Source organism: Homarus americanus, unplaced genomic scaffold (assembly GCF_018991925.1).
Source record: "Homarus americanus isolate GMGI-L3 unplaced genomic scaffold, GMGI_Hamer_2.0 scaffold58361, whole genome shotgun sequence".
In the NCBI taxonomy this organism is placed as follows: domain Eukaryota; kingdom Metazoa; phylum Arthropoda; class Malacostraca; order Decapoda; family Nephropidae; genus Homarus; species Homarus americanus.
Window position 1 is genome coordinate 35,325 of NW_024721972.1, and position 72,089 is coordinate 107,413.

Consider the following 72,089-nt stretch of genomic DNA (forward strand, 5'->3'; position numbering starts at 1 on the left):
GAGGAGAGAGGGAGGGAGGAAGTGAATGGAGGGAGGGAGGGGGGTGAGGGTGAGAGGAGGATGGGAAGAGGAAGGGAGGAGGAGGGGAGGGAGGGTGGGAGAAGGGGAGGGAGGGAGGGAGAATGGAAGGGAGGGGAGGGAGGGAGGGAGGGAGGGAGGGAGGAGGAGGAGGAGGGTGGGAGGGAGGAGGGGAGAGAGGAGGGAGGGGAGGGAGGGAAGGAAGGAGGGAGGGAAAGAGGGGAGGAGGGAGGGGAGAGGGGGGAGGGGAGGGGAAAGGGAGGGAGGCAGGGAGGAGGGAGGGAGAGAGGGAGGAGAAAGGAGGAGGGAGGGAGGGAGGGAGGGAGGAGGGAGTGAAGGGAGGGAGGGAAGGAGGAGGGAGGAGGGGTGGGAGGGAGGGAGGAGGGAGAGGGAGGGAGGGAAGGAGGAGGGGAGGAGGGTGGGGAGGGAGGGGAGGGGAGGGGAGAGGGAAGGAGGGGGGGAATGGAGGAGGGAGGGAGGAGGAGGAAGGAGGAGGGAGGAACAGAGGGAGGTAGGGAAGGATGTAGGTGTAGAGACAGAGAGGAGAAAGGAAGGGAGGTAGGGAGGAGAAGGGAGGGCAGTTCCCAGGCGGCTGCTGGCGACACTGGCCCGGTAATGACGGCGGCAAAACACAAATTCCCAAAGTTACAAATTATCACTGACACCCAACACCAGGGACGCGGCCGACAACTCACAGGTAAACAATCACCGCCTCTATATCAACCTACCAGAGGGCTCCTTTTAATAACCCTAAGTTCTGGTTGGTTGAAATTTTCTCTTTCTGTTCGGAAGCGAGGGATATCGAACTCTAGTCTCTGTTTACATGGTACTTAACCTCTCAAGCTGTGTGTGGCTGTTATCGACTCCCAGAACACAGGTGTATAAGGGTGGATATTTTTGTGGTCTGAAAGGGGTATGGCTTTACGACGTTCTTGATCGGATGACCCAGCACCAGCAAACTCCACGACATGAATGAAAATAAACCACTGAATGTTCAGTAGTGTTCACCTACCAGTGTTCACCACCCAGTGTTCACTTCCCAGTGTTCACCTCCAAGAGTTCACCTACCAGGGGAGTGTTCACCTCCCAGAGCTCACCTACCAGGGGAGTGTTCACCTCCCAGCCTCAGTGTTCACCTCCCAGTATTCACCACCCAGTGTTCGCCTACCAGGGGATTGTTCACCTCCCAGTGTTCATCTCCCAGTGTTTACCTCCCAGTGTTCACCACCCAGAGTTCACCTACCAGGAGTGTTCACCCAGAGTTCACCTACCAGGAGCACCACCTCCTGTTCACCTCCCAGTGTTCACCCCACCAGGAGTGTTCACTACCAGGAGTGTTCACCTCCCAGTGTTCACCTCCAGTGTTTACCTCCCAGTGTTCACCACTCAGATTTCACCTACCAGGAGGTTCACCCCAGAGTTCACCTCCCAGTGTTCACCTCCCAGAGTTCACCTACCAGGAGTGTTCACCCCAGTGTTCACCTACCAGTGTTCCCACCCAGTGTTCACCTACCAGTGTTCACCTCCCAGTGTTCACCACCCAGTGTTCACCACCCAGTGTTCACCTTCCAGTGTTAACTTACCAGTGTTCACCACCCAGTGTTCACTTCCCAGTGTTCACCTACCAGTGTTCACCACCCAAGGGAGTGTTCACCTCCCAGTGTTTACCTCCCAGGGAGTGTTCACCTCCCAGTGCTTACCTCCCAGTGTTCACCTCCTAGTGTTTACCTACCAGTGTTCACCTCCCAGTGTTCACTTCCCAGTGTTCACCACATTTGTTCACCTACCATTGTTCACCTATCAGTGTTCACCTCCCAGTGTTCACCCATTTGTTCACCTACCAGTCTTCACCTACCAGTGTTCACCACCCAGTGTTCACCTACCAGTGTTCACCTCCAGTGTTCACCACCCAGTGTTCGCCCACCAGTATCACCTACCAGGAGTGTTCACTTGCCAGGAGGGTGTTCACCCACAAGGGAGATTTCACCTACCAGTGTTCACCTACCAGGAGTGTTCACCTCCAGAGTTCACCTCCCAGTGTTCACCTCCCAGAGTTCACCTACCAGGTGAGTGCCTCCCAGTGTTCACCTACCAGTGTTCCCCACCCAGTGTTCACCTACCAGTGTTCACCTCCCAGTGTTCACCACCCAGTGTTCACCACCCAGTGTTCACCTTCCAGTGTTAACACCAGTGTTCACCACCCAGTGTTCACTTCCCAGTGTTCACCTACCAGTGTTCACCACCCAAGGGAGTGTTCACCTCCCAGTGTTCCAGAGTGTTCACCTCCCAGTGCTTACCTCCCAGTGTTCACCTCCTAGTGTTTACCTACCAGTGTTCACCTCCCAGTGTTCACTTCCCAGTGTTCACCCATTTGTTCACCTACCATTGTTCACCTATCAGTGTTCACCTCCCAGTGTTCACCCATTTGTTCACCTACCAGTCTTCACCTACCAGTGTTCACCACCCAGTGTTCACCTACCAGTGTTCACCTCCCAGTGTTCACCACCCAGTGTTCGCCTACCAGTATCACCTACCAGGGGAGTGTTCACTTGCCAGGAGGGTGTTCACCTACAAGGGGAGATTTCACCTACCAGTGTTCACCTACCAGGGGAGTGTTCACCACCCAGTGTTCACCTACCAGTGTTCACCACCCAGTGCTCACCTACCAGTGTTCACCACCCAGTGTTAACCTCCCAATGTTCACCACCCAGTGTTCACCACCCAGTGTTCACCTACCATTGTTCACTTACCAGTGTTCACCACCCAATGTTCACTTCCCAGTGTTCACCTACCAGTGTTCACCACCCAGAGGAGTGTTCACCTCCCAGTGTTTACCTCCCAGTGTTTACCTCCCAGTGTTCACCTCCTAGTGTTCACCTACCAGTGTTCACCTCCCAGTGTTCACTTCCCAGTGTTCACCCATTTGTTCACCTACCAGTGTTCACCTACCAGAGTTCACCTACCAGTGTTCACCTACCAGAGTTCACCTACCAGTGTTCACCACTCAGTGTTCGCCTACCAGTATCACCTACCAGGGGAGTGTTCACTTGCCAGGAGGGTGTTCACCTACAAGGGGAGATTTCACCTACCAGTGTTCACCTACCAGGGGAGTGTTCACCTCCCAGGGGAGTGTTCACCTACCAGGAGAGTGTTCACCTACCAGGAGTGTGTTCACCTCCCAGGGGATTGTTCACCTACCAGTGTTCACCTACCAGGAGAGTGTTCACCTCCCAGAAGAGTGTTCACCTACCTACGACTACTTTGCTGTCACTCGGAATCGAGTTTGACGATCATCCAGCTACTGTTTTATACAATGATCTGAGTTATTAAGGATGTCACCTTCATTGGTGAGTTCTGAGGTGACTAAAGAGGCTGATACGGGACCGACAGAATCGTTCACAGATGTTGGACATGTGGAGGAGGGGCGGCGGCAGCGTCTTTTCGGCGTTGGCGCTTGTCTGCCTCGGTTTGCAGTCGGGCAACTCGAAAGTATTGACACCCTCTCGTGTGGTGCTCCTCCAAGCGCTATGATGTGAAATAATCGTCTCCCAGGTGAGGGGGTCGATTTGGCACTTTTTCAGGTTTGTCTCAATACTATCCTTATACCTTTTCAGTTGCCCACCAGTGTTACGTTGACAGTCTACTGTCGTCCATGTAGAACATGGCCAGTCCAGCATAGTTGTTCATGGATAATGGAAGCCTCGATGCTCCTACAGTTGGTGTCAGCAAGAATACTGGTATTTATTCTCGTCTTCCCAGCGAACTCGGAAGATGGATCGTAGACTACGTTGGTGAAAGTTTTCAAGTGCCTTGAGGTGCCTCCTGTATGCGACCCATATTCGCTGCCATATAGCAGGGTGGGGAGGACGACTGCTCGATATAGTGTAACTTTGTAGATAATTTCAGCTCTCAACAGCTGAAAACACGATTTCGGAGTATGCTAAAGGCTTGAGACGCACATCTGATTCGATATTGAATGTTGGGGCGTATGCACTGATGAAGAAAGTATGATGTGAGTAATTCAGTGGGACTCGGAGCGTCATGAGGCGCTCGTTGATCCCAACAGGCGTTTCTGTTAGTCTGTGTAAGATGGATTGGCGAATGGCGAAGCCAACTCCATACATGCAGTTTCTATCCGCAGCAGGCTTACCCTTCCAGAAGAAGGTACAGCCAGACCCCCATTCTGTGAGTTGACCCTCGTCTGGGAGCCGGGACTCACTAATGGCTGCTTTGTCGATGTTATACCTAGCCAGCTCTTTTGCCACAAGGGCGGTTCTTCTTTCAGGCCGCTCATTTGTGCCAGTATCCAGAAGGGTCCTGATATTCCATGCAGCCATCATAAGAGGTTGTACGGTTTGTTTTTATTTAGATCTGTGATTTTGATTGTGTTTTCGACGTTACTGGGTGCGGTTGCCCAGTCAGTTTTTTTTGTGTTTTTTTTTAGGCAAGTTATGTTTAGTGCACCTTTTCTATCCCCCCTCCCCATGTGGGGTGAGCAGAGTGGCTCCTCGAAAGGGTTGCTCAGTCGCACAGACAAGACAGGATTGCACTGCTGCCTAGATACCTCTCATCATCATCAAAACCCCTATACCCTCAAAAGTTCTATGGCTACGGACGAGTGGCGACGGGGACAGGCAGAGATGACTGCCGGGAGTGTCTATTCACAACTCTGCACATGGGCGGCACAGATACGATGGTTGTTCACCTACCGGGGGAGTGCTCACCTACCAGGGAAGTGTTTCTCTGTCTGCGTGGCCCCTTCTCTGTCATTTTTCTTTGTTATTTTATGGATTATCTTCCTCTGTCTACCTGTGAGCCACGCCTCTGTCTACCTGTGAGCCACGCCTCTGTCTACCTGTGAACTATGCCTCTGTGTATCTGTCAGCCACGCCTCTGTCTGTCTACCTGTGAGCCACGCATCTGCCTGTCTACCTGTGAGCCACGTCTCTGTCTCTCTACCTGTGAGCCACGTCTCTGTGTATCTGTCCCACGCCTGTCTCTGTCTACCTGGCCTGCCTACCTGTGGAGCCACGCCTCTGCTGTCTACCTGTGAGCCACGCATCTGCCTGTCTACCTGTGAGCCACGCCTCTGTCTACCTGTGAGCCAGTCAGCCACGCCTCTGCCTGTCTACCTGTGAGCCTCTGTCTACGAGCTCACCTGTGAGCCACGTGTCTACCTGTGAGCCACGCCTCAGCCTGTCTACCTGTGAGCCACGCCTCAGCCTGTCTACCTGTGAGCCACGCCTCAGCCTGTCTACCTGTGAGCCACGCCTCTGCCTGTCTACCTGTGAGCCACGCCTCTGCCTGTCTACCTGTGAGCCACGCCTCTGCCTGTCTACCTGTGAGCCAAGCCTCCGCCTGTCTACCTGTGGCCTCTGCCTGTCTACCTGCGAGCCGTCTACCGGTACAACTATAATAACTAACATTTCAGGTGTACACTAACGCCTGTCAACCTCAACAGCGAGGAAAGCAAAGGCTAGTCATCATGTTCCGCTGATGAAGGTGAGATGATAATGACAAGTGAGGAGGAAAATGCCTCACTTTCTTAGTGTCATCGGCGCTTGACACCACCATCGCCTGCGGCACAAACCTGGCAACTCCCTTCTTCTCCCTCTGGCATCATAATGGACCAATGAGAATACTCCTGCTTGTTAAACTTACCTCCTATTGGCTATAAAGTGCTCGGCTCGGCTAAATTTCGTAATGTAATTTGCATCCGTTCGGTGGGTCACCAGATTACGCGTCTGCAGTTCCGAGCGACCAATCGTAAGTTGGCAGGTCGGCCGGTGGGGAGTTATCATTGGCGGGGCGGGTGTGTGGGTCGAGGTAGGTAGGAGTGACGGTGATTACAGGTGAGTCAAGTTGTGGGAACCAGGCTGGCGGGGCGGGCACCTGTCATTCCCCGCTACCGTGCGCCCCTTCGCTTCTTTTTACTAGATAAATCCGTCTCCCGTCGCCATTCAGATTTTAACCCGATTTTTTAACATACGGATTTAACCAACTAATCTGTCTCATGGTGTTGTTAACGAAATGTAAGTGGTTTTATGGTTGATGAAGGTTAAGGCGTAACAAAGGATGGTTGGGTGGTTGTGTGGTGATGTAGTTGTGGTAGTTCCGGTGAGTGGTTGTAACTTGCCGCCGGCTACCACACTCCCCCACTCATTGTCCTTGTATTAGTGTTACTGAATGAAGATATTTTAGAATGGTGGTAGTAGTGGTCGTGGTGGTGGTGTTGTGGTGGTGGTGGTGTTGTGGTGGTGGTGGTGGTGTTGTGGTGGTGGTGGTGGTGGTGTTGTGGTGTTGTGGTGGTGGTGTGGTAGTGGTGGTGGTGGTGGTGGTGTTGTGGTGAATTGGGTTGTGGTGGTGGTGTGGTGATGGTAGTGGTGGTGGTGGTGGTGGTATTGTGGTGGTGGTGGTAGTGGTGGTGGTGGTGGTGGTGGTGTTGTGGTGGTGGTGGTGGTGGTGTGTGGTGGTGGTGGTGGTTGGTGTTGTGGTGGGGTGGTGTGTGGTGGTGTGGTGGTGGTGGTGGTGGTGGTGGTGGTGGTGTGTGGTGGTGGTGGTGGTGGTGGTGGTGTGTGGTGGTGGTGGTGGTAGTGGTGGTGGTGGTGGTGATGGTAGTGGTTGTGGTGGTGGTGTTGTGGTGGTGGTGTGGTGATGGTAGTGTGGTGGTGGTGGTATTGTGGTGGTGGTGTTGTGGTGGTGGTGTGGTGGTGTGATGGTGGTGGTGGTGGTAGTGGTTGTGGTGGTGGTGTTGTGGTGGTGGTGTTGTGGTGGTGGTGGTGGTGTGGTGGTGGGTGGTGGTGGTGGTGTGGTAGTGTGGTGGTTGTGGTAGTGGTTGTGGTGGTGGTGTTGTGGTGGTGGTGTTGTGGTAGTGGTGTTGTGGTGGTGGTGTGGTAGTGGTGGTGGTGGTAGTGGTTGTGGTGGTGGTGTGGTAGTCGTAGTGGTTGCGGTGGTGGTGTTGTGGTAGTGGTTGTGGTGGTGGTGGTGTTGTGGTTGTGGTGTGATGGTGGTGTTGTGGTGGGTGGTATTGTGGTGGTGGTGTTGTGGTAGTGGTTGTGGTGGTGGTGGTGTTGTGGTGGTGGTGGTGTTGTGGTAGTGGTGTGGTAGTGGCTGTGGTGTGGTGGTGTTGTGGTGGTGGTGGTGTGGTGGTGGTGGTGTGGTAGTGGCTGTGGTGGTGGTGGTGGTGCCTCCCACACTCTTCTTCCTCTTGTCTCCTCCCAGCATTATCTCTCACCTATCTCTCCATCTCCCTATCTCTCTCTCTCACCTATCTCTCCTCATCTCTCACCTATCTCTCCTCATCTCTCACCTATCTCTCCTCATCTCTCACCTATCTCTCCTCATCTCTCATCTATCTCCCCTCATCTCTCACCTATCTCTCCTCATCTCTCATCTATCTCTCCTCATTTCTCACCTATCTCCCCTCATCTCTCACCTATCTCTCCTCATCTCTCACCTATCTCTCCTCATCTCTCACCTATCTCTCCTCATCTCTCACCTATCTCTCCTCACCTGAGCAGGTTGACTCAGGTAACATGGCCACGTACCAGGTGTCTGGAAGCTGCAGGTATGCATGCTAATTACCTGACCAGTAGCGAAGTAGCGTCTCTAATAGTAGTAAGTAGCAAGTAACACAAGTAGCAGTAAGTAACAGCAGTTGTAGTAAGCAAGTAACAGAAGTAGTGGTATGTAAAAGCAGTAATAGTATACAAGTAACAGTAGTAGTAAGTAAGTAACAGCAGTAGTAGTAAGTAAGTAGCAGCAGTAGTAGTAAACAAGTAACAGCAGCAGTAGTAAATAAGTAACAGCAGTAGCAGAAAGTAAGTAACAGTAGTATAAGAAAGTAACAGCAGTAAGTAACATTAGTAGCAGTAAGTAACGGCAGTAGCAGTAAGCAAATAACAGCAGTAAGTAAGTAACATCAGTAGCAGCAAGTAACGACTGTAATAGTAAGTAACAGCAGTAGTAGTAAACAAGTAACAGCAGTAACAGTAAGTAACAGTAGTAGTAGTAAGTAACAGCAATAACAACAATGAACAGCAGAAATAGTAAGTAACAGCAGTAGTAGTTACAGCAGTAACAGTAAGTAACAGCAGTAGTAGTTACAGCAGTAACAGTAAGTAACAGCAGTAGTAGTAAGTAACAGCAGTGAAACACCCTCACTTAACCCCAGCAGAAAGATCACTCCTTGCACTACCACCGAGACTGGGAGGAATGGGACTGACCAATCCAGAGGAGATTGCTGCCACCGAACGTCAAAACACAGTTAAGCTCACGGCAGCCCTCACGGACCACATAATAGCTCAGAACGCAACAGAGGAGGTGGATACCAGAGAAGTAAACAAGATTCGAAGGTCCATTACGACAAAACGACAGCACGGCCAAAGTGATAAGTTGCAGCAACTGTTGCTGCAAGTACCAGAGAATTTGAAAAAAAAGTAACTATTGCACAGGAGGTGGGCGCCTCGAACTGGTTAACTACGTTACCGATAAGGGCAAATGGTGTCAGTCTCAATAAACAAGAATTTGCAGATGCCATTGCTCTAAGGTACGGTAGGCCAGTAGAACGGTTGCCCTCCCAATGCGTGTGTGGCTCTTCCTATGACGTCGATCACGCCATGGTGTGCAAGACAGGGGGCTTCATATGCATGAGGCATGACGAAGTAAGGGACCTCACAGCAAATATGTTGAAGGAAATCTGCTGTGATGTCATGGTAGAACCGACTCTCCTTCCATTGGACTGTGAGATCTTCCAACATAGGACTTCAAACACATCCAACGAAGCCCGTATTGACGTCAGTGCTCGAGGATTCTGGACGCGGGGACAGCGAGCCTTCTTCGACTTCAGGATTTTTTATCCCATGGCCGCATGTCACTGTAACTTAGCTCTCGATGCTGCACACAGGAGGAACGAGAACAACAAGATAAGGGCATATGGGGAGAGAATTCAAAACGTTGATCACAGCAGCTAAACTCCTCTAGTGTCCACAACCTCTGGTGGGATGGGACCAAGTGCAAGATGCTTCTTCGCCAGACTCGCGGAGGTGCTAACCGAACAAAAGCAGCAGCTCAGAAGTTATGTTACAGCGTGGATGAGATGTCGACTGTCCTTCTCTCTCTTTAGGCCTGCTTTGCTCTGCCTCAGGGAACGAGAACATCGGCCCCAAAACCGACAACAGCTGCAGATATTGACTATGAGGCTACAGTCACTGAATGCAGCATAGATCTGCGGCTCAACTAACTCAACACAGCTAGGATAGCTACTTATGTATTAGGATATTTAATTTTAAGGTAATAAATGGCGGCGAAGGTGTGGCTATTGGTGGAGGCTGGAGGCCACGTTTAAAAAAAAAGTAACAGCAGCAGTAGTAGTAAGTACCAGCAGCAGTAGTAGTAAATAACAGCAGTAGTAGTAGTAAGTAACAGCAGCAGTAGTAGTAAGTAACAGCAGTAGTAGTAGTAAGTATCAGCAGCAGTAGTAGTAAGTAACAGCAGTAACAGTAGGAAACAGCAGTAGTAGTAAGTAACACAAGTAGCAGTCCCCACTTTCCACCCCGGCCCCTGAGAAACACTGCCCAGCCACTGAGAAACATTCTGCCCGGCCCTGAGAAACACTCTGCCCGGCCCCTGAGAAACACTTGGCCCAGCCACTGAGAAACACTTGGCCCGGCCCCTGAGAAATACTCGGCCCGGTCCCTGAGAATCACTCGGCCCGGGCTTTGAAAATCACTCGGCCCGGCCCTTGAGAAACACTCGGCCCGGCCCCTGTCGTCATGGGTAATCTTCGAGTTAGTTGGAATAAAAATCTTGTCCTTGAAGAAGAAGAAGAAGTAGACAGTCCACACGGGACACACTGACAGGTGAATAAAGACAATACTGCCCCTTAGAGCCCTGTCTAAATAGGTTCAAATTACAATACAAGACACAACTCAGGTTCAAAAAGGGGGGGGTCAAAATACTCCACCAACGAGGTTCAAAAAGTAGGTGTTAAAACTGCACATTGGGTTAAGATGCAACTTGAGGTTCAAACTAAAGGTTCAGAGAGTGATAACCAGTGATACCCTCTTGTGTTGTCAGTGGTTGTAATAACTAAACCCAAAATATACTGATGTAGATATGTAGAAAGGTTCAAATTACACAAACACATACTGTATATAGACCTCCAGCAAAGAAGATTATCAGACAAACACAGAACCTACTTAAGGGGTTCAATAGTACAAGAGCAGCAGGTATAAGGTTTAGATCAAAAGAACCACTGAGGTGCTTGACCCGTCATTCATCTGAGGTTTAATTCAGTTTCTCGAAGGGTTCAACACAGTTATACATATACGTTACCATTATATTAGAACACCTGGGGTTCAAAAATGTTTTCTGAATTAAATAAAACACACTTGAAGGTTCAACACGCAGTGGGGTTCAAACCACACATGACAATGCATCAACATTTAAAGAGAAGGTTTAATTACAGGGATTAAGGTTTATTTTCAAGGCAAGGGTTTAATGTCGGAGGAATGGAGGCTCAATTTCCGGCGGGGGGTTTAGTTTGAGGTTTAAATTATAGTCGAGTCATATCAAGCACAAGCTTAAATAGAATAACATTCAAGGTTAAGTAAGTCATGTATATACTTTATAGTTTAAACTTAGAGGGGTTCAGATACACAAGGTTTAGAAAGTAAGTGATTCAATTTATCTTAGGTTCAGGACACGCCAGGGAAGATCATTATACATATAAATAGGTTTAACAAGAGCGTAAAGGTTTAAAAAAATAGCAAGTTAAAATCAACTGAGGTTCAATTTAAGTAAAACATGATTGAATTAGGGTTCTAGTTTCCCGAGGTTCAACTTAACTAAGGTTCAAGACACACCTATATATGTACTTGGGGCTCTAAAAAGCTCTTCGGGGTTCAAGGCTCGACCAGGTGATCGTGTTCGCCCAGGAGGGAACTGTCTCTCCTGTGAGCGGATGACCCAACCACTTTTTACCTGTTACTGAAAAACACGTGTGTGTGTGTGTGTGTGTGTGTGTGTGTGTGTGTGTGTGTGTGTGTGTGTGTGTGTGTGTGTGTGTGTGTGTGTGTGTGTGTGTGTGTGTGTGTGTGTGTAGTGTGTGTGTGTGTGTGTGTGTGTGTGTGGGTGTGTGTGTGGTGTGTTTAATAATAATAATAATAATAATAATAATAAACGGTTTATTAATAGAGTTGCAGCCGGTGGCTGAAAATATACAGACTTACATTTGATTTAGACATAATGATATAATATGCATTGAATACATTTACAGGGCTGTACAGTACATAAATCAGGAGTTGTTTACTATTTTAACAATAGATGGGATGGTGCTGTTCTTATATCTATCGGTGAGGGCTCTTATGGGCTGTATTTTGTTGTAGTGGCGGACTGAGCGAGTTGGGTGGGGGGCTGCAGGTGTCAGGACGTGGCGATGACGAGGGTGGTGCAGTAGTCCACTGCCAAACCTTTCCAGTGCTTGGTGGTGGAGGTCACTGAGGGATGGCATTTCCAGGGTGGAGAGAGCGTTGGTGTAGCCAGAGTATTCTGCGCCGAGCATGATTCTGCAGGCCCTTTTGTATACCTCCTCTAGCTGACGTTGTTGGGTTGAGTTGAGAGAAGACGACCAGGCTGGTGAATAAAGGCGTTGTAGATGGTCCTCAGCTCTGGCATGGGTGTCCCAAGTGACCTAAGTCGTCGTAGCATGTAGAGACGGTACGAGGCTGGCTTGACTGTGTTATTTACATGGGCCTTCCAGTCAAGTTTGTTGTCTATAGTTACACCCAGGAGTTTGGCAGATTGCACCAGCTGGAGAGGATGGGCACCCACTGTGACTGCTGGGGCTTGCACTGGAGTGGTGGCAGTATTGATGTGCATGACTACGGTTTTGATGTAGTTGATGGTGACCTTGTTCTCCGTAGTCCATGCCTGTAGCCTGTCCAGGGTGCCTTGTAGCGACGAGTAGTCTGGTGCGGTGTTGTCCACTGAAACCCCTACAGTTTAGTCATCCACGTACTTCCACCTGTGAGGAGTGTCCGATAGAGCGTCATTGATCAGGATGAGGAAGCACAGTGGTCCCATCTTGGTCCACTGGGGAACACAGCAGGTGAGGTGTTGGAATGTAGAGACCAGGCCCTGATACCTCACTGCCTGGCGACGTCCACTCAAGAAATCAGTGGGCCATGAGACCAGGTTGGTGGGCAGCCTTAGTGCAATAGCCTTGTTGATAACAGTGCAGTGATCAACAAGGTCAAAGGCCTTCCTGAAGTCCACAAGGGCAACGGCCAGTGATGTCTTACGTTTCTGCAAGTTTTTGTGCAGAAAATCCAGAAAGCTCACCAAGCAGTGTGATGTAGAGGAGGTCCTCATATTGCCAAATTGCTGTGGATCAATTGACTGATAGATGCTGGCAAATGCCCACTCAAAAACAAAGTCCTCACTAAGTAGACTGGGTATGGGGGTAATGGCAACTGGCCTGAGGTCGTTAGGGGACTGTGGGGTGGTGACCTTGGGGATGGGGGTGACAAATGCGGTTTTCCATTCATTAGGGCATTTGCTTTGTCTGAGGGATGCATTAATAATAGAACAGAGGGGGGTGGCAAGTTCGACTGCAAACTCCATGTATATTTTGATTGGGAGGTCAATTGGGGTAGTGGAGCGTTTGGATTTAAATTTCAGGAGTTTGTTGGCGATTTCATATGGTTGAACAGTGGGAGGGGGGGAGGGGGAAGGTAAGTAAGCTGGGAGAAGAGTGAGGTCAAGACTGGGTAAGGTATGACATATGGTAGCAAAGTGGTTATTAATTATCTCAGCTGCCTCCTCACTAGGTAAATGCGAGATGAAAGGAAGTGTGGGAGACTGACGGTTGAGACCACAGAGATCTTTTACCTTGGAGTTCCACTGACCGATGACTTCCTTGAGGCCGTTTTCCTGGGATAATAAGTCTTCTTGGCCGACTTGATTTCCCTGATGACCTGGTTACGTAGACTTTTGTACATTCGGTTGTTGGTGTAGTATGCCTTGCTGCGCTGCTCAATAAGTCTTTTTATGTGGGGCGTAATCCACGGGACATCATCAGGGTGGATCCTCAGTGTTTTGGCTGGAAAGAAGTGGTGGTAGGCTTTGGTGATAGTGTGTGTTTGTATATGTGTGTATGTGTGTGTGTGTGTGTTTGTGTGTGGTCTGTGTGTGTGTGTGTGTGTGTGTGTGTGTGTGTGTGTGTGTGTGTGTGTGTGTGTGTGTGTGTGTGTGTGTGTGTGTGTGTGTGAAGATATTTTTAATTTTGTCACGTGCAGAGGGTAGTTTATTGTGCTCCCATACTCTACTTGAGTAGTGAAATGTATGGCCATACATTTAGTTTTGTTCACATCTGCTTCAAGGACATACTGCCAGAGGTGCAGTCGGAAACCATAATCTCTAGCCCACCTGGGTCGGTGCTGGAGGTTAGTACAGCTACCTTTCTGAACGGGGGCTCACTCTAAGGGCCAATTGCAAGAACAGTCGTGGGGTGTACGACGCCATTTGCGATGACCTTCTTGCCCTGATTTTGTTTCAGGAATACCACCCTTTTGAAGCTCTTGAGAGATCTCGAAGTTTCGATATTTTGAGTACAGCGCTAGCTAATAATTCCCACCAGGAAACTTGTTTCGAGACTCCTCCAAAGCTTCGAAAAGTGCAGAATTCCATGTGTTAAAGTCGATATTGCTGAAAAAAGACCAGGGCAAGAAGGTCATCGTAAATGACGCCGTACACCCCATAACCGTTCTTGCAATTGGCCCTAACTAACACAAAGCAACACACAAACGAACACACACAGTCATAGTACGGCTGTATAGATGACATTATGTTTAAGTAGGTTGTAGTTACGAAATTATGAATGGAAATAAACACTTCCAAACCACCCAGTAAATCCACACAACGTTTACAGCGCTTGTGTGTATGTGTGCCAGACCACGATGCTTCCACCACCCCATCTATATCTTTTATTTTCCCATCAATCGCATAACTATATGAAAAATCATGTTTAATTTAACTACATATTTCAAAAACCTTAAATTACATGTGGATCAGTCACTCCTCATTTGACACACCTATAGTGTAAAACTTTGACCATCCCACCTGGGCACATGGAGGCCCACGGTAACTCTCACGGGGCAATATACGCACGAACACACAAGTTATGATATGAACTCTTCCAGGCTTCACTATCATTATCATGTTATGTTCATCGTGCTCTGTATCTTGGTAACTAGTCATAGTATCAATACATGACAGTGTTATTAGTATAATATTGTAACTTTTACCCTACAGTTATTGTTGTAAATCATGGACAGGAAGGATACATAAATTGTAATATCAAGTGTATGGTTCGCTCAAAGCCACCCCAAGTCAGACAACGCGTCACACAAAGTTGCACTGTGTGTGTGTGTGTGTGTGTGTGTGTGTGTGTCTGTAACATTAAGCTTCATCCTTAGTAGGTAAGATGTTTCATAAAGAGGTTTCTCCCATTCGTCATTGTGAGCATCGTCCCAGAGCACATTGTTTCCATCAAAACCATGGTTCATCCTTATTTCCCTTCTTCCGTGTAACTATATCCATATGGCTAAGTGCTTGCTTTTCATTTCTTTATTTACCAAAATAATGTGGATCAGTTACTCGTTATTTAACACATACATGCACTTAGAGCATCAAGATTGTTTTGTAGGCATGACTAATGGTTAATTGAAACCCCAAAAATATTTTTCACAATTATTATGCATAAACATTGTAAACATATCTATGTGGTTATTGTAGTATATAACATATATTTAATGTCTGGACAGATCCCCGAGAGTTATGCATATTAATGCATAGATTTTGTAAGCATATTTATGTGAAGTGACGTAAAACCACATAGTAAAATACCCGGACAAATTCCCGAGAGTTAGGAAACGAAGTCTATGTGGCCCCAACGAGGTTACACCAGAGATCTAACTCCCCCGCCACCCCCTACATGGCACCGTCGGGGGCGGAGATTTAATTCTTGACCACAGGATCCCGAGGCAAGGCTCCTACCACTGAGACACCTCGTGCCCATAGGTTAATACCGTGTCCAACCTCCATCTGCTGCTATAACTTCATGCAATCTGGTGGGCATGGAATCTACCAGATTGCTGCAGATGTTCGGCCTCCTCCTTATTCCCTCCCACACATTATGTGCGTGTCTCCTCACTGCCTCACTCGTTTTCTCCTCAACATCCCATTCAACAACCATATGCGCCCATAGATTTTCTGTTGGATTACAATGGGCTCCTTTAGGGGGCCAGTCCAATAGAATAATCTTCGGGTGCGCCTCAAACCAACGCTTGACTGCCCGACTTGTATGTATTGGACTGCGGTCTTGCACCATACATATAGGCTGTGGGTCTGGGATGGCATATGAGTTGCTGGAAGAATGGTTAGCAGTCCTGTTGAACTGGCAGGTAGACAAAATTGAAAACTCACAGCTAAACTGTAAGGAAACCCATGGACAATGAGACATTCGTAAAATATACTAGGTCATTTTAGCGAGTGCACACACATTATATACAGACCTATTGGTCCTTGCGAGGCTGTTTGGTTATGCTATGCTAACTAGTTTGATAGGGTGAGGGAAAGTATATATATATATATATATATATATATATATATATATATATATATATATATATATATATATATATATATATATATATATATATATATATATATATATATATATATATATATAATATTTTTTTTTATAGCATATATTTAACTCTTCTCAACAAATGCAAGGATGAATTATACGACTTACCCTTTGAGCAACCGTGTCCACACTGATACGGCAGGCCACCCTACACACGACGTCAGGTCGGTCATTCCTATGTGCTTCGGTTTTTCATTTCGTAACTCCAGTGTGTGGTGCTTTCCCTCACGTCCAATGGTTAAACGAGATTTTTTACGGTTTGTAATAAAATGCAATATTACAGTATATTAATATCGATTTTCCTCCTTGTATTGATACTATGACTAGTTACCAAGATACAAAGCACGATGAACATAACATGATAATGATAGTGAAGCCTGGAAGGGTTCATATCATAACTTGTGTGTTCCTGTGTATGTTGCCCCGTGAGAGTTACCGTGGGCCTCCATGTGCCCAGGTGGGATGGTCAAAGTATTACACTATAAGTGTGTCAAATGAGGAGTGACTGGTCCACATGTTATTTAAGGTTTTTGAAATATGTAGTTAAATTAAACACGATTTTTCATATAGTTACACGAATGATGGGAAAATAAAAGATATAGATGGGGTGGTGGAAGCATCGTGGTTTGGCACCCACACACACACACACAAGCACTGTAAACGTTGTGTGGATTCACTGGGTGGTTTGGAAGTGTTTATTTCCATTCATACTTTCGTTACTACAACCTATGGTAATTTTTCTTCGTGTTCATATATAATGAAGATAATACAGAGTATAAAATGCCATATACAATACTCATACATAATGTCATCTATACAGCCGTACTATGACTGTGTGTGTTCATGCGTGTGTTGCCTTGTGATAGGTAGAGTGGGCCCCCTCCACCGACCCAGGTGGGCTAGAGATTATGGTTTCCGAGTGTACTTATATCTTAAATTGAGTGTAGCAGTATTTGTGTGTGTTTGTGTGTTGTTGTGGTGAGTGTGTGTGTGTGTGTGTGTGTGTGTGTGTGTGTGTGTGTGTGTGTGTGTAATGATAATAAAAATAATAACAATAATAATAAACGGTTTATTGAAAAAGTTTGCAGCCCGAAGGCTGAAAATATACATTGGACATAAATGACTTATTACATACATTGGTGGTTTAACAAAAGCCTTCATTAGAGAAAGGTGAAGGAACATACAGTGACCATACAGATTAATGTTTACACACGTAGATTATGTGAGCTGAGGTGTTGAACAGCAGACACGTATTGTAGTAACTCCCTCACAGATGGCGTTATGAGGGGCATCACGTGGAGTACTAGTTCCCTCACAGGTGGTGTTATGAGGGGCTTGACCTGGTGTAGTAATTCCCTCACAGATGATGTTACAAGGGGCCTGTGTGTGTGTGTGTGTGTGTGTGTGTCACTGTATGGAATCTCAGGACCATTCTGGATAATGGCACAAATGAGCTTCCTGAAAGAAGAGCCGGCCTTGTGGCAAAAGAACTAGCTCGGTATAACATCGACATAGCAGCCATTATTGAATCCCGGCTCCCAGACGAGGATCGACTCACAGAATGGGGGTCTGGCTGTACCTTCTTCTGGAAGGGTAAGCCTGCTGCGAAGAGAAACTGCATTTATGGAGTTGGCTTCGCCATTCTCCAATCCATCTTACACAGGCTAACAGAAACGCCTGTTGGGATCAACGAGCGCCCCATGACGCTCCGAGTCCCACTGAATTACTCACATCATACTTTCTTCAGCAGTGCATACGCCCCAACATTGGAGACAGGATGACATCAAGGAGGCCTTTTACGCCGACCTTGACACAGTGCTAAACTCTATCCCCAGAGAAGATAAGGTTATGCTCCTTGATGACTTCAATGCCAGAGTTGGTCGAGATGCTGACATTTGGCAGGGAACCACAGGACGAATGGACTAGGCAAGTGTAATCCCAATGGCCTACTCCTCAGCAAGTGTACTGCACACAACTGCACTATCACCAAAACTTTGTTTAGGCAGGTCAACAAGTTCTAGGGTTCGTGGCAACACCCACGATCCCAAAACTGGAAAGTCATTGACTACATCATTGTCAGAGAAAGAGATCGCCGAGATATCCTCATCACCCGTGCCATGCTTGACTCAAATCACTGCAACATTTGGCTAGTCAGTGCCAAGCTTTCACTCCAGGTCTCCTCAAAACGGCGAAGGCTACAAGCCTCCAAAGGAGGTTTTAACTCTAAGCATCTGGAGGATCCAGCGGTAGCACATGCTTTCACAGTGCAGCTCGAACACGAGTTGATAAACAACCCGACAACAAGCAACCCAAATCTCAGTGCCGAATGGGGTATTCTCCACACTGTTATGACAAAAACCTGCAGAGACCCTCGGCCAGATCAAAATAATACACCAGGAGAAAATGACTCGGAAATCAATGTACTCGTCGATGATAAACGTGCTGCTTTAACTGACCGGCAGAATAACCCTCAGTCTCAGACCAAAGCTAATACCTTCCACAAGAAGAAAGCAGCGGCCCAGAGTGAACTTTGCAATCTAAACAACAACCGGATTAAAAATAAACATATGAAAATTGCAGATTAACGCAAGATGCACGAATTTTTCAATTCCACTGAAATATTTTATGGGCCAATCAATCGTGGCGCAGACCCCCCCTCCGCTCATCCGACAGTAACTCCCTAACTAAAGACGAAGAAGCCATCCTTCAGCGCTGGAAAGAACACCAACATTCACTGCTCAACCGAAACACCGAAGTGGTTGTCCTGAGTACCCAACAGATCCCTCAGCATCCAGAGCTGACCCACCTCAGCTATCCTTCATCCCTGGATGAGGCAGCTACTGCCATCAAACAGATGAAAAATAATAAAGCCTCAGGGCCTGATAGAATCCCAGCCAAGGTGTATAAAGCAGGAGGACCTCTACTTACCAGCCGTCTCTACTCTTTCCTCGAGAATATATGGAAAAGGAGGAAATCCCTCAAACTCCATTGTCAATATTTAAAAGAACAAGGGAGACCGATCAGACTGTGGAATCTCACTGCTGTCCATAGCTCACAAGATTATCGCCCGATTCCTTCTAAACAGACTTCTTCCTGAGGCGGAAAACTTCTTCCCAGAATCTCAATGTGGCTTTAGACCACCACGTGGCACCACTGACATGATCTTTGCTGCCATCCAGATGCAGGAAAAGTGCTGCCCACCAAAATTCATCACTATTGTGAGGCAACTCCACGACGGACAATGGTACCCAGTCTGAGTTCGTCCTCAACCAAACGGGGATAAAACAAGGGTGTGTACTGGCACCAACTTTCTTTTCCATTTTCTTGGGTGCCTTCCTTACTCGTGCCAGTGCCAATTTAGCCGGCAGGGTGGACATCGAGTACCGGATGAAAGGTCTTTTCAACATAAGACGACTCCAGGCAGGAACAAAGGTGATGGAAGGTTTTATTACTCGGCCTTGAGGTGAATGTACAGTCTCGTTCAAGATTCTTCGAATACTGCTGGAGACAGCTGGCAACTCAAGGCCGTTTGTTTATAATACGAAACAACAAAGTCCAACCATTAAATTAAGTAAAGGGGAACTCAGTAACCAATCATCGATCACTTTTACATGTATTCATAATTTTAATACTTACTATAGTAAACAAACGGCCTTGAGTTACCAGCTGTCTCCAGCAGTGCTTGAAGACTCTTAAACGAGACTGTACATAAGACTCAGATTCTCTTTCAGCCTGCCCCTGGTTCAGTCACACCTCTACCATCCATCCAGTTTAAGGGTACTACCCTCTCTAATGTTACCCACTTTCAGAATCTCAGCTCCCGCATGTCCACCACTGCGGACATCGATGAAGAGATTCAATATCTGATCAGATGTGCATCTCAAGCTTTTGGCAGACTCCGAAACCGTGTCTTTAACTGTAGGGAGCTGAAATTATCTACAAAGTCGTACGAATATCGAGCAGTGGTCCTCCCCACCCTGCTATATGGCAGCGAGACATGGGTCACATACAGGAGGAACCTCAAGGCACTTGAAAACTTTCACCAACGTAATCTACGTTCCATCCTCCGAGTTCACTGGGAAGACAAGAGCACAAATGCCAGTAGACTGCCAAAGCAGCTACTTTACAGTCACCTAACGAATAGTAAACGTAACACTGGCTGGCAACTGAAAAGGTATAAAGATAGTCTTAAGACAAACCTGAAAAAGTGCCAAATCGACCCCTTCACCTGGGAGACGATTACTCCACACCGTAACCCTTGGAAGAGCACCACACGAGAAGGTGTCAATACTTTCGAGTTAGTTCGACTGCATACCAAAGCAGACAAGAGCCAACGCCGGAAAGATGCTGCCCCTCCCACACTTGATGTAGCCCCACACATGTGCAACATCTGTGAATGTCCCTGACGGTCCCGTATCGGCCTCCTTAGTCGCCTCACAACTCACCAACGAATATGACATCCCTAATAACTCATATCATTGTATCATAGCTGGATGATCGTCATACGCGTTTCCGAGTGACAGCAAAGTAGTAGTAGTAGTAGTAGTGTGTGTGTGTGTGTGTACAGTAATGGTCAACATTCGGGCCTCATCAACATCTGCCACACTTAGTCACGTATCTTCTCTAAGTGCACGCGCGCCTGCACATACACACGCCTACTGCCAGTCTTACACACACACACACACACACACACAAACACACACACACACACACACACACAAACACACACACATACACACACACACATACACACACACACATACACACACACACCTGTATTACAACACTGAACAACCTCGCCTGGCCTCTAGACTCCAACAACGGGAGCATAAGCCAGGTGAGAACGTCAAATTAGAGTAGCCACTGAGTACCTTATGATCAGGTGGGCCACTATACCTTTGTATACAGGTAGACGATCATGGAGGGCTGATGCGGGTAGATTAGGTTAGGTTAGGTTAGGTTATCTAATAATCAAGCAAAGGTATAAGTATAGGTACAGATACAAGTATAGGTACAGATACAAGTACAGGTACAGATACAAGTATAGGTACAGATACAAGTATAGGTACAGATACAAGTATAGGTACAGATACAAGTATAGGTACAGATACAAGTGTAGGTACAGATAGCAAGTATAGGTACAGATACCAAATATAGGTACAGATACAGTATAGCAGATACAAGTATAGGTGCAGATACAAGTATAGGCAGATACAAGTATACAGAGTATAGGTGCAGATGTCACAAGTATAAGGAAGAACAGGTACAAATACAAGGTACACAGATACAGAAAAATTGCAGGTACAGATGCAAGTACAGGTACAGATGCAGGTGCAGTGCGGATGCCAGGTGTGGGTGCGGATGCAGGTGTGGACGCAGGATGCAGAGTGCAGACGCGAATGCAGGTGCAGGTTGCGGATGCTGGTGCAGGTGCGGATGCAGGGTGCAGGGTGCGGATGCAGAGTGGGTGCGGATGCAGGTGCGGGTGCAGATGCAAGGTATGGGTGCGGATGCAAATTGGTGCAGAATGCAAGTGCGGGTGCGGATGCAGGTATGGGTGCGGATGCAGGTGTGGGTGCGGATGCAAGTATGGTGCGGATGCAAGTGCGGGTGCGGATGCAGGTGCAGATTGCGGATGCAGGTGTGCATGTTGCGGATGAGTGCAGGTGCGGATGGGTATGGGTGCGGATGCAAAGTGCAGGGTGCGGATGCAGGTATGGGTGCGGATGGGGAATGCCGGGTACGGATACAGGTGCGGGTGCGGATGCAGAGTGTGGGTGCGGATGCAGGTATGGAATTGCGGATGCTGAACTATGGGTGCGGATGCAGTACGGTGCAGATGCCAGAGTGCGAGGTGCGGATACGAGTGCGGGCCTGGATACAGGGTAGGGAGTGCGGATGCAGAGTATGGGTTGCGGATGGGGGGTATGGGTGCGGATGCAGTATGGGTGCGGATGCAGGTATGGGTGCAGATGCGAGTCACGGGTGCGGATGCAGGTGGGTGCGGATGAAGTGTGGTGCGGATGCAGAATTGTGGGTGCGGATGCAAGGTATGGGTGCGGATGCAGGTGTGGGTGCGGATGCAGGTGTGGGTGCCGGATGCAGGTGTGGGTGCCGGATGCAGGTGCGGGTGCGGATGCAGGGGTGTGGGTGCGGATGCAGGTATGGGTGCGGATGCAGGTGCGGGTGCGGATACAGGTGTGGTGCCGGATGCAGGTATGGTGCGGATGCAGGTGCAGATTGCGGATGGAAGTGCAGGTGCAGATACAAGTGTAGGTGCAGATAGAAATTATGGGTGCAAGGTATGGGTGCAGATGCAAATTGCAGGTACAGATGCAAGAAATTATGGGTTCGAGATGCAAGTATGGAATTGCAGATGCAAGTACCAGGTACAAGTATAAGGTGCAGATACAGAGTATAGGTGCAGATACAAGTGCAGGTACAGATACAAGTACAGGTGCAGATCTGAAGTATGGGTACAGATACAAGTATAGTGCAGATACAGAGTATGGTACAGATGCAGTACGAATTTGGAATACAGAATATGGTGCAGATACAGAGTATAAGGTACAGATACAGAATATGAGTGCAGATGCAAGAAGTACAGTGCAGATACAAGTGCAGGTGCGGATACAAGTATGGGTACAGATACAGGGGAATGGGTGCAGATAAAGAAGTATAGGTACAGAGTACGGGTAGCGGATGCAAATTGTGGGTGCAGATGCAAGTGGGTACGGATGCAGGTGCAGGTGCGGCTACAGGGGGTATGGGTGCGGATGCAGGTATGGGTGCCGGATGCAGAGTGTGGGTGCGGATGGTGCAGATTGCGGATGCAGGTGCGGGTGCGGATCTGCAGGTATGGGTGCGGATGCAGGTATGGTGCGGATGAAGTGTGGAACAGGTGCAGATTGCGGATGCAGTGCAGGTGCAGATGCAAGGTATGGGTGCGGATGCAGGTATGGGTGCGGATGCAAGTACGGGTGCGGATGCAGGTGTGGGTGCGGATACCAGGTGCGGGTGCAAGTGCGGGTGCGGATGCAGGTATGGGTGCGGATAAAGTGTGGGTGCAGGTATGGTGCGGATGCAAGTGTGGGTGCGGATGCAGAGTGCGGGTGCGGATGCAGAGTGCGGGTGCGGATGGAGAATTGCAGGTGCGGATGCAGAGTGTAGTTGCGGATGCAAGGTGTGGGTGCGGATGCAAGGTGTGGGTGCGGATAGAGTATGGGTGCAGGTGTGGGTGCGGATGCAGGTACGGGTGCGGATGAGGTATGGGCGCGGATGCAAATTATGGGTGCGGATGAAAGAGTATGGGTACAGGTATGGGTGCAGATGCAGGTATGGGTACCGGATGCAGGTGCGGGTGCCGGATACAGAGTGTGGGTGCGGATGCAGGTGTGGGTGCGGATGCAGGCATGGGTGCGGATGCAGGTGTGGGTGCGGATGCAGGTGCGGGGTGCGGATGCAGGTATGGGTGCGGATGCAGGTGTGGGTGCGGATGCAGGGGGTATGGGGTGCGGATGCAAGTGCAGGGTGCGGATGCAAAGGTATGGGTGCAGATGCAGAGTGCAGGGGTGCGGATACCAAGGTACCGGGTACGGATGCAGGCGCTGGGTGCGGATGCAGGTACGGGTGCCAGATGCAAATTGTGGTTACCGGATGCAGGTATGGGTGCGGATGCAAGTGCAGGTTGCGGATGCAAGGTGTGGGTGCGGATGCAGGTACGGGTGCGGATGCAAGGTATGGGTGCAGATGCCAGGTATGGAATTTGGATGCAGAATGTGGGTGCAGGTGCAGAGTGCAGGTTGCGGATGCAAGTGCAGGTGCGGATGCAGAGTATGGGTGCAGATGCAGAGTACCCAGGTGCAGATGCAGGGGTATGGGTGCAGATGCAGAGTGTGGGTGCGGATGCAAGGTGTATGTGCGAGATGCAGAGTGTAAGGTGCAGATGCAGAATGTGGAACGCAGATCTGATGCAGGTGCAGATGCAAGGTGTAGGTGCAGATCACAGAGTGCAGGTGCAGATGCAAGTGCAGGTGCAGATGCAAGGGCATGTGTGCAGATGCAAATGCAGGTACCAGATACCAAATATGGTGCAGATGCAAGTATGGTGCAGATACAGAGTGCAGGTACAGATACAAGTATGGGTGCGGATGCAAGTGCGGTGCGGATGCAGTGTGATTTGCGGATGCGAAGGTGTAGGTGCGGATGCAGGTATGGGTGCAGATTGCAGAGTGCAGGTGCAATTTCTGGGTGCAGGTGCGGATGGGTATGGATTGCGGATGAGTGCGGGTGCGGATGGGTATGGGTGCGGATCTGGGTATGGGTGCGGATGCAGGTATGGGTGCAGGGTGCAGAGTGCGGGCGCGGATGCAGGTGTGGGTGCGGATGCAGGTGCAGGTGCGGATGCAGGTATGGGTGCGGATGCAGGTATGGAACGCGGATGCAGGTGCGGGTGCGGATGCAGGTGCGGGTGCGGATGCAGGTGTGGGTGCGGATAAGGGGTATGGTGCTGGTGCAGATTTGCGGATGCAGGTACAGATTGGATGCAAATTGTGGAGTTGCGGATGCAGGTATGGGTGCGGATGCAGAAGTGCGGGGGTACAGATACAAGTATAGGTACAGATACAAGTATAGGTACAGATACAAGCACAGGTACAGATAAAAGTATAGGTACAAGTATAGGTACAGATACAAGTATAGGCACTGGTACAAGTATAGTTACAGGTACAAGTATAGTTACAGGTACAAGTATAGTTACAGGTACAAGTATAGGTACAAGTGACCAGTGCCAACGTCAAGTTAGGTAAGACATATGATCCCCTCTGACCCACCACAGGTATTGTTCCTGTTATACTGTCCCGCAGTTGGTGACCTCCTGTGTGTGTGTGTGTGTGTGTGTGTGTGTGCGTGTGTGTGTGTACCTTCACTTTCACGCCCTCATTCACCCTGATGTAACACTGAGGTGAAATTTTCTAATTAAACTCCATCATGAAGCAGCAGTTTATGTTGACCCGGAAGTGATTAGCGAGATGAGAACGGCCGGGTAACGACGCACACACATTATCTATATTTCGGATAACTCTCTGCTACCTGTCTGTCTCCACACCTGGCTTATTATCCCTCGCACCACCTCTACCTCATGTGTTATGTCTGTCTGTGTAATTCCGTTATGTTCCCTAGGATTTATTGACTAAGTGACACCTTCATTATACGGTGTCACACGTAATTAATACCTAGGCTGACGTTAAGTTCCCTGACAACTCTACCTGACACTACACTTTCTGACATCTCTCTCTTCACCTGTCAAGCAGGAATGACACACATCAACAATACAACTCACCCTAATTGACCCTTGACACACGTACATGACAGTGACACTTATGACACTTAACCCTGAACCAGAAGTCAATCAAAAACACTCACCTGTATGACACACATGACACGACACACAGTCATACACATCTGGAGTTGACTGACCCATATCTTACATAGATTAATGAATGTATACCTGTATTGGCTATATACATGCTGAACTGTATACCTGTATTGGCTATATACATGCTGAACTGTATACCTGTATTGGCTATATACATGCTGAACTGTATACCTGTATTGACTATATACATGCTGAACTGTATACCTGTATTGGCTATATACATGCTGAACTGTATACCTGTATTGGCTATATACATGCTGAACTGTATACCTGTATTGGCTATATACATGCTGAACTGTATACCTGTATTGGCTATATACATGCTGAACTGTATACCTGTATTGGCTATATACATGCTGAACTGTAAACCTGTATTGACTATATACATGTACAGACATATATTTATATACATGCTGAACTGTATACCTGTATTATATACATGCTGAACTGTATACCTGTATTCTATATACATGCTGAACAGTATACCTGTGTATATACATGCTGAACTGTATACCTGTATTGGCTATATACATGCTGAACTGTATACCTGTGTACATATATACATGCTGAACTGTATATATGTGTATATACATGCTGAACTATAGCTATATACATGCTGAACTGTATATATACATGCTGAACTGTATACCTGTATTGGCTATATACATGCTGAACTGTATACCTGTATTGGCTATATACATGCTGAACTGTATACCTGTATTGGCTATATACATGCTGAACTGTATACCTGTATTGGCTATATACATGCTGAACTGTATACCTATATTGGCTATATACATGCTATCTATCTATCTATTCACATACAGTACTTCATACCCTATATTGAAGTTACTAACATCTGTGTAGCAATTGAGGATACGTAACTCACACACACACACACACACACACACACACACACACACACACACACACACACACACACACACCATTATAGTTCATATTATCTTGGGTGACGAAACACTCAGGTCCTCCTCTCACCTTAATTGCCATCTGTGGGGCTGCACATTTGAGAGCCATCTGTGGGGCTGCTGACACATTTGAGAGCTATCTGTGGGGCTGCTGACACATTTGAGAGCCATCTGTGGGGCTGCTGACACATTTGAGAGCTATCTGTGGGGCTGCTGACACATTTGAAGCCATCTGTGGGGCTGCTGACACATTGAGAGCTGGGGTGCTGACATTTGAGGCATCTGTGGGGCTGCGGCATTTGAGAGCTATCTGTGGGGCTGCTGACACATTTGAGAAGCCATCTTGGGGCTGCTGACACATTTGAGATCTGTGGGGCTGCTGACACATTTGAGAGCTATCTGTGGGGCTGCTGACACATTTGAGAGCTATCTGTGGGGCTGCTGACACATTTGAGAGCCATCTGTGGGGCTGCTGCACATTGAGAGCTATCTGTGGGGCTGCTGACACATTTGAGAGCTATCTGTGGGGCTGCTGACATTTTGAGAGCTATCTGTGGGGCTGCTGACACATTTGAGAGCCATCTGTGGGGCTGCTGACACATTTGAGAAGCTATCTGTGGGGCTGCTGACATTGAGAGCATCTGTGGGGCTGCTGACACATTTGAGAGCTATCTGTGGGGCTGCTGACACATTTGAGAGCTATCTGTGGGGCTGCTGACACATTTGAGAGCTATCTGGGGCTGCTGCACATTTGAGAGCTATCTGTGGGGTGCTATCTGTAGGGCTGCTGACACATTTGGGGAGCCATCTGTGGGGCTGTTGACACATTTGAGAGCTATCTGTGGGGCTGGCCTTTGAGAGCTATCTGTGGGGCTCTGACATTGAAGGAGCCATCTGTGGGGCTGCTGACACATTTGAGAGCTATCTGTGGGGCTGCTGACACATTGAGAGCCATCTGTGGGGCTGCTGACACATTTGAGAGCTATCTGTGGGGCTGCTGACACATTTGAGAGCTATCTGTGGGGCTGCTGACATTTGGAGAGCCATCTGTGGGGCTGCTGACACATTGAGAGCTATCTGTGGGGCTGCTGACACATTTGAGAGCTATCTGTGGGCTGCTGAACATTTGAGAGCTATCTGTGGGGCTGCTGACACATTTGAGAGCTATCTGTGGGGCTGCTGACACATTTGAGAAGCTATCTGTAGGGCTGCTGACACATTTGAGAGCTATCTGTGGGGCTGCTGACACATTTGAGGAGCTATCTGTGGGGCTGCTGACATTTGAGAGCTATCTGTAGGGCTGCTGACATTTGAGAGCTATCTGTGGGGCTGCTGACACATTTGGAGCTATCTGTGTCTGACATTTGAGAGCTATCTGTGGGCTGCTGACATTTGAGAGCTATCTGTGGGGCTGCTGACATTTGGAAGCTATGTAGGGCTGCTGACATTGAGAGCTATCTGTGGGCTGCTGACACATTTGAGAGCTATCTGGGGCTGCTGACACATTTGAGAGCTATCTGTGGGGCTGCTGACACATTTGAGATATCTGTAGGGCTGCTGACACATTTGAGAGCTATCTGTAGGGCTGCTGACATTTGAGAGCTATCTGTAGGGCTGCTGACACATTTGAGAGCTATCTGTGGGGCTGCTGACACATTTGAGAGCTATCTGTGGGGCTGCTGACACATTTGAGAGCTATCTGTGGGCTGACATTGAGAGCTATCTGTGGGGCTGCTGACACATTTGAGAGAGATCTGTGGGGCTGCTGACACATTGAGAGCTATCTGTGGGGCTGCTGACATTGAAGCTATCTGTGGGGCTGCTGACACATTTGAGAGCTATCTGTGGGGCTGCTGACACATTTGAGAGAGATCTGTGGGGCTGCTGACATTGAGAGCTATCTGTGGGGCTGCTGACACATTTGAGAGCTATCTGTGGGGCTGCTGACACATTTGAGAGCTATCTGTGGGGCTGCTGACACATTTGAGAGCTATCTGTGGGGCTGCTGACACATTTAGAGAGATCTGTGGGGCTGCTGACACATTTGAGAATCTGTGGGGCTGCTGACACATTTGAGAGCTATCTGTGGGGCTGCTGACATTTGAAGCTATCTGTGGGGCTGCTGACACATTTGAGAGATCTGTGGGGCTGCTGACACATTTGAGAGCTATCTGTGGGGCTGCTGACACATTGAAGCTATCTGTGGGGCTGCTGACACATTTGGAGAGCTATCTGTGGGCTGCTGACTTGTAGAGATCTGTGGGGCTGCTGACCATTTGAGAGCTATCTGTGGGGCTGCTGACACATTGGAGAGCTATCTGTGGGGCTGACACATTTGAGAGCTATCTGTGGGCTGCTGACATTTGAGAGCCATCTGTGGGGCTGCTGACACATTTGAGAGATCTGTGGGGCTGCTGACACATTTGAGAGCTATCTGGGGCTGCTGACACATTGAAGATCTGTGGGGCTGCTGACATTTGAGAGCTATCTGTGGGGCTGCTGACACATTTGAGAGCTATCTGTGGGGCTGCTGACTGGAAGCTATCTGTGGGGCTGCTGACATTTGAGAGCTATCTGTGGGGCTGCTGACACATTTGAGAGCTATCTGCTGACACATTTGAGAGCCATCTGTGGGGCTGCTGACACATTTGAGAGCTATCTGTGGGGCTGCTGACACATTTGAGAGCTATCTGGGGCTGCTGACACATTTGAGAGCTATCTGTGGGGCTGCTGACTGAGAGCTATCTGTAGGGCTGCTGACACATTTGAGAGCCATCTGTGGGGCTGCTGGCTTGAGAGCTATCTGTAGGGCTGCTGACACATTTGAGAGCTATCTGTAGGGCTGCTGACACATTTGAGAGCATTCTGTAGGGCTGCTGCAATATTGAGAGCTATCTGTAGGGCTGGACACATTTGGAGAGCTATCTGTAGGGCTGCTGACACATTTGAGAGCTATCTGTAGCTGCGACACATTTGAGAGCTATCTGGGGGCTGCTGACACATGGAGAGATCTGTAGGGCTGCTGACACATTTGAGAGAGAGATCTGTAGGGCTGCTGACACATTTGAGAGAGATCTGTGGGGCTACATTGAGACTGTGGGGCTGCTGACACATTTGGAGAGATCTGTAGGGCTGGACACATTGAGAGAGATCTGTAGGGACATTTGAGAGAGATTGGGGCTGCTACACATTTGAGAGCTATCTGTGGGGCTGCTGACACATTGAGAGCTATCTGTGGGGCTGCTGACACATTTGAGAGAGAGATCTGTAGGCTGCTGACACATTTGAGAGAGATCTGTGGGGCTGCTGACACATTTGAGAGCTATCTGTAGGGCTGCTGACACATTTGAGAGAGATCTGTGGCTGCTGACACTGAGAGATCTGTGGGGCTGCTGACACATTTGAGAGCTATCTGTGGGGCTGCAGGCACATTTGGAGAGATCTGTAGGGCTGCTGACACATTTGAGAGAGAGATCTGTGCGCTGACACATTTGAGGAGAGCTATCTGTAGGGCACACATTTAAAACCATCCGGGAACTGTTGACACATTTGAGAGCCACCCGTGGGCTGCTGACACATTTGAGAGCTATCTGTGGGTTGCTGACGCATTTGAGAGCTATCTGGGGGCCTGCTGACATTTGAGAGCCATCCAGAGGCTGCTGACACATTTTGAGAGCCGTCTGGGGCTCCTGGACACATTTGGAGGCCATCTGTGGGGATACTGACACATTTGAGAGCCATCCATGGGGTTGACACATTTGAGAGCCATCCGGGAGTTGCTGACACATTTCAGAGCTATCTGTGGGGATACTGACACATTTGAGAGCCATCCGGGGAGTTGCTGACACATTTCAGAGCCATCTGTAGGGCTGCTGACACATTTGATCCATCCTGGGGGCTGACACATTTCAGAGCCATCCTAGGCTGCTGACACATTTGAGAGTCATCCAGGGGACTGCTGACACATTTGAGAGAGCTATCTGTAGGCTGCTGGACACATTTGAGAGCTATTCTGAGGCTGCTGACATTTGAGAGTTGTCTGTGGGGCTGCTGACACTGAGAGCTATCTGTGGGCTGCTGACACATTTGAGAGCTAACCTTGGGACTGCTGACACATTTGAGAGCCATTCGGGAGCTGCTGGCACATTTAAATGCCATCCGGGGGCTCTGACACATTTGAGAGCCATCCAGGGGCTGCTGACACATTTAACAGCCACCTGGCTGCCGACACATTTGAGTGCCATCCGGGAATTGTTGACAGCCATCGGGGGCTGCTGGACACATTTGAGAGCTATCTGGGGCCTGCTGACACATTTGAGAGCCATCCAGAGGGCTGCTGACACATTTGAGAGCTGTCTGGGGGCCTGCTGACACATTTGAGAGCCATCTGTATGGCTGCTGACACATTTGAAAGCTATCTGTGGGGCTGCTGACACATTTGAGAGCCATCCGGGGGGCTGTTGACAGATTTGAGAGCTATCTGTGGGGATGCTGACACATTTGAGAGCAATCTTTGGGGCCCTGATACATTTGAGAGCCACCGAGGATGCTGACACGTTTGAGAGCTATCTATGGGGCTGCTGACACATTTGAGAGCAATCTGTCGGACACATTTGAGAGAATCTGTGTTGCAGACACATATGAGAGCCATCCGGGGGCTGCTGACACATTTGAGAGCCATCCGGGGGCTGCTGACACATTTGAGAGCCACCTCGTGGCTCCTGACACATTTGAGAGCTATCTGTGGGCTGCTGACACATTTGAGAGCCATCTGTGGGGCTGCTGACACATTTGAGAGCTATCTGTGGGTCTGCTGACACTTGAAACCATCTGTGGGGCTGCTGACACATTTGAGAGCCATCCGGGGGCTGACACATTTGAGAGTCTTCCGGGGACTGCTGACATATTTGAGCTATCTGTAGGGCTGCTGACACATTTGAGAGTCTTCTGGGGACTGCTGACACATTTGAGAGCCATCCGGGGGCTGCTGACACATTTGAGAGCAACTGGGGTTGCTGAAACATTTGAGAGCCATCTGTAGGGCTGCTGACACATTTGAGAGTCTTCCGGGGACTGCTGACATATTTGAGAGCTATCTGTAGGCTGCTGACATTTGAGAGCAATTCGGGCTGCTGACACATTTGAAAACCATCTGGGCCTGACACATTTGAGAGCCATCCGGGGGCTGCTGACATTTGAGAGCCATCCGGGGCTGCTGACACATTTGAGAGCCGTCTGGGGCCTGCTGACACATTTGAGAGCCATCCAGGGCTTTCTGGTAAATGGTTGAGTTGTGATGGGTTAGGTTTGTGCCTGTGAGGCCACACCTGACCTGCTGGTAGCTGTGCCCTGTGAGGCTACACCGGACCAGATGGTGGCTGTGACCCAGAGGCTACACCTGACCTGCTGGTAGCTGTGCCCTGTGAGGCTACACCTGACCATCTGGTAGCTGTGCCCTGTGAGGCTAACCTGACCTGCTGGTAGCTGTGCCCTGTGAGGCTACACTGACCTACTGGTAGGTGACTGTGAGGCTACACCTGACCAGATGGTGGCTGTGACCTGTGAGGCTACACCTGACCTGCTGGTAGCTGTGCCCCAGGAGGCTACACCTGACCATCTGGTAGCTGTGCCCTGTGAGGCTACACCTGACCTGCTGGTAGCTGCAGCCCTGTGAGGCTACACTTGACCTACTGGTAGCTGGACCTGTGAGGCTACACCTGACCTTCTCGTAGCTGTGCCCCCTGTGAGGCTACACCTGACCTGCTGGTAGCTGTGACCTGTGAGGCTACACCTGACCTCTGGTAGCTGTGCCCTGTGAGGCTACACCTGACCCACTGGTAGCGTGACCTGTGAGGCCACACCTGACCTGCTGGTAGCTGTGCCCTGTGAGGCCACACCTGACTCTACTGGTAGCTGTACCTGTGAGGCTACACCTGACCTGCTGGGTAGCTGTGGCCCTGTGAGGCTACACCTGACCTGCTGGTAGCCGTGACCTGTGAGGCTACACCTGGCGTGCTGGTAGCTGTGCCCTGTGAGGCCACACCTGACCTACTGGTAGCTGTGACTGTGAGGCCACACCTGACCTGCTGGTAGCTGCTGCCCTGTGAGGCTACACCTGACCCTACTGGTAGCTGTGACTTGTGAGGCTACACCTGACCTGCTGGTAGCTGAGCCCCTGTGAGGCTACACCTGACCTGCTGGCAGCCTGACCTGTGGCTACACCTGGCGTGCTGGTAGCGACTCCTGAGGCTACACCTGACCTGCTGGTAGCTGTGCCTCAGAGGCTACACCTCTGCTGGTAGCTGTGCCCCTGAGGCTAACCTGACCTGCTGGTAGCTGCAGACTGTGAGGCTACACCTGACCTGCTGGTGGCTGTGCCTGTGAGGCCACCTGACTCTACTGGTAGCTGTGACCAGAGGCTACACCTGACCTGCTGGTAGCTGTGCCTGTGAGGCTACACCTGACCTGCTGGTAGCCGTGACCTGTGAGGCTACACCTGGCGCTAGCTGTGCCCTGTGAGGCACACCTGACCTTCAGCGTGATCTCACACTGTGGATAGGTAGAAGGAGAGAGAGAATATCAAGTGGTAGAGAGAGTGGTGAGGAGATGGAGAGGTGGATGTTGTGAGAAATGGGGAGAAGGGAACTGAGAGGGGTGAGGTGGAGAGGAGGAGAGGAGAGAGGCGAGAGGGTGAGGAGAGGGGGAGGGAGAAGGTGAAAGAGGAGAGGAGGTCCATTACCACCCTGATCTACACGGCCAGGCACACAACCTCCCTAGACCAGCATCCGCCAGTAGGGTCGGCGGAATATGAATAAGGCCAAAACACCCATATATGGGAGCAGGGCTGTCAGTGCCTGTACCGACAGACAATGACTAACCCATGACACAGCCTGCCCTCTACCTCCTCCGAAATTTTTCACCTCCTTTCACCTTCTTTCACTCTCCACCCTACTTTTTCAAGGAGAGGAAGGAGGGGGGGGAAGGTGTTGGAGAGAGGGGAGAGGGAGGGAGAGGTGAGAGGGAGAGGAAGAGGGGTAAGAGAGGGAGGGGTGGGAGAGGAGAGAGGAAGGGGAGGGGTGTAAGGAGAGAGGGAGAGGTGGGGGGAGGTGTGGGAGATGGGAGGAGTGAGGTGTAGAGACAGGCTTAACCCCAGGTATTCAACCTAAACTTCCGGAACTGTATACTGGTGGTGGTGGTGGTGGGTGGTGGTGTGTGGGGGGTGGTGGTGTGGTGGTGGCAGGTGGTGGTGGTGGTGGTGGGTGGTGGTGGTGGTGGTGGCCAGGTGGTGGTGGTGGTGGTGGTGGTGGTGGGTGGGTCAGGTGGTGGTGGTCTTAATGGGTGGTGGTGGTGGTCTTGTGGTGTGGGTCTTAATGGTGGTGGTGGTGGTGGGTCTGTGGTGGTGATGGTATTCAATGGTGGTGGTGGTGGTGGGTCTTAGGTGGCGGTCTTAGTGGTGGTGGGTCTGGTGGTGGCCCAGTGGTGGGTCTTAGTGGTGGTGGTGGTCTTAATGGTGGTGGTGGTGGTCTTAATGGTGGTGGTGATCTTAGTGGTAGGGTGGTGGTCTTAATGGTGGTGGTGGTCTTAGTGGCTAGTGGTGGTGGTCTTATGGTGGTGATCTTAGTGGTGGTATTAAGTGTGGTGGTGGTGGTCTGTGGTGGTGTCTTAATGGTGGTGGTCTTAGTGGTGGTGGTGGTGGTTCATATGGTGGTGGTGGTCTTGTTTGGTGGTCTTAGTGGTGGTGGTGGTGGTCTTAATGGTGGTGGGTGTGTCTTAGTGGTGGTCTCAATGGTGGTGGTGGTGGTGGTGGTGGTGGTGTGGTCTAGTGGTGGGTGGTGGTGGTGGTGGTGGTGGTGGTGGTGGTGTCTAGGTGATGGTGGTCTTAATGGTGGTGTGGTGGTGGTGGTGGTGGTGGGTGGTCTGTGGTGGTGGTCTTAATGTGGTGGGTCTGTGGTGATGTAGGTCTTAATGGTGGTGGTGGTGGCTTAGTGGTGATGGTGGTCTTAATGGTGGTGGTGGTGGTCTTATAGGTGGTCTTAGTGGTGGTGGTGGTCTTAGTGGTGGTGGTCTGGGTGGTGTGGTCTTAATGGTGTAGGTCTTAGTGGTGGTCTTAATGATGGTGGTCTGTGGTGGTGGTATATATATATATATATATATATATGGTGTGAGTGTGTTTGGACCCACCTCCCACACGCCTCAATCACACACACCTGCCCCACACCTGACCACACCTGCCCACACACCCACCACCACACCTGCTCACACCTGCCTCACACCGCCCACACACCTTCCCACACACGTGCCCACACCTGCCCTCACACCTCACCACACCGAACACCTGCACACACATCTGCCCTCACACCCGCTCACACACCTATCCTAACACCTTCTCACACCCACAACACTTGCCCTCACACCTGCCAACACCTATCAACACCAACATGCCCCACACCTGCCAACACTTGCCACCACCACACCTCAACAACACTTGCCTCACACCTGCCATCACCCCACACCCAAAACCACACCCGCCAGCACGTGCCAACACCTGCCTCACACCTGCCATCACCACACCTCGTCACACACTGCCAACACCTGTTCTCAACCCACACCTGCCCTCACGACCAGCCATCTGTGAACGTCATCTGCCCATTCACCATTTACTCTTCCTCACCTCCCCTCCCTCCCACCTCCCTCCCACCTCCCATCCTCCTCCCCACCCTCACGCCCTCCCACCTCCCCCACCTCCTCCTCCCCCTCCTCATTCTGCACTTACATCACCTCCTACTGAGTCATGCATGTTCAAAGAATAGATAAAACACTAGTAAGGATAGTTCACCAATCACTTGTTTTACCCACAATGCACAGTTCAGTCACGTCACTGTTGTAAACACACATCATCTGGTTCGGTCTGTAAAAGCACAGGCCAATCCTGACCAGTGTATCAATCAATAGGTTATTTGTGCAATATACGGGTGCACCAGCGATGCTCAGATCCAAGAGAATACATCAAGTATTACAAATATCCCGGAGATAAGAACACTTATGAAATGGATAAATGCCTACAAGCGTTCTGATAAAATAAACACACTAGGCTGCAGAGAACTTGTTTGATGAGAGTTCATATTTCTTTTGTATCTCCTTAATTCTGGCATGTCTGTTGTTATCCAGGTATATACAGGAAGGTGAGACATTCATCTTGCCATATGTGGCTAAAAAGAACTCTGAACATATTTAGTATTCTTGAAATATGAAAGTTAAGTACATAGGTACGTGGGCTTCAGGTGTCAACACTGCGCTTGTTTCAGCCAATATCAGGTCACCCAGAAGACTGTGACACATTGTTCTTACCTCGTCTGGCAAAATAAAACAATAATATTGCCCCAAATATATGAAAAACCAGAGTTACATCACTTAATTCACCGGCGACGGTCGTGATGCTTCACGCCTAGAGAAACTTGCTCTATTTTCTTAAGTATACGAGTACTGTACATTGAAAGGCAATATTCAGTTGTCCGGAGTTCCCTCAGACGTTCACCTGGCCATGTCTGGCAAAAGGAAAATCTTTGCATCACTAATAAGTTCAACAACTCAGTTGCTTCATCCATGTCATAAACAAAACGCCCGGCACCCCCCGGGTGTTTCCTTGTAATATTTTGCTATTTTCTTTGTTTTCTTTTTTTGCTTATCACTTATTTTTGGGAGGACTATGAGAACATAAGGCATTCATTTTGCTATACCTGGCTACAGAAAAGCCTAAGTCTTATGAGTATTTAAAAAAAAATGAAACAATCGAACGTGGACCAAGGCAAGGCCTCAGTCCTTGGGCACCCTCTGGTCATTGAATGGGGCGGAGCTATAGCTTATGACGTTACAGGGGTGAGTCCTTACTATTTTTAGTTCTTGGGTTAGGTTAGGTCAGTGTAGCTGAGGGCCGGGTATTACTCCAGCGGATAAACAGAAGAATTGTTCAGGGAGGAAAGCACCAAAATTGGTGGACACACAGTAGAGCTTGACTCTGTAGAAGAGGTGGACCCACGCCAGATGCTGCCTCCCAGTTAAGTCATTTGATGTTTTTGTTGTTTCCTCACGTACTTTACATCCATTTGGGAAATATTTATAATAAAAAGTTTGTCAGCATCCTGCATGCACTTCTTATATTTATCACAAAACAAGGCTAATAAAGTACTTAGGTTCATACAAAGGAGTGTTAGTTACAAGACTAGCGAGGTTATCCTAAAACTATATCTTGCACGTGTGAGACCTCACTTGGATTACGCTGTTCAGTTCTCGTCACCGTACTTCAGAATGGATATAAAATCCCTAGAAAGAATTCAGAGGAGAATGACAAGACTAATCCCTGGCATTAGGAACCTTGAGTACATAAACAAGTTAAAGCATCTTAATTTGCACTCCCTTGAGAGACGTAGAGTGAGGAGCGAAATGATAGAGGTGTATAAATGGAAGTCAGGGTTGAACAAAGGGACATAACAAAGGTACTCAAACTATCCAACCAGGAGCGAACTCGTAGTAATGGTTCAAAATTAGACGAATTTCGATTTAGGCGCGAAATAGGTAAACATTGGTTTGGAAATAGAGTAGTGGATGAGTGGAACAAGTTACCAAACATCATCATTAACTCGAACACGATGGATAGCTTCAAACATAGGTTGGCTGGATATATGATTTTAGTTTTTTATTTTGCCGCTTACAGCGGCTAGTTTATTGTGCACCCCCATACTCATCTTGTGAGCGGTAGCACAAAAGGATTACAGAGTAGAGTTCACAAAGGGTCAGTATAACTAACCCCCGTGGTCAGGATATTATGGCACTGAATGTTACACAGTATTTCAGTTATATTATTTGTCAAGTTCTATACATAAAGGGTAACTTATTCACAACTGCGTGAGTACAGGAGTGAGGATATATGAGCAATAGGGGTTGGGTGTTAATGGGACTGCCCAGTATGGGCCAATAGGCCCGCTGCAGTTTCCTCCATTCTTATGTTCTTATGTAATTCAAACTATTCAAAGTAATAAAATGGATGAAATAAGTTTAAGAATGAAAGGCATTTAGTTAAGGGGGGTCCAATATACATTCGACATCAGCAACATATAAAATACAACAGACAATCGTTAAGGAGCAGCCTACCCCGGGGGGGGGGTCCTCAGCTTCTCATCCTGCCGGTGGAAGAGGTGATCCTATGTTCGGCACATCCCCATCTCGCCTACAGTCCATGAATACAGTAAACTTATTATAAGTTATTATCTCCAGCCCATTTACAGAGTTCACTCTCTACTATATGACATGTTCCTTCCTACACATACACTGACAGCTGTGCAGGAAGACCAGCCTGTACACACTTACATTTCCATCCACATCTGTTCTTACATCCAAATCTAATAAGTTGCTGACAAGAGACTCATGGTTCTGTAGTGTTGCCCCACAGGTGACCATACATTAGATGAGGGTTGTCTTCCTCAGTCTTCTGGTTTTGGTAAAGTTTGCATCACTTCCAGTGTTTGTCCCCAAACGTGGCCAGCTTGATAACCTGTTCTTCTCACTTGTTGGTGGAGGGCGGCCTGTGTTGGTGGATGGCGGCCTGTGTTGGTGGAGGGCGGCCTGTGTTGGTGGAGGGCGGCCTGTGTTGGTGGAGGGCGGCCTGTGTTGGTGGTGTATTCTCCATCAGCTTGTTTCCCTGGGCAAATAATATCTACCTAGACGAGTGACTTTGTCTTGGGGTAAACTGCAGCCATATAGAAAATTACAACTCTTTCAATCATATTCAGTCTCTCCGCTGTGATATCATCAGGCTGGTTGGACAATGTGAAGAGAACTTGAGTGATGTCAAGGAAGGTCCACCTAGCTGAGTGTTGCTGACGCAGTATCACAGCCTCTTAGGAAGTACAAGAATGGTAGTGCCTTTCATATACTTGGTCCTAGACTACAAGCAATGGTATAAGCTGGACTGTGACGGTAGTGACTTCTAGTCCCAGTGGTAATCCATACCTCTTGAATGTTTATTTTTGCACTGTATGCAAGAGAAAGGATCACGATGTCTGAATTTACTGTCCTGGCCATTATCTTCGAGTAACCACACTTGGCTGTGTGGAGTGACTGCAGAATTACACGAGTGTCATCCTCTTCATGATTACAAGGAGCTATGTCCACCTTGTTTACATTAGGAGGGCGGATAATGTCATCAAAGCATGTGCTGATTATGTCTGTACCTTAATGAGTCTTGATATCTGCAATGTAAGACGCTAGGAGAGCAAACAGCTCAGTCTTGTTGGTGTCATTTCTCAAGGAAGACTCTGTTTCCTGGATGGTGGTGGTCGGGTGACCCTTCTCTTACCACCGAGCTGCTCGACTGCTCTGCTTCAAACTGTGCACTACATTTACGTCTCAGACAATGTCAAGTCTCTTCGCGCTTTTAGCTTGGTGTTGTATATATGTAACTCAACAATAACTTTGGCAAAATCAAGGACATTTTTACAGTTAAATTGTTTTAGCAGGTTGATAATGGCAGCCCCGTCCAGTATCTTCACTTCAACACTGGGATCTACAACGGAGGGTTGGTGTGTTTCGAGGCATGAAAGAATATCAGATTTATGACCAGCGTGTAGTTGACCACTGGATGACAGAGAGGGATGATGGGCATGATTTCCATATCTGAAAAACAGCTCCTCAAGATTATCTTCCTTTGATTGAATAGCAAATATATTACAATCAGCTCTCAGGGTTAAAACGGTGTGGGGAGAGTGTCGTGGAGGTATTGAACAGCGCCACGTTGTTTCCTTTAACAGTGTCAGTCAATGGCTTTGTGAACAACTGGATTCGCTCCTCTACATATGCTTCATGTTATGACTGGTCTACTGTAGGTGATGAGCATTGTTCACTGAATCTAATGATGATAGGGCAGGATTTCGTTTGTGACAATGATGTACAATTCTGCTGACTCCCCTTTGAATGGGGTGTCAATTTCCTTCACCAGCATTACAAGGCACTTCACATCCTTGATAAAGGACTTGTGAACTGATGGTACCTGTACCTTCACACCCCTAGTCACTTCTGGACCAGCAGGCATCCACCTTCTAAGAGCTGATGGGTTCTCTGTGAGGCCCACGTCACCGTCATCGCCTTTGATAGCATCATATTCCTGCTCATGGTGATGGTCTAACACATTCAGGTTCAACACATCACCAGAGTTTTGAACAACAAATTGACCATTCTTGAATTCTTCATACAGTTGTGGGTGCTTGCTGGGTTAAGCTAACATGTCTAAGATATAATGTATGGTAACCAGCGAACATGTTGATCCATAGCGAATATCCCTGGTGCCATAAGACTGTACTGTACAGCAAGAGATATCCTCCTCTAAGTGATCTCACCTCCCAGCATCACCAAAGCAGTTGACCAGTGTTTGAATTGTTGTGTTTTTTTATACATATCAAGTTTCCATTTACAGAAATACTGTACTTGAGCTCTTGATACTCAACTGGAATCCATTCAGAATTAGTTTTGTCTGGGAAGTATATATAATGGTGCTGCTGCCACCTGGTGTGGATATCGGCAACATGTTACATGTGATGCTTTCAAAAGGCATCTGGCCGACCTGAAGTGGTAATGCTTGCCTGAGTCAATACATCAGTACAACCTCTGTTTTGGAGCCAATGAGCAAACATCCACAAGTCACCATTTCAATACAAACTGAGAATGAAAGGTTGCATATGTTAATAGTATATAGAGAGATCCAACAAGGACATTGGCACATGATGATTATTCACGTAGTAAGTTTCTGTCGACAAAACGGCGGCCATATTGTTTAATAATTTTAATCACCTTAGAATACAATTATGAGTTGGTTACAAATTTTATAATTATGATTCCAATAATTTGGCGCCTTCCTCCCAGGTGAACAATTCTGCCCTTTTAGGAGTCTTATCAACTAGACTATATCAGGCATAAGGGGGCACAGTATCAGGCGTCAGGGGGCACAGTATCAGGCATAAGGGGGCACAGTATCATGCGTCAGAGGGCACAGTATCAGGGGGCACAGTATCAGGCATGGGGGCACAGTCAGGCGGGGCACAGTATCAGGCATCAGGGGCACAGTAACAGAAGCGTCAAGAGGGCACAGCACAGCGTCAGGCGTATCCAGGCGTCAGGGGCACAGTGTCAGGGGGCACAGTATCAGGCATAAGGGCGCAGCTGGCATCAGGCGTCAGGGGCACAGTATCAGGCATCAGGGGGCACAGTATCAGGTGTCAGGGGGGCACATTATCAGGCATAAGGGGGCACAGTATCAGGCGTCAGGGGCACAGTATCAGGCGCCAGGGGGCACAGTATCAGGCATCCAGGGGCACAGTACAACAGCGCAGAGGGCATCAGGCGTCATAAGGTCACAGTCCAGGCGTCAGGCACAGCACAGTATCATCAGGGGGCACAGTATCAGGGGGCACAGTATCAGGCATCAGGGGCACAGTATCAGGTGCACAGTCAGTCAGGCATCAGGCGTCAGGGGCACAGTGTCAGGGGCACAGTCTCCAGGCATCAGGGGGCACAGTATCAGCAGGCGTCAGGGGCACGGTATCAGGCGTCAGGGACAGTATCAGGCGTCAGGAGGCACAGTATCAGGCGTCAGGAGGCGCAGTATCGGGCGTCAGGGGTATCAGGCGTCAGGGGCCACAGCATCAGGCGTCAGGGCCACAGTATCAGGCGTCAGGGCCACAGTATCAAGCGTCAGGGGCCACAGCATCAGGCGTCAGGGGCCACAGCATCAGGCGTCAGGGGCACAGTATCAGGCGTCAGGGGCCACAGTATCAGGCGTCAGGGGCACAGCATCAGGCGTCAGGGGCGTCACAGTATCAAGGCGTCAGAGGCACAGCATCAGGCGCAGAGGCACAGTATCAGGCGTCAGGCGTCAGGGCCACAGCATCAGGCGTCAGGGGATAGTATCCAGGCGTCAGGGGCCACAGCATCAGGCGTCAGGGGGCCACAGTATCAGGCGTCAGGGGCCACAGCATCAGGCGTCAGGGGCCACAGCATCAGGCGTCAGGGGCACAGTATCAAGCGTCAGCCACAGTATCAGGCGTCAGGGGGCTGGCATCAGGCGTCAGGGGGGACAGTATCAGGCGTCAGGGCATGGCATCAGGCGTCAGGGCCACAGCATCAGCATCAGGCGTCAGGCGTCAGGGGCCACAGCATCAGGCGTCAGGGGACAGGCGTCAGGGGCATCAGGCGTCAGGGCCTGATATCAGGCGTCAGGGGCCACAGCATCAGGCGTCAGGGGGCAGGCGTCAGGGGGGGGTCAGGGGCACAGTATCAGGCGTCAGGGCGTCACAGCATCAGGCGTCAGGCGGGGGACAGTATCAGGCGTCAGGCGGGGCACGGCACCAGGCGTCAGGGCTGGTATCAGGCGTCAGGGGCCACAGCATCAGGCGTCAGGGGCCACAGCATCAGGCGTCAGGGGGACAGTAAGCGTCAGGGGCCACAGCATCAGCGTCGTCAGGGGCCTACATCAGGCGTCAGGGCCACAGCATCAGGCGTCAGGGGGCACAGTATCCATCAGGCGTCAGGGGCCACAGCATCAGGCGTCAGAGCGCACAGTATCTTATCAGGCGTCAGGGCCACAGCATCAGGCGTCAGAGGCACAGTATCAGGCGTCAGGGGCCACAGCATCAGGCGTCAGGGGCCACAGCATCAGGCGTCAGAGGCACAGTATCAGGCATCAGGGGCACAGTATCAGGCGTCAGGGGCCACAGCATCAAGCGTCAGGGGCCACAGTATCAAGCGTCAGGGGCCACGGCATCAGGCGTCAGAGCACAGTATCAGGCGTCAGGGCCTGGCATCAGGCGTCAGGGCACAGTATCAAGCGTCAGGCCACAGCATCAGGCGTCAGGGCCCACAGCATCAGGCGTCAGGGCGCGTCAGGGGGGTATCACAGTATCAGGCGTCAGGGCCACAGCATCAGGCGTCAGCACAGTATCAGGCGTCAGGGGCCACAGGGGGCATCAGGCGTCAGGGCACAGTATCAGGCGTCAGGGCATCGGGCGTCAGGGCCACACATCGGGCGTCAGGGCGTCAGGGGCACGTCAGTATCAACCGTCAGGGGCCACAGCATCAGGCGTCAGGGGCACAGTAACAAGCGTCAGAGGGCACAGTATCAAGCGTCAGGGGGCACAGTATCAGGCATATGGGGCACAGTATCAGGCGTCAGGAGGCACAGTATCCAGGCGTCACGGGGCACAGTATCAGGCGTCAGGGGCCACAGCATCAGGCGTCAGGGGCACAGTAAAAGCGTCAGAGGCACAGTATCAGGCATCAGGGGGCACAGTAACAAGCGTCAGAGGCACAGTATCAAGCGTCAGGGGAATACGGTATCAGGCATCAGGGGGGCACAGTAACAAGCGTCAGAGGCACAGTATCAAGCGTCAGGGGCACAGTATCAGGCATCAGGGGGCACAGTAACAGAAGCGTCAAGGGCACAGTATCAGGCGTCAGGGGGCACAGTATCAGGCGTCAGGGGGCACAGTATCAGGCGTCAGAGGCAGAGTATCAGGCGTCAGAGGGGCAGTATCGTCAGGGGCACAGTATCAGGCGTCGGGGGCCAGAGCATCAGGCGTCAGGGGCACAGTATCCAGGCGTCAGGGGCACAGTATCAGGCGTCAGGGGCCACAGCATCAGGCGTCAGGGCCACAGTATCAGGCGTCAGAGGCACAGTATCAGGCGTCAGGGGCCACAGTATCAGGCGTCAGGGCCACAGCATCAGGCGTCAGGGTCACAGCATCAGGCGTCAGGGGCACAGTATCAGGCGTCAGGGCCACAGTATCAGGCGTCAGAGGCACAGTGTCAGGCGTCAGGGCACAGTATCAGGCGTCAGGGCACAGTATCAGGCATCAGGAGCACAGTATCTGTCAAGCGTCAGGGGTCAGGGCACAGTATCAGGCGTGGGGGCCAGGCATCAGGCGTCAGGGGGCACAGTATCCAGGCGTCAGGAGGCACAGTATCAGGCGTCAGAGGGCACAGTATCAGGCGTCAGGAGGGCACAGTATCAGGCATCAGGGAGCACATCAAGCGTCCAGAGGGCACAGTATCAGGCGTCAGAGGGCACAGTATCAGGCGTCAGAGGGCAGTATCAGGCGTCAGAGGGGCACAGTATCAGGCGTCAGGAGGGCACAGTATCAAGTAGCAAGCGTCAGAGGGCACAGTATCAGGCGTCAGAGGGCACAGTATCAGGCGTCAGAGGCGCAGTATCAGGCGTCAAGGGGCACAGTATCAGGCATCAGGAGCACAGTAACAAGCGTCAGAGGGGCACAGTATCAGGTGTCAGGGGCACAGTATCAGGCGTCAGGGGGCACAGTATCAGGCATCAGGGGGCACAGTACCACGCGTCAGAGGGCACAGTATCAGCCGTCAGAGGGCACAGTATCAGGCGTCAGGGGGCACGGTATCAGGCGTCAGGGGGCACAGTATCAGGCGTCAGGGGGCAGAGTGTCAGGGGCACAGTATCAGGCATCAGGGGACACAGTATCATCCAGGTGTTGGGGCACAGTATCACGCGTCCAGGGCACAGTATCAGCACAGGGGGCACAGTATCAGGCGTCAGGAGGCACAGTATCAGACGTCAGGTGGCAAAGTATCAGGCGTCAGGGGGCACAGTATCAGGCAACAGGAGGCGCCGTATCAGGCGTTAAGGGGCACAGTATCAGGCGTCAGAGGGCACATTATCAGTCGTCAGGAGGCGCAGTATCAGTCGTCAGGAGGCACAGTATCAGTCGTCAGGAGGCGCAGTATCAGTCGTCAGGAGGCGCAGTATCAGTCGTCAGGAGGCGCAGTATCAGTCATCAGGAGGCGCAGTATCAGTCATCAGGAGGCACAGTATAAGTCGTCAGGAGGCGCAATATCAGTCGTCAGGAGGCACAGTATCAGTCATCAAGAGGCACAGCATCAGGCATCAGGAGGCACAGTATCAGTCATCAGGAGGCACAGTATCAATGGTCAGGAGGCATAGTATCAGTAGTCAGGAGGCGCAGTATCAGTCATCAGGAATGTAGTATCCAGTCATCAGTAGATGCAGTATAAGTCGTCAGGAGGCTCAGTGTCAGTCGTCAGGAGGCAAAGTATCAGTCGTCAGGAGGCGTAGTATCAATGGTCAGGAGGCATAGTATCAGTAGTCAGGAGGCGCAGTATCAGTCATCAGGAACTTAGTATCACTCATCAGGAGGTGCTACGACCTATTGCAATCACCCCAATTCCCAGCTAATCTGTGAAAGTTTTGTGTTCGACTGGGCTTATGCTGATATTGCAGGAGTCGTAGACCCTCAGCAATTTGGCAACATGGAAACTTCCTCCACCACTCACTGTCTTGTCAGCTTTCTCGATTACATATACCGCCATCTGGAGAAACGAAAAACGTCTGTAGCTGTCGCCTTCATTGATTTCACTAAAGCATTCGACCTAGTCGACCACAATATAATCATCAACAAAGCGATTGACCTCGGGCTTCGGAGAAGTCTTATACCATGGCTTACAGACTTCCTCAGTGACCAACGCCAAGCTGTACGCTTCCGAGGGGCTGTCTCCACCTTTCAGTCACTCACCTGTGGCGTCCCCCAAGGCACCAAGATGGGACCACTCTGCTTCCTTATGCTCATCAATGATGCCCTAAAAGAAACCCCTGCTCGCTGGAAATATGTCGACGACTCCACCATTGGGATCAGCGTCAACAATTCTGCTCCCAACTATACCGCCCTTCAGGATTTATTGAACAGTCTCCAAAACTGGGCCACCAACAACCATGTCACCATCAACCATACCAAGACCATGGTTATGCACATCAACCTCTCCTCCGACATTGTCCCACCTCCTTCCATTACCCTAGGTCCGAACACACTCCAGGTTGTAGATTCCACGAAGCTCCTCGGCGTCACCATAGACAACAAACTAAATTGGAAACCACACGTCAGTGAACTTGTCAAATCCTCCAGTTTCCGTCTCCACCTCCTCCGCCGACTCAAGTCCCTCGGAGTTCCTGCACCCGAGCTCCGCAGTGTTTACACAACATTCATACTTCCCAAGCTCACCTATGCCTCCCCCACCTGGTCTTCCTCCCTAAATGCCACACAACGTAAACACCTAGAAAAAGTGCAAAAGAGGGCATGCAAGATTATTCTTTCCCCTTCCTACTCCACATATCAAGAAGCGCTCAACACACTGACCCTTTCGACTCTCACTGACCATCACCACGACCTCATCTGCAAATTTGGTAAGAAGCTTTTACACCATCCTCGACACCGGCTCCTACTTCCACCTGAGATCCCTAGTCCGAGAATTGCTGTTCGATACCACAACCGCATCCAGCCCATACGTGCACGAACTGATCGCTATAAGAACAGCCCAGTCCCAACCATTGTAAAAATTATCAATAACTTGTAATAAACCAGTGTATTCACTCCCAGTAAACATTACTCCTTGCACTGTCACTATGTTGAAATGAACTGTAGTTTGAGCTTTTCCCTATCTAGTTATTATATGTCTTATTTGTGTCACTTATGTTACTTGCATAGTATTTGTAATTCGTAACCCATTCCCCAAATATGTAACTGTATATTTTCAGCCTTCTGGCTGCCAAGCTCTTTCAATAAACCGTTAATTATTATTATTATTTATTATTATTTATCAGTCGTCAGGAGGCACAGTATCAGTAGTCAGGAGGTGCAATATCAGTCATCAGGAACTTAGTATCAGTCGTCAGGAGGCACAGTATCAGTCGTCAGGAGGCGCAGTATCAGTCGTCAGGAGGCGCAGTATCAGTCATCAGGAGGTGGAGTATCAGTCATCAGGAGGCACAATATCAGGCATCAGGAGGCACAGTATCAATGGTCAGGAGGCATAGTATCAGTAGTCAGGAGGCGCAGTATCAGTCGTCAGGAACTTAGTATCACTCATCAGGAGGTGCACTATCAGTCGTCAGGAGGCACAGTATCAGTCGTCAGGAGGCGCAGTATCAGTCATAAGGAACTTAGTATCAGTCGTCAGGAGGCACAGTATGAGTCGTCAGAGGCGCAGTATGAGTCATCAGGAGGTGTAGTATCAGTCGTCAGGAAGCGCAGTATCAGTCATCAGGAGGCACAATATCAGTCATCAGGAGGCACAGTATCAATGGTCAGGAGGCACAGTATCAGTCGTCAGGAGGCGCAGTATCAGTCGTCAGGAGGCACAGTATCAGTCATCAGGAGGTGTAGTATCAGTCGTCAGGAGGCGCAGTATCAGTCATCAGGAGGCGCAGCATCAGTCATCAGGACTTAGTATCAGTCGTCAGGAGGCACATTATTAGTCGTCAGGAACTTTGTATCAGTCATCAGGAAGCGCAGTATCAGTCATCAGGAAATTAGTATCAGTCATCAGGAGGCGCAGTATCAGTCGTCAGGAGGCGCAGTATCAGTCATCAGGAGGCACAATATCAGGCATCAGGAGGCACAGTATCAATGGTCAGGAGGCAGAGTATCAGTAGTCAGGAGGCGCAGTATCAGTCGTCAGGAACTTAGTATCACTCATCAGGAGGTGCACTATCAGTCGTCAGGAGGCACAGTATCAGTCGTCAGGAGGCGCAGTATCAGTCATCAGAAGGCGCAGTATCAATCGTCAGGAACTTAGTATCGGTCATCAAGAGGCGCACTATCAGTCGTCAGGAGGCACAGTATCAGTCGTCAGGAGGCGCAGTATCAGTCGTCAGGAGGCACAGTATCAATCTTCAGGAGGCGCAGTATCAGTCATCAGGAGGACCAGTATTAGTCTTCAGGAGGCGCAGTATCAGTCATCATGAGGCGCAGTATTAGTCTTCAGGAGGCACAGTATCAGTCGTCAGGAGGCGCAGTATCAGTCGTCAGGAGGCACAGTATCAGTCATCAGGAGGCGCAGTATTAGTCTTCAGGAGGCGCAGTATCAGTCATCAAGAGGCGCAGTATAAGTCTTCAGGAGGCGGAGTATCAGTCATCAGGAGGCGCAGTACTAGTCTTCAGGAGGCACAGTATCAGTCGTCAGGAGGCGCAGTATCAGTCGTCAGGAGGCACGGTATCAGTCATCAAGAGGCACAGTATCAGTCATCAGGAGGCGCAGTATTAGTCTTCAGGAGGCACAGTATCAGTCGTCAGGAGGTGCAGTATCAGTCGTCAGGAGGCAATTTATCAGTCATCAAGAGGCACAGTATCAGTCGTCAGGAGGCACAGTATCAATGGTCAGGAGGCATAGTATCAGTCGTCAGGAGGCGCAGTATCAGTAGTCAGGAGGCATAGTATCAGTCGTCAGGAGACGCAGTATCAGTCGTCAGGAACTTAGTATCAGCCATCAGGAGGCGCACAATCAGACATCAGGAGGCGCAGTATCAGTCGTCAGGAGGCGCAGTATCAGTCATCAGGAGGCACAGTATCAATGGTCAGGAGGCATAGTATCAGTCGTCAGGAGGTGCAGTATCAGTCGTCAGGAGGCACAGTATCAGTCGACAGGAACTTAGTATCAGTCATCAGGAGGCGCATTATGAGTCGTCAGGAGGCACAGTATCAGTCGTCAGGAGGTGCAGTATGTCATCAGAAGGCGCCCATCAGTCGTCAGGAACTTAGTATTGGTCATTAGAGGCGCACTATCAGTCGTCAGGAGGCACAGAATCAGTCGTCAGAAGGCGCAGTATCAGTCGTCAGGAGGCACAGTATCAGTCGTCAGGAGGCGCAGTATCAGTCGTCAGGAGGCGCAGTATCACTCATCAGGAGGCACAGTATCAATGGTCAGGAGGCATAGTATCAGTCGTCAGGAAGCACAGTATCAATCGTCAGGAGGTGCAGTATCAGTCATCAGAAAGCGCCCTTATCAGTCGTCAGGAACTTAGTATCGGTCATCAGGAGGCGCACTATCACTCGTCAGGAGGCACAGTATCAGTCGTCAGGAGGCGCAGTATCAGTCGTCAGGAGGCGCAATATCAGTCGTCAGGAGGCGCGGTATCAGTCATCAGGAGGCATGGTATCAGTCGTCAGGAGGCGCAGTATCAGTCGTCAGGAGGCGCAGTATCACTCATCCGAAGGCACAGTGTCAATGGTCAGGAGGCATAGTATCAGTCGTCAGGAGGCGCAGTATCAGTCGTCAGGAACTTAGTATCAGTCATCAGGAGGCGCATTATCGGTCGTCAGGAGGCACAGTATCAGTCGTCAGGAGGTGCAGTATCAGTCATCAGAAGGCGCCCTTATCAGTCGTCAGGAACTTAGTATCGGTCATCAGGAGGCGCACTCAGTCGTCAGGAGGCACAGTATCAGTCGTTAGGAGGCGCAGTATCAGTCGTCAGGAGGCGCGGTATCAGTCAGGAGGCAGTATCAGTCGTCAGGAGGCGCAGTATCAGTCATCAGGAGGCGGTATCAGTCATCAGGAGGTATCAGTCGTCAGGAGGCGCAGTATCAGTCGTCAGGAGGCGCAGTATCAGTCGTCAGGAGGCGCAATATCAGTCATCAGGAATGTAGTATCAGTCGGGTAGGCGCAGTATCAGTTATCAGGAGGCGCATTATCAGTCGTCAGGAATGCAGTACCAGTCATCAGGAACTTTGTATCAGTCATCAGGAAGCGCAGTATCAGTCGTCAGGGGGCACAGTATCAGTCATCAAGAGGCGCAGTATCAGTCATCAGGAGGCGCAGTATCAGTCACAGAATGTACAGTATCCAGTCGTCAGGGCACAGTATCAGCACAGCGCGCGTATCGGTGGGCGTCAGAGGCAGGTATCAGGCGTCAGGGGGCAGTTTCAGGCGTCAGGAGGCACAGTATCAAGCGTCAGGGGCATGTATCAGGCGTCAGCAAGGTAGCTTGAGGCATCAGTACAGCATGGCGTCAGAGGGCACAGTATCAGGCGTCAGGCCAGTATCGCGTCAAGTATCAGCGTAGGGGCACAGTATGAGGCATCAGGGCACAGTATCGCGTCAGAGGCACAGTATCAAGCGTCAGGGGCACAGTATCTCATGCGTTAGGGGCACAGTATGAGGCATCAGGGGCACAGTATCAAGCGTCAGGGCGTATCAGGCGTCAGGGCACAGTATCAAGCGTCGGGCACGCAGCGTTGGGGGCAGTATGAGGCATAGGGGCACAGTATCAAGCGTGAGGGCACAGTATCAAGCGTCAGGGGCGCAGTATCATGCGTCAGGGCACAGTATCAGACTTCAGTGTGCACAGTATCAGGCGTCAGGAGGTGCAGTATCAGTCATCAGAAACTTAGTATCAGTCATCAGGCGCAATATCAGTCGTCAGGAGGCGCATTCAGTCATCGGAGGCACAATATCAGTCGTCAGGAGGCGCAGTATCAGTCATCAGGAGGCACAATATCAGTCATCAGGAGGCACAGTGTCAATGGTCAGGAGGCATAGTATCAGTCGTCAGGAGGCGCAGTATCAGTCGTCAAGAGGTGCAATATCAGTCATCAGGAGGCACAATATCAATAGTCAGGAGGCATAGTGTCAGTCGTCAGGAGGTGCAGTATCAGTCGTCAGGAGGCACAGTATCAGTCATCAGGAGGTGCAGTATCAGTCATTAGAAGGCGCAGTATCAGTCATCAGGAACTTAGTATCAGTCATCAGGAGGCACATTATCAATGGTCAGGAGGCATAGTATCAGTCGTCAGGAGGCGCACTATCAGTCGTCAGGAGGCACAGTATCAGTCGTCAGGAACTTAGTATCAGTCATCAGGAGGTGCACTATCAGTCATCAGGAGGCCCAGTATCAGTTATCAGGAACTTAGTATCAGTCGTCAGGTGGCGCAGTACCAGTCATCAGGAGGCGCTGTATCAGTCGTCAGGGCGCAGTATCAGTCGTCAGGAGGCGCAGTATCAGTAGTCAGGAGGCACAGTATCAGTCATCAGGAATGTAGTATTAGTCGTCAGGAGGCGCAGTATCAGTCATCAGGAATGTAGTATCCAGTCATCAGTAGATGCAGTATAAGTCGTCAGGAGGCTCAGTGTCAGTCGTCAGGAGGCAAAGTATCAGTCGTCAGGAGGCGCAGTATCAGTCTTCAGCACGTGCAGTATCAGTAGTCAGGAGGTGCAGTATCAGCCATCTGGAATGTAGTATCCAGTCGTCAGGAGGTGCAGTATCACTCGCCAGGAGGCGCAGTATCAGTCATCAGAAGATGCAGTGTCAGTCATCAGGAATGTAGTAACAGTCGTCAGGAGGCGCAACATCAGACGTCAGGAGGCGCAGTGTTAGTCATCAGGAATGTAGTATCAGTCGTCAGGAGGCGCAACATCAGACGTCAGGAGGTGCAGTGTTAGTCATCAGGAATGTAGTATCAGTCGTCAGGAGGCGCAGTATCAGTCGTCAGGAGGCCGGGACTGTCTCACAATACGGGTGTACAGATCACAACCCTTTATTTACTTGTGTGGGATGATTAACGACCTCAAGGTGTATTTACCTATTTGAGGTCAACAGGAGAAGTAGGTCACACTGGTATATAATATGAACCAGGGGTTAATGTTTGGTAAATCATGCCACCTTAACCTATAATAGCCAGAGAAATGATTCGCCGAGGAAATTACTGGTTAAAGTACAAAAGACCCTTCACACACACACACACACACACAGGTAGTCACTCAATATGCAAATTATGCACAAAGTCAGGTGACAGATTCGGATTAAAAGTGAATATGTAGGTTATCGATATGAGGAAGGTGAGGTATTCGACAGGCGAGGAAGGTGAGGTATTCGACAGGTGAGGAAGGTGAGGTATTCGACAGGTGAGGAAGGTGAGGTATTCGACAGGTGAGGAAGGTGAGGTATTCGACAGGTGAGCAAGGTGAGGTATTCGACAGGTGAGCAAGGTGAGGTATTCGACAGGTGAGGAAGGTGAGGTATTCGATAGGCGAGGAAGGTGAGGTATTCGACAGGTGAGGAAGGTGAGGTATTCGACAGGTGAGGAAGGTGAGGTATTCGACAGGTGAGCAAGATTGAGGGTATTCGACAGGTGAGGGAAGGTGAGGTATTCGACAGGTGAGCAAGATTTGGGAATTATTCGACAGGTGAGGAAGGTGAAATTCGACAGGTGAGGAAGATTGAGGTATTCGACAGGTGAGGAAGGTGAGGTATTCGACAGGTGAGCAAGGTGAGGTATTCGACAGGTGAGGAAGGTGAGGTATTCGACAGGTGAGCAAGGTGAGGTATTCGACAGGTGATGAAGGTGAGGTATTCGTTGACTCCACGAATAACAACAGCAGATTCAAGTTTAACAACAACAACAACAACAATAACAACAATAACAACAATAACAACAACAACAACAACAACAATAACAACAATAACAACAACAACAACAACAACAACAACAACAACAACAACAACAACAACAACAACAACAACAACAACAACAACAACAACAATAACAACAACAACAACAATAACAACAACAACAACAACAACAGCAATAGCAACAACAGCAGCAACAGCAACAACAGCAACAATAGCAACAATAGCAACAATAACAGCAATAACAACAACAACAACAACAGCAATAACGTAATAACAACAACAACAACAGCAACAATAACAACAACAACAATAACAACAACAGCAACAGCAATAACAACAACAGCAACAACAGCAACAATATGCAACAGCAACAGCAACAGCAATAACAACAACAGCAACAACAACAACAGCAATAACAACAACAGCAACAATAGCAATAACACTTAGCTTCCTTAATAACAACAACAACAACAACAACAATATACACAACAACAACAATATACACAACAACAACAACAACAACAACTACAACAATTATGTTTCTTCCGTGTTCTCAAAATCCAAACAAGTGACGTCACTGACCTACTCTCTTATACGTGTTGTGTTGTGTGTACGTGTTGTGTTGTGTGTATGTGTTGTGTTGTGTGTACGTGTTGTGTTGTGTGTACGTGTTGTGTTGTGTGTACGTGTTGTGTTGTGTGTATGTGTTGTGTTGTGTGTACATGTTATGTTGTGTGTATATGTTGTGTTGTGTGTATGTGTTGTGTTGTGTGTATGTGTTGTGTTGTGTGTATGTGTTGTGTTGTGTGTACGTGTTGTGTTGTGTGTATGTGTTGTGTTGTGTGTATGAGTTGTGTTGTGTGTATGTGTTGTGCTGTGTGTGCCAGGCTATGTGTATGTGTTGTAGTTGTGTGTATGTGTTGTGTTGTGTGTATGTTGTGTTGTGTGTATGTGTTGTGTTGTGTGTATGTGTTGTGTTGTGTGTGGGCACGTGTTGTGTTGTGTGTATGTGTTGTGTTGTGTGTATGTGTTGTGTTGTGTGTATGCATAGGTTGTGTGTATGTGTGTGTTGTGTGTATGTGTTGTGTTGTGTGTATGTGTTGTGTTGTGTGTATGTGTTTGTGTTGTGTGTACGTGTTGTGTTGTGTGTATGTGTTGTGTTGTGTGTATGTGTTGTGTTGTGTGTGTGTGTGTTGTGTTGTGTGTATGTGTTGTGTTGTGTGTATGTGTTGTGTTGTGTATGTGTTGTGTTGTGTGTATGTGTTGTGTTGTGTGTATGTGTTGTGTTGTGTGTATGTGTTGTGTTGTGTGTATGTGTTGTGTTGTGTATGTGTTGTGTTGTGTGTACGTGTTGTGTTGTGTGTATGTGTTGTGTTGTGTGTATGTGTTGTGTTGTGTGTACGTGTTGTGTTGTGTGTATGTGTGTTGTGTTGTGTGTATGTGTTGTGTTGTGTGTACATGTTGTGTTATGTGTATGTGTTGTGTTAGAATGTGTGTACATGTTGTGTTGTGTGTACGTGTTGTGTTATGTGTACATGTTGTGTTGTGTGTACATGTTGTGTTGTGTACGTGTTGTGTTAGAATGTGTGTACATGTTGTGTTGTGTGTACGTGTTGTGTTATGTGTATGTGTTGTGTTGTGTGTACATGTTGTGTTGTGTTACGTGTTGTGTTATGTGTACATGTTGTGTTGTGTGTACATGTTGTGTTGTGTGTACGTGTTGTGTTAGAATGTGTGTACATGTTGTGTTGTGTGTACGTGTTGTGTTATGTGTATGTGTTGTGTTGTGTGTACATGTTGTGTTGTGTTACGTGTTGTGTTATGTGTACATGTTGTGTTGTGTGTACATGTTGTGTTGTGTGTACATGTTGTGTTAGAATGTGCGTACAATCAAAGACAAAAGTCGTGTCGCGGTTTTGTCCGAAGATTAAATATAACTCGTGAAACATTATGAGAGCCCCGCCCCCCACCATAAGGCAGAGCGCACCAAAGGTTTAGCCCTTCGGCATATGTTGTCACCAAATTTCACGACACGACTTTTGTCTTTCATTGTACATAACCACACCAACTTCCATCTGTTTCTGTTGACAACGGAGTCGGGCGAAAATACACACACTCATACGCACACACAGACACACACTCACGCACGCATACACACGCACACACACACACACCACTACTACTACTTTGCTGTTCCTCGGAATCGATTATGACGATCATCCAACTATGATATAATTATATGAGTTATTAAGGATGTCGCCTTCATTGGTGAGCTCTGAGGTGACTCGAGATGTTGCACGTGTGGAGAGCTACATGTAGTGCGGGAGAGGCGGCAGAGCGTCTTTCCAGCACTGGTGCTTGTCTGCCTCGGTATGCAGTCGGGCTAACTCGAAAGTATTGACACCTTATCGTGTGGTGCTCCTCCAAGCTACATGGTATGGTATGGTATGGTATGGTATGGTATGGTATGGTATGGTCTTTCTTAAAACAATCTTTATACCTTTTCCGTTGCCTGCCAGCGTTACATTTACCATTCGTGAGGCGACTGAAAAGTAGCTGCTTTGGTAGTCTACTGTCGTCCATGCAGATAAAATGGCCAGCCCAGCATCGTTGTTCATGGATAATGGTAGCCTCGATTTTCCTTCAGTTGGTGTCAGTGAGAATACTGATATTTGTTCTCTTGTCTTCCCAGCAAACTCGGAGGATGGAACGTAGACTACGTTGGTGAAAAATTTCAAGTCCCTTGAGGTGCCTCCTGTATGTGACCCATGTCTTACTGCCATATAGCAGGGTGGGGAGTATCATTGCTCGATATACTGTACGTAGAACTCCGTAGATAATTTCAGCTGAAGACACGGGTATGGAGTCTGCCAACGGCTTGAGATGCACATCTGATTCGATGTTGCATTTCTTCATCGATGTCTGCGGTGGTGGACAGGTGGGAGTTGAGATACTAAAAGGGGGTAACATTGGAGAGGATAGTACTTGTTAATTTGGATGGATGGTGGAGGTGTGTCTGAACCAGGGCAGGTTGAAAGAAAATCTGAGTCTTACATATATTCTCCTCAAGGCCGAAGTGTACATACGCATCTGCATAGGTGTTCAGGGACTCTTGCAGGTCGCGTTCAGTGTAAGCGACACAGGTGAGGCCGTGTGCATACTGAAGTTCAGTAATGGAAGAGGCCGACACCTGTGTTCCTGCCTGGAGTAGTCTTATGTTGAAAAGTCCCTCTTCCGGTATTGGATGTCCACCCCGCCGGTTAAATTGGCACTGGCACAGGTAAGGAACGCAACCAAGAAAGTGGAAACAGAGAGTTGGTGCCAGTACACATCCTTGTTTTACCCCGTTTGCATGGGGAAAAACTCACACTGGGTGCCATTGTGTAGGACTCTGGTGTTCATGCCATCATGGAGTTGCCTCACAATGGCGATGAATTTTGGTGGGCAGCCAAAAAGGCCAGAGAGCTTCCCTGTTAGTTGAGTCGAATGCCTTGGTAAGGTCGATGAAGGCCATGTATGAGTCACCATGCTATTCTCTTGACTTTTCCTGTATCTAAAGAGCAGCAAAGATCATGTCAGTGGTGCCACGTGATGGTCTAAATCCACATTGAGATTCCAGGAGGAGGTTTTCGGCCTCAGGAAGAAGTCTGTGTAGGAGGACTCGGGCGATACTTGCCAGCTACGGACAGCAGCGAGATCCTGCAGTAGTTGACACAGTCTGACTGGTCTCCCTTGTTGTTATAAATATTGACGATGGAGGCGTCTTTAAGAGCTTGGGGGATTTCCTCCTTTTCCCATATATTCTCCAGGAGAGAGTGGAGACGGCTGGTGAGCCGAGGTCCTCTTGCTTTGTATACCTAAGCTTGGATGCCATTAAGCCCTGTGGCTTTATTATTTTTCAACTGTTTGATGGCAGTAGTTACCTCATCCAGGACTGGGGGATAGCTGAGGTGGGTCAACTCAGGGTGTTGAGGGACCTGCTGGGTAGTCAGGATATCTACATCGGTGTTTCAGTTGAGCAGCATGTGATAGTGCTCTTTCCAGCGCTGAAGGAGGCCTTCTTCCACTTTAATTAGGGTGTTACCGTCGGTTGAGTTATTGGGCCATACATTGTTTTAGTGGAATTGGATTATTTGTTTCTTCATTTTGTGTTGATCTGCAAGTTTTTGCATTCCAAACACAATATTTTTCAACCATTTGTTCTTTAGATTGCGAAGTTCGTGCTGGGCCCCTTTCTTCTTGTGGAAGGTATCACCTTTGATCTGAGACTAAGGGTTGTTCTGCCCAAAGTCGAAATAAACAAGTCAATCCACTTCGAGTCGAAAATTCGTCCTTCGGTGTGCATGACGTCATCTGGTCAGCAGCCCAGGGGGTGGGGGGGGGAGGGTGCTCCAGGATGGGACCTCAGTTACCAGCTGTGGTGTGATGCTCTGTGACTATTCCTGATAAAGATAAATGCGTCATATAAGGATGCATATCAACTTACAAACTACAAGATAAAAGTGCAATATTTCTTTGATTTCCAAAGGATGAAAAACAGAGAAAAAAGTGTATTTTATTGTACATGCAGCAAATGTTAAAAAGGGTGCAACAGGAGGAAGGGCAATACTAGAGAGCCGTTGGCAGATTTAGTTTAAATTCCCTAAAGTCTAACGTTCAGCCAGGAAACCGGTTGTGGAGAGACAAGTGCCTATTTGTTGGTTGAAACTGTTGTATGGTCTAGTCATCTGTAATATATCTAGTGGACATATTGATAAGGGAAGTTCCAATTGTAAGGGAAGTACCTTAGTGTAAGGGAAGTACCCCAATGTAAGGGAAGTTTCATACTGTAAGGAACGTATCGTAGTGTAAGGGAAGTACCTTAGTGTACAGGAAGTACCACAATGTATGGGAAGTACCATAGTGTAAGGGAAGTGCCATAATGTAAGGGAAGTACCAGATTGTAGGGGAAGTACTATAGTGTCAGGAAAGTACCACAAAATAAGGAAAGTATCTTAGTGTAAGGGAAGTACCTTAGTGTAAGGGAAGTACCTTAGTGTAATTGAAGTACCGTAGTGTAAGGGAAGCACCTTAGTGCAAAGGAAATACCAGATTGATGGGGAAGTACTATAGTGTAAGGGAAGTACCGCAATGAAGGAAAATTCCATAGTGTAAGGGAAGTACCTGAGTGTATGGGAAGTACCATCGCGTAAGGGAAGTACCACGGTGTAAGGGAAGTACCAGATTGTAGGGGTAGTACTATAGTGTAAGGGAAGTACCACAGTGTAAGGGAAGTACCACAATGTAAGGGAAGTACCACAATGTAAGGGAAGTACCACAGTGTAAGGGAAGTACCACACTGTAAAGGAAGTACCACAATGTAAGGGAAGTGCCACAGTGTAAGGGAAGTACCACAATGTAAGGGAAGTACCACAATGTAAAGGAAATACCACAATGTAAGGGAAGTACCACAGTGTAAGGGAAGTACCACAATGTAAGGGAAGTACCACAGTGTAAAGGGAGTACCACAATGAAGGGAAGTACCACAGTGTAAGGGAGGTACCACAGTGTAAGGGAAGTAACACAATGAAGGGAAGTACCACAATGTAAGGGAAGTACCACAGTGTAAAGGGAGTACCACAATGAAGGGAAGTACCACAGTGTAAGGGAAGTGCCACAATGTAAGGGAGGTACCACAGTGTAAGGGAAGTACCACAATGAAGGGAAGTACCACAGTGTAAAGGAAGTACCACAGTGAAGGGAAGTACCACAGTGTAAAGGAAGTACCACAGTGAAGGGAAGTACCACAGTGTAAAGGAAGTACCAATAAGAAAGAATGGTAATGGAAGAAAAATGTTAACAACTTAGATAAAATACTGTAAACAATTCCCGGGTCATTTTTAGGTTGGAGAATGAGCCAATCAGACGCCGCCGTTCACCTCTTACATACATACGTGTTGTCCGTAAGTCTGACAACAAGACCACTATATTGATACCTTCCCCGTGTAGTTGAGATGTGTTGCTATAAATAACATATAATTATCTCCATTTACCTCATCATTTAATGAGAATTATTGATAATGAATTTAATTGACAACAAATGAATAAGGTCATAATCGAGATGAAGAAGACGTGACTACCCTTATTTTGGTATTAGATCCGGGTCACGTATTACAAACCACACACACAAAAAAATTAGAATGTGACCTGTAAATATAAAGATGGTGGTGACGTCATAAAGCGAGCAGTGAAGGGGGTGTGAGCGGCGCGTGCGGAAGCTAGACACGCAAGCTCTTCCTCCCCACATAGCTCCCCCTGCTGCTTCATGGCCGACCATTACCGGAGATGTAAACCGCTTTGCTTTCAGTGGCACCCGGCACCCCGTGGAGGTCGCGTGACAGGGAGGACTCAGGGCTCACTTCACATTATTTTTCGGGGGAAGAATGGAAAAGTTTAGTCAATAAGAAACGCAAGAATAGGTCCGGGACATTTAGGAACTCGGAGGAGAAGAGAAAGAAGCTCGGTAATAATGGAGAGGCAGAGAAATAAAATACCGAATAAGGTTAAGAAATGTAGGAGTGTTGTGGTTAGGTTAGGTTAGTAAAGAAAGCAGGAGAAGAAGACTCTACTAACAAAAAGGAATAACCTGCTAGTACCTGTAACATCTCTACTGACACACACACACACACACACACGAAGAACGTGACACGTTCCTTAAGCAACTGGTATTTCCTCCTCCTTCCCCTTCCACTTTTCCTTCTTCCCTCTCACTCCTCCCTTTGTACTGTTTGAGTCAATATTGTGGAGTACTACCCGTGTACTACCCTTGTACTCCACGGCCAAACAGATCATTATATGTCATACGTTTAGTACATGTATGTGTACATTGGATGTAGTTTGAGTACATGAGTTGAAGATACTGTCTTTATCAGTTATTATTATATGCTTCTGGCCAATCCATCTGTCTGTCTGTGTCTGTCTATTATATCTGTGTGAAAGTGTCTGGTTTCTTTGTCTATGGACTTGTCTGTCTTAATATGACTGTCTATGTGTGTGTCTCTGTACAGGGAATACCTTTCATAACTCAGCGGTGTATTCCTGAGACATAATTAAAGATAAATGACTAAATGACCAAACTGTCAATTCTCAATAGTTTCTGAGTTACAGCACATGACAGGTCTGGGAGGAATGTGATGAAACCTGTGGGGTGTATATGAAACAGCCAATACACTGTGCTAGTGACGTTTGTTAACAATAATAATGCCATATGAGTTGTATTGGTATTAACATTTACAGCAAATGTTCAAGTTCTGCCCCTTGCTCAATGCAGGCCTCAGCCCGTCGCACTAGTGAGTGTGGCACACGTTCAAAGACCCCAGGGGTGTTGCGAATGTTTGTCACACTGTCCTGTACACGGCGCCACAAATCCACACAGTTTGCGAACCTCTGTAACATACATCTTGCTTTTTATGTGACCCCACAGGTAGAAATCAAGGGGATTTATGTGAGGTAACCGTTGGTGCCCGCTGGTGGTGAACAGTCCTCCTTCACTTGTGCGTTTACAGCGGGTCGTCAGGTTTGGTACAGTGTGGCAGCCCTTTGTTTGTTTACATTCGACAGAAGGAAACTCTCAATAGTAAACATACCATGGAATCAAATTAAAACAATATTAAAACAATTAAATCAATGATAATGATTTGCGGAATGTTTATACGACGAGCCCTTGTAGACACACTGGTGAAGGGAACAGTCCTCCATAGTATCGTTAGTTGGGGTCGATGTTATTCGAGGCTTTCCGAACATTGTTACTCGAGCTGTTTGTGAACGGTTGGTAGTTCTACAGGGTGTCCATAAATGATTACCCTGATTAAAGCATGCTATGAGTTTTAAATAAACACTCGTAATCAAAACTGTTTTAATCATAAGTAGATAAACATACAAAGTTTTGATACATAGTTAATGAACTTAATAAACTTCCACATGTGCACCACTAGTACGTGTAGGAGATCACCTGTAAAAAGAAAACGAATGTAAGATTCGTCATTAAAACATGAGAGCAAACTGTTTTAGGGTAATCATTTATGAACACCCTGTACATCCGCGACCTTTGACCATAAATCAATATGTACTCGGATATGTTTTGAACGATGTGAATCCTCCGAGGCTTCACATCATACATTACACGACGCTGTGTGGATATCGTCCATGGACACCAACGCCATGCCAGTCATCAACGGGAACTTAGACCCAATTGAGCGATGAATTATACGGAGGTGTTACCGTTGACCTTCACAACGAGGCCATACGTGAAGCTGAGATAGAGCGGCGTGAACCACAGTATTACGGTGGGTTAGGCTGAGATAGAGCGGCGTGAACCACAGTATTACGGTGGGTTAGGCTGAGATAGGGCGGTGAACCACGGTATTACGGTGGGTTATTAGGCTGGAGATAGAGTGGCGAACCACAGTATTACGGTGGTTAGGGCTGGAGATAGAGCGGCGAACCATGTGCATTACGGTGGGTTAGGGCTGAGATAGAGCGGTGAAACTACAGTATGCTGGTGGGTTAGGGCTGAGATAGAGCGGCGTGAAACTACAGTACATTACGGTGGTTAGGCTGGAGATAGAGTGGTGAACCACAGCATTACGGTGGGTTAGGCTGGAGCAGGGCGGCGAACCACAGTATTACGGTGGGTTAGGGAAGGAGATAGAGCGGCAAACCAAGGGTATTGGCTGGTGGGGTTAGGGCTGAGATAGGGCGGCGAAACCACGGTATTACGGTGGGTTAGGCTGAGATAGAAAGGGAAGGTGAACCACAGTATTACGGTGGGTTAGGCTGAGATAGATGGCGTGAACCACAGTATTACGGTGGTTAGGGCTGAGATAGAAAGCGGCGTGAACCACAGTATTACGGTGGGTTAGGGCTGATAGGGCGGCGTGAAACCACAGTATTACGGTGGTGGGTTAGGCTGGAGATAGGGCGGCGTGAACCACAGTATTACGGTGGGTTAGGCTGAGATAGGGCGGCTGCGGAACTACAGTATTACGGTGGGTTAGGCTGGAGACAGGGCGGCGTGAACCACAGTATTACGGTGGGTTAGGCTGGAGATAGAAAGGGCGTGAACCACAGTATTACGGTGGGTTAGGCTGAGATAGAGCGGCGTGAACCACAGTATTACGGTGGTTAGGCTGAGATAGAGCGGCGTGAACCACAGTAGCAGAGTGGGTTAGGCTGGAGATAGGGCGGCGTGAAACTACAGTATTACGGTGGGTTAGGGCTGATATAGAGCGGCGTGAACCACAGTATTACGGTGGGTTAGGCTGAGATAGAGCGGCGTGAACCACAGTATTACGGTGGGTTAGGCTGGAGATAGAGCGGCGTGAATCACAGTATTACGGTGGGTTAGCTGAGATAGAGCGGTGAACCACAGTATTACGGTGGGTTAGGGCGAGATAGGCGGTGAAACTACAGTATTACGGTGGGTTAGGCTGGAGATAGGGTGGCGTGAACCACAGTATTACGGTGGGTTAGGCTGGAGATAGAGCGGCGTGAACTGGCTGTATTACGGTGGGTTAGGCTGAGATAGGCGGCGAACTACAGCATACGGCAGGCTGGAGATAGGGCGGCGTGAAAACTACAGTACGGTGGGAAGAAGGAGATAGGCGGCGTGAACCACAGTATTACGGTGGGTTAGGCTGAGATAGGGCGGCGGAAACTGGCCAGTATTACGGTGGGTTAGGGCTAGAGAAGGCGTGAACCAGTATTACGGTGGGTTAGGCTGAGATAGAGCGGCGTGAACCAAGTATTACGGTGGGTTAGGGCTGAGATAGGGGCGGCGTGAACCATACAGTATTACGGTGGGTTAGGGCTGAGACAGGGCGGCGTGAACCACAGTATTACGGTGGTTAGGGCTGAGATAGAGCGGCGAACCACAGTATTACGGTGGGGTTAGGGCTGAGATAGAGCGGCGTGAACCACAGTAGCAGAGTGGGTTAGGCTGGAGATAGGGCGGCGTGAAACTACAGTATTACGGTGGGTTATTGAAGGATATAGAGCGGCGTGAGCCAGCGCAGTATTACGGTGGGTTAGGCTGAGCAGCGGCGTGAACTACAGTATTACGGTGGTTAGGCTGAGATAGAGGCGGCGTGAACTACAGTATTACGGTGGGTTAGGCTGAGATAGATGGCGTGGTGAACCACAGTATTACGGTGGGTTAGGGCTGGAGATAGGGCGGCGTGGAACTACAGTATTACGGGTGGGTTAGCTGAGATAGGGCGGCGAACCACAGTATTACGGTGGGTGGGGCTGAGATAGAGCGCGGAACTACAGTAATACGGTGGGTTAGGGCTGGAGATAGGGCGGCGAACCACAGTACATGGTGGGGTTTAGCTGAGATAGGGAGGCGGCGTGAACCAGCATACGGTGGGGTTAGGGCTGAGATAGGCGGCGAACCACAGTACATGGGTGGGTTAGGGCTGGAGATAGGGCGTAGTGAACCACAGCATGCTGGCAGGGTTAGCTGAGATAGGGCGGCGTGAACCACAGTATTTCGGTGGGTTAGCTGAGATAGGAAAGCGGCGAACCACAGTAATATTAAGGTGGGTTAGGGCTGAGATAGGGCGGCGTGAACCACAGTATTACGGTGGGGTTAGGCTGAGACAGGGCGGTGTGAACCACAGTATTACGGTGGGTTAGGCTGAGATAGAGGGCGTGAACCACAGTATTACGGTGGGTTAGGGCTGAGATAGAGCGGCAACCACAGTATTACGGTGGGCTGAGATAGATGGCGTGAACCACAGTATTACGGTGGGTTAGAAGATAGAGCGGCGAACTACAGTATTATGGTTTGTTGAAGCTGAGACAGGGCGGCGGAACCATGTGCACATGGTGGGTTAGGCTGAGATAGAGCGGCGTGAACCAGTATTACGGTGGGTTAGGCTGAGATAGAGCGGTGAACTACAGCAGCAGAGTGGGTTAGGCTGAGATAGAGTGGCGTGAAACTACAGTATTACGGTGGGTTAGGCTGAGATAGGGCGGCGTGAAACTACAGTATTACGGTGGTTAGGCTGGAGATAGAGCGGCGTGAACCACAGTAGCACAGTGGGTTAGGGCTGAGATAGGGCGGTGAAACTACAGTATTACGATGGTTAGCGGAGATAGGCGGCGTGAACCACAGTATTACGGTGGGTTAGGCTGATAGAGCAGCGAACCAAGGCATTACGGTGGGTTAGGGCTGAGATAGGGCGGCGAAACCACAGTATTACGGTGGGTTAGGCTGAGATAGGGGCGGCGTGAACCACAGTATTACGGTGGGGTTAGGCTGAGATAGGGCGGCGTGAACCACAGTATTACGGTGGGTTAGGCTGAGATAGGGCGTGAACTACAGGCATACGGTGGGTTAGGCTGAGATACGGCGATGTGAACCACAGTATTGATGGTGGTTAGAAGGAGATAGAAAGCGGCGTGAACTACAGTATTGCGGTGGGTTAGGCTGGGAGATAGGGCGGCGTGAACCACAGTATTACGGTGGGTTAGGCTGGAGATAGATGGCAACTGGTGTGGCTGGCGGTGGGGTTAGGGGCTGAGATAGGGCGGCGAAACCACAGTATTACGGTGGGTTAGGCTGAGATAGGGCGGCGTGAACCACAGTATTACGGTGGGTTAGGCTGAGATAGGGCGGCGTGAACCACAGTATTACGGTGGGTTAGGCTGGAGATAAAGTGGCGAACCGTTGCATTACGGTGGGTTAGGCTGAGATAGGGCGGCGAAACTGGCTATTACGGTGGTTAGGGGCTGAGATAGAAAGGGGAGCGTGAACCGCTGGCATATTACGGTGGGTTAGGCTGAGATAGGCGGCGTGAACCACAGTATTACGTGTGGGTTAGGCTGGAGATATGGCGTGAACCACAGTATTACGGTGGGTTAGCTGAGATAGAGCGGTGAACCACAGTATTACGGTGGGGTTAGGGCTGGAGATGGGGCGGTGAACCACAGTATTACGGTGGGGTTAGGGCTGAGATAGGCGGCGTGAACTACAGTATTACGGTGGGTTAGGCTGGAGATAGAGCGGCGAACCAGAGTAGCAGAGTGGGTTAGGGGCTGAGATAGGCGGCGTGAACCACAGTATTACGGTGGGTTAGGCTGACAGGGCGGCGTGGAACCACAGCATTACGGGTGGGAAGTTAGGCTGAGATAGGGCGGCGTGAACCAAGGCATTACGGTGGGTTAGGGGCTGGAGATAGGGCGGCGAACCACAGCATACGGTGGTTAGGGCTGAGATAGCGGCGTGAAACTACAGCATTACGGTGGGTTAGGCTGAGAGCAGAAAGTGGCGTGGAACCAGGTATTACGGTGGGTTAGGGCTGAGATAGGCGGCGTGAACCACAGCAGTATTACGGTGGGTTAGGCTGAGACAGGGCGGCGTGAACTACGGTATTACGGTGGGTTAGGCTGGAGATAGAGAGGTGAACCACAGTATTACGGTGGGTTAGGCTGAGATAGAGCGGCGTGGAACCACAGTAGCAGAGTGGGTTAGGCTGAGATAGGTGGCGGAACCACAGTATTACGGTGGTTAGGCTGAGATAGAGCGCAGTGAACCACAGTATTACGGTGGGTTAGGCTGGAGATAGAGCGGCGTGAACTACAGTATTACGGTGGTTAGGGCTGGAGATAGGGCGGCGAACCACAGTATTACGGGTTAGGCTGGAGATAGGCGGCGTGAACCACAGCACATTCCGGGGTGGGTTGAAGGAGACAGGGCGGCGCGGAACCACAGTATTACGGTGGGTTAGGCTGGAGATAGAGTGGCGTGAACCACAGTATGGCTGTGGGTTAGGCCGAGATAGGCGGCGTGAACCATGCATACGGCAGGGTTAGGCTGGAGACAGAGCGGCGTGAACCACAGTATTACGATGGGTTAGGCTGAGACAGGCGGCGAACCACAGTATTACGGTGGGTTAGGCTGAGATAGAGCGGCGTGAAACTACAGTAGCAGAGTGGGTTAGGCTGGAGATAGAGCGGGCGAACTACAGTATACGGTGGGTTAGGCTGGAGATAGAGCGGCGTGAACCACAGTATTACTGTGGGTTAGGGCTGAGATAGGGCGGCGGAACCACAGAAACACGTGGGGTTAGGCTGAGATAGAGCGGCGTGAACCACAGCATACGATGGGGTTAGCTGAGACAGGGCGGTGGCGTGAAACTGCCAGCATTACGGTGGGGTTAGGGCCGCAGGAGCAGCAGTGAACTGGCTGGGTATTACTGTGGGTTAGGCTGAGATAGGCGGCGTGAACCGCGGCCATTACGGTGGGTTAGGCTGAGGAGCGGCGTGAACCGCTGGCATTGGCGATGGGTTAGGGCTGAGACAGGGCGGCGTGAAAATCCGTTGTGCATACGGTGGGTTAGGCTGAGATAGAGCGGCGAACCACAGTATTACGGTGGGTTAGGGCTGGAGATAGAGTGGCGTGAACCACAGTATTACGGTGGGTTAGGGCTGGAGACAGGGCGGCGTGAACCACAGTATTACGGTGGGTTAGGCGAGATAGAGCGGCGTGAACCACAGCAGCAGAGTGGGGTTAGGCTGAGATAGAGCGGCGTGAACCATACAGTATTACGGTGGGTTAGGGCGAGATAGAGCGGCGTGAAACTACAGCATTACGGTGTAAGTTAGTCTGGAGATAGAGCGGCGTGAAACCACAGGCTGATGGTGGTTAGGCTAGATAGAGTGAGGAACCACAGTATTACTGTGGGTTAGGCTGGAGAGAAGTGGCGTGAACCACAGTATTACGGTGGGTTAAGCTGAGATAGAAATGCGAACCACAGTATTACGATGGGTTAGGCTGAGATAGCGGCGTGAACCACAGTATTACGGTGGGTTAGGCTGGAGATAGAGCGGTGGAACCACAGTAGCACAGGGTTAGGCTGAGATAGGGCGGTGTGAAACTAAGGTATATTACGGTGGGTTAGGCTGAGATAGAGCGGTGTGAACTACAGTATTACGATGGGTTAGGGCTGAGATAGGGCGGCGGAACCAGTATTACGGGTTAGGCTGAGATAGAGCGGCGTGAACCACAGTAGCACAGTGGGTTAGGCTGAGATAGGGCGGTGAACCACAGATGGTGGGGTTAGGGCTGAGATAGGGTGGCGTGAACTGCTGTATTACGGTGGGTTAGGCTGGAGATGGGCGGCGAAACCATACAGCATACGGTGGGGTTAGGCTGGAGACAGGGCGGCGAACCACAGTACAGGTGGGGTTAGGCTGAGATAGGGCGGCGTGAAACCACAGTATTACGGTGGGTTAGGCTGAGATAGAGCAGCGTGAAACTACAGTATTACGGTGGGTTAGGGCTGAGATAGGCGGTGGAACCACAAGGTATTATGCGGGTTAGGGCTGAGATAGGGCGGTGTGAACCACAGTATTACGGTGGGTTAGGCTGAGATAGGCGGCGTGAACCACAGTATTACGGTGGGGTTAGGGGCTGAGATAGGGCGGTGGAACCACAGTATTACGGTGGGTTAGGGCTGAGACAGGGCGGCGTGAACCACAGCATTACGGTGGGGTTAGGGCTGAGATAGGGCGGGCGTGAACCACAGCATTACGGTGGGTTAGGCTGGGGAGATAGATAGGGCGTGAACCACAGTATTACGGTGGGTTAGGGTTGAGATAGGCGGTGAACTGACAGTATTATTGCGGGTTAGGCTGAGATAGGGTGGCGTGAACCACAGTATTACGGTGGGGTTAGGCTGGAGAGGGCGGCAAAAAACTACAGTATTACGGTGGGTTAGGCTGAGATAGTGCGAACCACAGTATTACGGTGGGGTTAGGGCGGAGATAGCGCGATGTGAACCACAGTATTACGGTGGGTTAGGCTGAGATAGAGCGGCGTGAACTACAGTATTACGATGGGTTAGGGCTGAGACAGGGCGGCGGAACCACAGTATTACGGTGGGTTAGGGGCTGAGATAGAGCGGGCGTGAACCACAGCAGCAGAGTGGTTAGGCTGAGATAGGCGGCGTGAACCACAGTATTACGGTGGGTTAGGCTGAGATAGCGGCGCGTGAAACCATGTAGTATTACGATGGGTTAAGGAGATAGGGCGGCGTGAACCGCTGGTATTGATGCAGTGGTTAGGGCTGAGATAGAGCGGCGTGAACCAGTAGCACAGTGGGGTTAGGCTGGAGATAGGGCGGTGTGAACCACAGTATTACGATGGGTTAGCTGGAGATAGGGCGGCGTGAACCACAGTATTGGCTGGGTGGGAAGAAGGAGATAGGGCGGCGGAACCACAGTATTACGGTGGGTTAGGGCGAGATAGGGCGGCGGAACCAGCATACGGTGGGTTAGGCGGAGATAGGGCGATGTGAACCACAGTATTACGGTGGGTTAGGCTGAGATAGAAAGCGCGGAACCACAGTATTACGATGGGGTTAGGCTGAGACAGGGCGGCGTGAACCACAGTACTACGGTGGGTTAGGCTGAGATAGAGTGGCGTGAACCAAGGTATTACGGTGGGTTAGGCTGAGATAGAGCGGCGTGAACCACAGCAGCACAGTGGGTTAGGCTGGAGATAGGCGGTGAACCACAGTATTACGATGGGTTAGGGGCTGGAGATAGAAAGCGGCGTGAACTACAGTATTACGGTGGGGTTAGGCTGAGATAGAGCGGTGAACCACAGTAGCAGAGTGGGTTAGGCTGATAGGGCGGCGTGAACCACAGTATTACGATGGTTGGGCTGAGATAGAGCGGCGTGAACTACAGTATTACGGTGGGTTAGGGCTGAGATAGAAAGCGGCGTGAAACTACAGTAGCACAGTGGGTTAGGCTGCTGGAGATAGGCGGTGTGTGAACTACAGTATTACGATGGGTTAGGGCTGGAGATAGGGCGGCGTGAACCAAGGTATTACGGTGGGTTAGGGGGCTGACAGAGCAGCGTGAACCACAGTATTACGGGTGGGGTTAGGGCTGCCAGATAGGGCGGCGTGAACCACAGTATTACGGTGGGTTAGGGCTGAGATAGGGCGGCGTGAACTCACAGTATTGATGGTGTGGTTAGGCTGAGATAGGCGGCGGAACTACAGTATTACGGTGGTTAGGGCGATAGGGCGGCGAACCACAGCATACGGTGGTTAGGCGTGGAGATAGGGCGATGAACTACAGTATACGGTGGGTTAGGGCGAGATAGAGCGGCGTGAACTACAGTATTGGGGTGGGTTAGGGCTAGATAGGGGCGGCGTGAACCACAGTACATGGGTGGGGTTAGTCTGAGATAGGGCGGCGTGAAACCACAGTATTACGGTGGGTTAGGCTGGAGATAGAGCGCGTGAAATCACAGTATTACGGTGGGTTAGGCTGAGATAGAGCGGTGTGAACCACAGTAGTACAGTGGGTTAGGCTGAGTGTAGGGCGGCGTGAACTACAGCATATTACGATGGGTTAGGGCTGGAGATAGGGCGGCGAACCATATTACAGTGGGGTTAGGCTGAGATTGGGCGTGGCGTGAACCACAGTATTACGGTGGGTTAGGGAAGCTGAGATTGGGCGGCGTGAACCACAGTATTACGGTGGGTTAGGCTGAGATAGAAAGTGGTGAACTACAGTAGTACAGTGGGTTAGCTGATATAGAGCGTATATGTGAACCACAGTATCACCAACACACACACACACACACACACACACACACACACACTTTAGAAGTAACATGCACTTATATTTAAACATTAATCGTTATTGCCACCTAAACTTTGATACAATTACATAAAAACTTACATTAGTGAAATTCATGAATATTTTATAGTTATAAACTGAGATTTACTTATAAGGACTAATGTACTTAAAAGAGACGAAGCACTTATGAAGGGAAACACTTATGAGACGATATTATATTATGTTATACACTTACCAGCAGATGATGATGATGATGATGATGTTCTTATGATAACCATTACTCCTCTACAACTACCACCCCTCCACAACCACCACCTCTGAAGGTGATGAGTTGGAACATCTCATCCCTCAGTAAACGATACCCTGACCTACACCACAAAGTTGTGACTGATATTGTGTGTCTGCAGGAGTGTCCCACACCTGCTGCTAGGCCTCCAACCAGTCTGCCCAACTATGTGTACTATAGTCCCAGATCTACTCACACATGTCTAAGGTATGTACAGAAGTCACTCCCGCATGTACCTATTGCATCCAAAAAGACTACCAACCTTCAGTACCAGATCAGCTTCAGTACACAGATCTCCCAGGATTTTTACACACTGAGCCCACTGTCCTGATGGGTGACCTGAATACTAGACACAAGAAATTAGGTGACCCCACCAATAACACCAATGGTAGGAGACTTATCTCACTTCTCAGCGCATATGAAGATGTTCAAATTATAGGTAATAACAAGTGATCGTAGGCCCTTCGTGCCCGGTGGCGAGTCCGGTAAGAAGTACCAAAGTAAGTTAGAACGCCTTGCTTGGCGGCCGGCGGCTGACAGCGTACAGCGACATCGATTTCCAGTGTAAATAAAATGGTTAATTAATGCCTTCCTAAAGAAACCATCGACATGGGACCAGGTTTGTTCCACTCTACGATTTTTGTGATTTTTCCACCAAGTTTGATGAAAACGATTGTGCCATTTCGGCTGCTCAGAGCAGACACACACACAGGCACACGGCTATTCCAATAGTATATGAGATAATCATAGTCGTGGTTGTTATAATCATGGTCGTGGGTGTTATAATCATGGTCGTGGTTGTTATAATCATGGTCGTGGTTGTTTAATCATGGTCGTGGTTGTTATAATCATGGTCGTGGTTGTTATAATCATGGTCGTAGGTGTTATATTCATGGTCGTGGGTATTTATAATTATGGTCGTGGTTGTTATATTCATGGTCGTGGTTGTTATAATCATGGTCGTGGGTGTTATAATTATGGTCGTGGTTGTTATATTCATGGTCGTGGTTGTTATAATCATGGTCGTGGGTGTTATAATCATAGTTGTGGTTGTTATAATCATGGTCGTGGGTGCTATAATCATGGTCGTGGTTATAATCATAGTCGTGGTTGTTATAATCATGGTCGTGGGTGTTATAATTATGGTCGTGGGTGTTATAATCATAGTCGTGGTTGTTATAATCATGGTCGTGGGTGTTATAATTATGGTCGTGGGTGCTATAATCATGTTCGTGGTTGTTATAATCATAGTCGTGGTTGTTATAATCATAGTCGTGGTTGTTATAATCATGGTCGTGGTTGTTATAATCATGGTCGTGGTTGTTATAATCATAGTCGTGGTTGTTATAATCATGGTCGTGGGTGTTATAATTATGGTCGTGTTGCTATAATCATGGTCGTGGTTGTTATAATCATAGTCGTGGTTGTTATAATCATAGTCGTGGTTGTTATAATCATGGTCGTGGTTGTTATAATCATGGTCGTGGTTGTTATAATCATAGTCGTGGTTGTTATAATCATAGTCGTGGTTGTTATAATCATGGTCGTGGTTGTTATAATCATGGTCGTGGTTGTTATAATCATGGTCGTGGTTGTTATAATCATAGTCGTGGTTGTTATAATCATGGTCGTGGTTGTTATAATCATGGTCGTGGTTGTTATAATCATAGTCGTGGTTGTTATAATCATAGTCGTGGTTGTTATAATCATGGTCGTGGTTGTTATAATCATGGTCGTGGTTGTTATAATCATAGTCGTTGTAAAGGCCTGGGACTTGGGATAGAAATCCTTACCAGGCTATTCAGGATCTTAATAAAGGAAAGTCAAGGACCATGGTTTTCCGAGGAATAACAAACAACCGTTAGAGATTGGCATCTCTTTACTATAAAAAATAACACAAAACTCTGACACCACTCAACAAACATCAAATAATTACAGGAGTCAAACAATTAATGGAAGCAACAATTAAAGGAATCAAACAAATAATGGGTCAACAATTAATTGGATTCAAACTATTAAATGGAGTCAACAATTGATAGAATCGAACAATAAAGGGAGTCAGCAATTAATGGAATCAACAATGAACAAATATTTCCTACGGCAGTGGCCCTGGGGAAGGTTCTGGAACGCGGTGATGCACACTCAGGGTAAGGAAGCGTCCATTCACTCCACACTCAGCAACGTCTTGAAAAAAGGCAGAACACCGGGGCACCGACGGAATGTGATGAATTGATGGTCGTGGTATGCGGTAGTGGTAGATGACCAGAGAGTTGGCAGTTGATAGGTGAAGGTCTGGGAACACAGCCCACAGTCCAGGACCTATGATGAGATACAGCCAGAATTTGACGGACAGCAGGGTAGCTAGGTACTGACGGTATGGCGGCTGGGTTGAATCTGCCCGCGGCGGAGATTGTTGCCGTTATCACCTCCGTCCAACCACCCCAAGTGCCGTCTGCACCAGCAAACGAGCGAGTTAGCGTGGTAACTGCCGGAGGATCGTTTCTGCCCTTACAGTCGTGGTTGTTATAATCATGGTCGTGGTTGTTATAATCATGGTCGTGGTTGTTATAATCATGGTCGTGGTTGTTATAATCATAGTCGTGGTTGTTATAATCATGGTCGTGGTTGTTATAATCATGGTCGTGGTTGTTATAATCATGGTCGTGGTTGTTATAATCATGGTCGTGGTTGTTATAATCATGGTCGTGGTTGTTATAACATAGTCGTGGTTGTTATAATCATGGTCGTGGTTGTTATAACCATGGTCGTGGTTGTTATAATCATGGTCGTGGTTGTTATAATCATAGTCGTGGTTATAATCATGGTCGTGGTTGTTATAATCATGGTCGTGGTTGTTATAATCATGGTCGTGGTTGTTATAATCATGGTCGTGGTTGTTATAATCATGGTCGTGGTTGTTATAATCATGGTCGTGGTTGTTATAATCATGGTCGTGGTTGTTATAATCATAGTCGTGGTTGTTATAATCATGGTCGTGGTTGTTATAATCACGGTCGTGGTTGTTATAATCATGGTCGTGGTTTTATAATCATGGTCGTGGTTGTTATAATCATGGTCGTGGTTGTTATAATCATGGTCGTGGTTGTTATAATCATGGTCGTGGTTGTTATAATCACGGTCGTGGTTGTTAGTAATCATGGGCGTGGTTGTTATAATCATGGTCGTGGTTGTTATAATCATGGTCGTGGTTGTTATAATCATGGTCGTGGTTGTTATAATCATGGTCGTGGTTGTTATAATCATGGTCGTGGTTGTTATAATCATGGTCGTGGTTGTTATAATCATGGTCGTGGTTGTTATAATCATAGTCGTGGTTGTTATAATCACGGTCGTGGTTGTTAGTAATCATGGGCGTGGTTGTTATAATCATGGTCGTGGTTGTTATAATCATGGTCGTGGTTGTTATAATCATGGTCGTGGTTGTTATAATCATGGTCGTGGTTGTTATAATCATGGTCGTGGTTGTTATAATCATGGTCGTGGTTGTTATAATCATGGTCGTGGTTGTTATAATCATGGTCGTGGGTGTTATAATCATGGTCGTGGTTGTTATAATCATGGTCGTGGTTGTTATAATCATGGTCGTGGGTGTTATAATCATGGTCGTGGGTGTTATAATCATGGTCGTGGTTGTTATAATCATGGTCGTGGTTGATATAATCATAGTCGTGGTTGTTATAATCATATCGTTATGGTATATCATGGTCGTTGTTATAATCATGGTCGTGGGTGTTATAACCATGGTCGTGGTTGTTATAATCATGGTCGTGGTTGTTATAATCATG

General features: G+C 49.0%; 2 protein-coding genes across 2 annotated transcripts; one reads left to right on the top strand and one right to left on the bottom strand.

Annotated features, from left to right (window-relative positions):
- Nucleotides 1-27,576: 27,576 nt before the first annotated feature.
- LOC121861904 lies at nucleotides 27,577-28,569 on the bottom strand. The gene is made up of 3 exons (XM_042359792.1): nucleotides 28,454-28,569; nucleotides 28,041-28,303; nucleotides 27,577-27,740 (listed from the first exon to the last, which is right to left on the bottom strand). The coding sequence occupies exons 1-3, from the start codon at nucleotides 28,567-28,569 to the stop codon at nucleotides 27,577-27,579; spliced, it is 543 nt and encodes a 180-aa protein (XP_042215726.1).
- An 11,587-nt stretch (nucleotides 28,570-40,156) lies between these two features.
- On the top strand, nucleotides 40,157-43,975 carry LOC121861905 (uncharacterized transmembrane protein DDB_G0289901-like). The gene is made up of 3 exons (XM_042359793.1): nucleotides 40,157-40,203; nucleotides 40,406-42,229; nucleotides 42,580-43,975. Exons 1-3 carry the CDS (start codon nucleotides 40,157-40,159, stop codon nucleotides 43,973-43,975), a joined length of 3,267 nt encoding a protein of 1,088 aa, XP_042215727.1.
- The last annotated feature ends 28,114 nt before the right edge of the window (nucleotides 43,976-72,089 follow it).

Excerpts from the sequence above, each read along its gene's own strand:
- LOC121861904 (XM_042359792.1), bottom strand. The coding sequence starts at position 28,569 with ATGTCAGCAGCCCCACAGATCTTCAATGTGTCAGCAGCCCCAGATAGC. Across the intron at positions 28,304-28,453 it reads CCCACAGATGGCTCTCAAAT|CAGCCCCACAGATAGCTTCA; the intron begins GTCAGCAGCCCA and ends CAAATGTGTCAG. Across the intron at positions 27,741-28,040 it reads CACAGATAGCTCTCAAATGT|CAGCCCCACAGATAGCTCTC; the intron begins GTCAGCAGCCCC and ends CAAATGTGTCAG.
- LOC121861905 (XM_042359793.1), top strand. The coding sequence starts at position 40,157 with ATGGGGGCACAGTCAGGCGGGGCACAGTATCAGGCATCAGGGGCACA. Across the intron at positions 40,204-40,405 it reads TATCAGGCATCAGGGGCACA|GGGCACAGTATCAGGCGCCA; the intron begins GTAACAGAAGCG and ends ATCAGGCGTCAG. Across the intron at positions 42,230-42,579 it reads CATCAGGCGTCAGGGGCACA|TATCAGGCGTCAGGGGGCAC; the intron begins GTAACAAGCGTC and ends TCAAGGGCACAG.